At 38.8% G+C, this 60,948-nt stretch overlaps 4 protein-coding genes across 13 annotated transcripts; 3 read left to right on the forward strand and 1 right to left on the reverse strand.

Moving 5' to 3' along the window:
- Positions 1-3,464: 3,464 nt before the first annotated feature.
- Positions 3,465-24,057, reverse strand: OSTF1 (osteoclast stimulating factor 1). Of its 2 annotated transcripts, XM_052701389.1 has the most exons (11): positions 23,888-24,057; positions 18,715-18,856; positions 16,579-16,625; positions 16,023-16,073; positions 15,871-15,934; positions 9,817-9,870; positions 9,274-9,381; positions 8,777-8,826; positions 8,582-8,660; positions 8,005-8,103; positions 3,465-5,849 (listed from the first exon to the last, which is right to left on the reverse strand). In XM_052701389.1, the coding sequence occupies exons 2-11, from the start codon at positions 18,746-18,748 to the stop codon at positions 5,791-5,793; spliced, it is 645 nt and encodes a 214-aa protein (XP_052557349.1). In that variant the 5' UTR covers positions 18,749-18,856; positions 23,888-24,057; the 3' UTR covers positions 3,465-5,790. The 2 variants fall into 2 exon arrangements, with proteins under 2 accessions (XP_052557349.1, XP_052557348.1); XM_052701388.1 differs by lacking the exon at positions 18,715-18,856 and having other exon boundaries at positions 23,888-24,056.
- NMRK1 (nicotinamide riboside kinase 1) lies at positions 23,391-55,166 on the forward strand. 8 transcript variants are annotated; one of them, XR_008210655.1, is made up of 10 exons: positions 24,877-25,124; positions 25,349-25,408; positions 25,838-25,928; positions 26,825-26,873; positions 28,207-28,378; positions 29,042-29,113; positions 30,078-30,184; positions 31,153-31,242; positions 31,630-32,766; positions 55,156-55,166. XR_008210655.1 is itself a non-coding variant. In XM_052701383.1 (9 exons), the coding sequence occupies exons 2-9, from the start codon at positions 25,380-25,382 to the stop codon at positions 31,647-31,649; spliced, it is 630 nt and encodes a 209-aa protein (XP_052557343.1). In that variant the 5' UTR covers positions 23,391-23,584; positions 25,349-25,379; the 3' UTR covers positions 31,650-32,839. The 8 variants fall into 8 exon arrangements, 7 of the variants coding, with proteins under 7 accessions (XP_052557343.1, XP_052557347.1, XP_052557344.1 ...); XM_052701383.1 differs by lacking the exons at positions 24,877-25,124; positions 55,156-55,166 and adding an exon at positions 23,391-23,584 and having other exon boundaries at positions 31,630-32,839; XM_052701387.1 differs by lacking the exons at positions 24,877-25,124; positions 55,156-55,166 and adding an exon at positions 24,261-24,550 and having other exon boundaries at positions 31,630-32,839.
- On the forward strand, positions 33,410-54,685 carry CARNMT1 (carnosine N-methyltransferase 1). 2 transcript variants are annotated; one of them, XM_052701378.1, is made up of 8 exons: positions 33,412-33,779; positions 37,881-38,076; positions 39,030-39,193; positions 44,559-44,699; positions 49,111-49,289; positions 50,877-50,990; positions 51,762-51,865; positions 52,160-54,685. In XM_052701378.1, the coding sequence occupies exons 1-8, from the start codon at positions 33,442-33,444 to the stop codon at positions 52,274-52,276; spliced, it is 1,353 nt and encodes a 450-aa protein (XP_052557338.1). In that variant the 5' UTR covers positions 33,412-33,441; the 3' UTR covers positions 52,277-54,685. The 2 variants fall into 2 exon arrangements, with proteins under 2 accessions (XP_052557339.1, XP_052557338.1); XM_052701379.1 differs by lacking the exon at positions 50,877-50,990 and having other exon boundaries at positions 33,410-33,779.
- Positions 54,866-60,121, forward strand: CUNH9orf40 (chromosome unknown C9orf40 homolog). Its single transcript, XM_052701391.1, has 2 exons — positions 54,866-55,269; positions 58,844-60,121. Exons 1-2 carry the CDS (start codon positions 54,943-54,945, stop codon positions 58,997-58,999), a joined length of 483 nt encoding a protein of 160 aa, XP_052557351.1. The 5' UTR covers positions 54,866-54,942; the 3' UTR covers positions 59,000-60,121.
- Positions 60,122-60,948: the final 827 nt, after the last annotated feature.

Raw genomic sequence — 60,948 nt, forward strand, 5'->3', positions numbered from 1 at the left:
CAAACTGGAGAAAAATATATTTGATGGATGGACCACATGCTGAACAAGGGATTGGTTGGATGGCTGCACTCAGAGAGTTATGGTCATGGCTCACTTTGGAAGCTGGTGAGGAGTGACGTTCCTCAGGAATCAGTGCTGAGACCCGTGTTATTTAACATCTTCATAGGCGACATGGACAGTGAAATCAAGTGTTCCCTCAGCAAGTTTGCGGATGACACCAAGCTGAGTGGTGCAGTTCACATGCTAGAGGGAAGGGATATCCAGAATGACGTGGACAGGCTTGAGAGGTGGACCCATGCCAAGCTCATGAAGTTCATTTAGGCCAAGTACAAAATCCTGCACCTATGTTGGGGCAGTTACAAACACAGATACGGGTTGGGAAGAGAATGTCTTGATAGCAGCCTGAGGAGAAGGATTTGAGAGTGTTGGTTGATGAAAGTTTCAACATAAGCTGGCAATGTGTATTTGCAGCCCAGAGGGGCAACTGTATCCTAGGCTGCATCAAGAAAAGTGTGACCAGCAGGTTGAGGGGGGTGTTTCTGCCCCTCTGCTCTGCTCTCATGAGATCCTACCTGAAGTAGTGCATCCAGTTCTGGGACCCCAAACACAAGAAGGACATGGCGCTGTTGGAGCAGGTCTAGAGAAGAACCTCCAAGATGATCAGAGGGCTGGAGCACCTCCCCTGCAAGGACTCTTCAACCTAGAGAAGTCTCTGAGAGAACCAGTGTTCAAGAGGCATCTGGATGACGTGCTGCGTGATATGGTTTAGTGCTAGTGGTGGCAGTGGTGATCAGGAGACGGTTGGACTAGATGATCTTGTAGGTCGTTTCCAACCTTGTGATTCTATGATTCTATGACCATATAGTGGCCTTCCAGTATCTGAAGGGTGCCTACAGGAGAGCTCCCTACAGGGAAGCTTTTTATAAGGGCATGTAGCAGCAGGACAAGGGGAAATGGTTTTAAACTGGAAGAGGGTAGATGGAGGTAGAGGAAGACATTCTTTACTGTGAGAATGATGAGATACTGGAACAGTTTGCCCACAGAGGTTGTGAGTGCTCCCACTATGGAAGTACTGAAGGCCAGGTTGGACGGGGCTTTGAGCAACCTGGTCTAGAAAGAGGTATGCTGCCTATAGCTGGAGGGTTGAAACCACATGACCTTAAAGGTCGGTTCCAACCCAAACCATTCCATGACTCTATGATTCTATGATAAAATGAAAATCTTCAGTAAAAAAAGTCTCAAGTAGATAACTAACGCTGTGGAATTACCTGCGTCATGGGAGTCTGCTGAGCACAAAATATACATGAAAAGTAGATGTAAATTTTGAGAATATAATTATAATCTCCACAGAAGGTTGAGGATTAATACCAGTTTAAGATTTCCTTGTAGACGCAAAGTCAAGTAGAGGTGTGACTGTAATAAAACTGTGAACAAGGATATATATATATTCGTAGTACACAAATCAAGAAAACACAAATAGGTCTGTTTTGAGCTTCAAGTTTTCCATTTCCCAGGTATCTTTAGTCATTTACAAATGCTCAATTCAGATGGTTAATCGGATCAACCAGAAATGTGATTAACTTTTAAAAGTCCAGTGTCCTTGTGGTACTCTGAAATCTTAAAGCCAGCTTTATGTTAAATATCATTACTGTCTTTTCAGAGTCAGCCTTCAGAGAGAAGAGGAAAGAAGAAATACTGATTTTCATGTTAAGAAATATGAGATATTCCAAATATTCCATCTCTGTAAGAAAAACGCTCCCAAGTGATGGCGGAGAACAGACACAGATTATTGTTCCAATACATCCAAAGCTGTAAGTAAATTAATGGGCTGATAATTGCTAGTAAGAAAAAATCCTCTCAAATTTGCTTCAAGGCTTCAGTGAAAACTACCCCACAAGGCAGTGGGGTAAGTTACAGAGCCTCTCCTAACTACATGAACTCCATGAATGTAGTAGAGCTAATTTTGAAGACTTGTGCTGTTACCTTTGCCACAAGCTCCCTCAGCCTTTGATCTTTAAGTTGCTTGTGACAATAGGAAACTGCCAATCTTCTGTAATGGAGAGGAGCAGTATTAGCTGGACCACTGCTTTTTACAGCAATGTTCACCTATCATTTGAAGAGTCACAAAGTGTATCTTCCAGCAGAGTTCTCCGGTGTACTATCAGACTTGCGTCAGTTAGCGGCTCAACACTGAGTTTCACATGTGGATGGAGTAGCAGTGAAGCAGTATGGTACCTCATAATGTTGTTCCTCTGTCACAGATTACTTCAACCATCCCTAACTCTACCCTAGAACTTCTAAGATTATGTATTTCTGAACTGTTGTTTTTTGTGGGTTTTTTTACTATTTTTAATTTTTAGCTTTTCCAGCTTTACAGAGTAGCTTTTAAAAAACAAACACCTGCTTAGCAAATCAATATACGTGATTTTATATCAATTTTCTTTTGAAATTGATTTTTTGAAAAAAAAAATAATCCTGTTTCAAGTTGTCTAAAACCATTTCTGCTTGTCTCTGCCACTGGAGATCAAAGTACAGCATTGTAAATAATGTCTGGAAATACTTAGCTTCAGCTTACCTCTGTCTCAAGAAACACGGGATCCACAGCCTGTTATTTCTTATTTTACTTTGCATCTTTGTTATATTTCAGTGGCTTCATTAAAAGACAACAGCTGAAATCTTTAATTCATGGACATAAGCTGCATGCTTAAAATATTTGAGCATGAATAGCATGTAACCAAAATGACTGCAAGGTCACTTTAAGCAAAGTTTTTTCCTTGGCATAAAACTCAAGCACAGGAGCATTAAGCTGTCTTCACAAACTAGAATTCAGGAAAGAGGGAATGTCCTAAACTGTAGGTGTTAAGATGGTGGACTAATTAAGTTTAAACATTTTATGTCACTTCAGTTGTTTTAACCAAATTACTTTCCAGGCAAATGATCTTTTCAGAGTTGAATTCAGTAAAGTGGGTTTTGTGATAGTAAAATACTATAGCAACTTGAAAAATATCCACATGGAGTGATTATCTAAGAATTTGATAAAAGACAGTTTAAATATTTACAAAAAACAGAGACTAAGCATTTGGCTGTTCATGAAAATTTACAGGTTTGAAGAAGCCCCAGATAAATCAGAATTTCTGTCCCCGACAGCACAGTATTTCAAACTGAGACTTAGCTACTTTTCAACAGAAAGGCACATACTTTCATGGGAAAGTATCTGAATGTGGAATTAGAAGCTTGACAACTACCATTTTGCCACTCTGATTTTGCAGTCCTGGAGCCAGCTTTCCTTGGAGAGTCTCTTACACTTACCCACGTACCTGCAGTGACACTTTGGAGAAAAGTAAGGGTGGAAAGTAGGTTTGTATAAATGGTAAGATAGAGTAGCATTTCACTCTGGCTGTAATGTGAGTTTTGCTTTATAAAATTTCTATATATATGAAAACTGCTATGTAGACAATAAGTCATTTATTTTCACAGTGAGATTTATTTCACGAGATGAGCAGACAGTTGCATGAGAAAAATGAAATTCTAAAAAAATTAGCAGTAACTTCAGTTGAAGAAATGTGCTACAGCATTAACTGCCTTCTGATGTGTCTCTCCCTCAGGACACTCCAGTAAGGACTTTACAAAGGCAGCATGTGGGGGGATCCAACTTGTATTTCTGACATTAGCCTTCCCTTTCAGCACCCAGATATTCCTGCAAGTGAACAAGCCAGTCTTCTGGCAGTAGTTAAATCTAAATACATGAGTATAACATACAAACGTTAAGTCCGATCCCACAATTAACTTTCAGGATGAAAAGTCACAGAAGACATCAGATTAGAGTTAACATAAAATCTGCTTTCAAACTTCTGACAGGCAAGCAGTAATTCTGGGGAAAAGCCACCCCCTCCATGAAACAGGGATTTTAACCTTGTGACCTTCATTTATGCAGAAAGAAGGCCCATTTCACAGACACAGGAAACTTTTTCCTTCTCCCCCCTTTTTACATGTCTTTTGCATTAACGTGCTTGCATTGTGCAACTGCACCTTTAATGAGCAGCACTAACACAGGGCCTGAATGTGCTGCAAATGACCTAGCAAAAATTACCAGCTGATAAAATGTGAAGCAGGACAGTTTCTGCCTATTGAGTCCTGCTCAATAATTGTTCTAATGACAGCTGAGAGGAAAACTTGGTGGCTTTTTCTTCTTCCCCCTCTAGAATTTTCACTTCTGAGTTCACACAAAAAATGAAGTGTCGCTTTTCAGCTGACCACAGTATTTCACACGACTGGAACACATGATTTAACACTTCAACAGTTTAGAACCGAAATGCTTTAACTCTTCTACAAAGGAAACTATTTGTAGATCACTGTTTGTGCAATGTCTCAGCCTCACACTGTTCTGGTCAATCTAAAGCAGCTTTCTTTGCATGTGCTCATTTGAAAACCCTTACCTGTATTTTCTTCTTTCTAGGATAATATGAATATCTGATTCAATATATCTTAGAACTGTAATCTTAGTGCTCTAGACTAATTTTAAAATCCAATGATTTTCTTTTATCCCCCATCTTTCACTCCTTTCGTTGTTGCGTCAAAGTGTCAAAGACTATGTGGTCTTGGACTGAATCCATCAAAGCTGCTAACAGGTAAATTAGTAACAAATTTACAAAGCTAGACTGAACTGCAAATACATGCCACACTCCCTTCCTATGTGGGCAAAGAAACATCCCTTAGTCGGGTGCAAACTTTGGTTGCAGCTATTTGAGCAATCTAAATTAGTATTTATTAAATTCTATAGAAAAGCTTGAAAGTGGCTCAATCTTAGCTCTCTTTCATTCACAGGAAGAAACCATACTTTAAAAAAAATGTTTATTCAGATACCTCTCATAAGGATACCTGTAGTATATTCAATATACATCTTCCCTCATTCCTTCAAAAACACTTAAGCTTTGAGGTAATTTAGGACAAAATATATATGAGGGCACTTAAAAAATAAAAGCAAGAGATCAGTAAACAAATTGTAGGCAGGATAAATAGAAAAATATTCAGTCTTCCTTTCATTACAGACAGTTTCAACAAAATGCACTTCAAAAAGCAAAATAATCAAGTCACTAAGTTGAAAATTAAGTGTATTTCTCAAGCAAAACTGACTTAAGCAATTATTACACCTGAGTTTACATTTCAGGAATAGGGCCCATAACAGTACAAAAGAAAGAGCATCCAGGGGCAGACCTTGATCTCCCTATCCCTTATACTCAGAGGGATAGAAAAAAAAAAAAAAAAGAAGAATACTCAAAGCTATAAATTTGTATGCTTTCTTGCTGGCTCCATGTGGGTAGAATATGGTCTCTCTCTACAGCAGCATCTTCATTCATGCCTGTCTCACTGCACAAAGGAACCTATTCCTGCAGAAGCTTTGGGGAATGTTAGCATGGGTGTCCTGCTGTCCCAGAGGGACCTTTTAAGTTTGAAGAGTATTATTCCAGAGATGCAAGGCACTTGCTGGGAAGGTCTGAGATGAAAACTGTGCGTTTGGAAGACTGTTCCTCTGTCCATTCAATAGATAAGAGAGGTAAGGCTATGCCACACATCCCCTGTCAGATAATTCCAAAGGAACTCTGATCTAAAATGTGGCATCTTCTGATATGCATGAAGATTATTACTTTGGAAAGCATTACTTCATTCTCACTTATATGCTAAATTGGAAGACTGCAGTACTCTAAGTAAGATAGTTTTATAGTTGTAAAGATATGCTTTGGGAATGAAATAAGAATATAGGTTGTAGTTCTCTAGGCTGAATGAAAAAAGCTAATCAGAATCTTCATCATCAAGGTATTCCTCTGCATTACTTAATGTTCGAGCTGTACCTGGAAAGAAACAAAGTTTTCTTTTAGTCTGAGATAAAAATTAGACAAAGCCTCAAGCACAACAACAAAACAAAACAAACTCCCCACTGATTTACAGTGCTTGACAATTAGTATATGAGAAAACTGATTCATGTATCATTTAGTTATGCTAGCACTATACGGATGTTGGGGCTGAAGATCTGTATCTCTAACATGGAGTTCTTCAGTAAGGTCTGCAGCGACGCCACAGTCCTTCATTCAGTGACTAAGCCAGTCCGCACCTCCTAGTCGGTTCTCAGTGACTCTCAGGAGCCATCTTCTGGCTCTATAGAAGATTTGCAGCGGAGCTGCCGCTAATTTTATTTTCTGTATATATTATCTTTAAAGTGCCAACAAAAGGATGACCGAGTCGACAGACAACTCCACAGTTTTCTTGCAAATGCTTAGTTGGCTGCCATTTTTAACACAAAATTGAATACATTCCACCTACTGTCTTCTCTTTCCTCATTATTTTTTTTTACTTGCTTTTTCCAAGTATATCTTAGATCTCATTTCTTAGGATAGTATTTAACAGTTATGACACAAGAATGTGTGCGTTTATACACAAAGCAACACATTTGAGTGGTGGTAAAATAACCATTCAAAGAGCAAACAAAATATTTTATTGATGGACTGTGATATAAGCTGTGTCTGAATAGGAACAGATTTGAAAATGGGGACATGTAAACTACTGCAACAGGACTGAAATTTTGAAAAAGATCCTTTTTCAAATTGACAGATGCTTGAAACACTAAAATGTAGAATCAAGAGTCACAGAAAAAAAGAAACTAATACAAATGACTAAGATAATACAGAATGAGAGAAAAGTACATGGTCCAGTGGTGCCAGAGATTATAAAAGACCAAACTAACAGAGAGAAATAAGTAAGGAAGCTAAAATGGATCTGCAGTTAAAACTGACATCAGCTCTCATAATAAGGCAAACTTGAAAATACAGTATGAGAATATCAGAGCCTGCCAGAAGAAGTGCAAAGGATTAAAAGCTAGTCAGCTATGACACAAAAATAATTGAGGAGCGATGCAAATGCAGTAGCAGTAGGCAGTATTTCTACAGCCAGGAAACACAACATTAATTCAATTATTTTGGACATTAGAACTAAGAATACTCCCATTATCAAATGTGTTTCTAACAGACAAAAAAATGAAGTCAGTGGTCCTAACAGGATTAGCTATCATTAGAAAAAAATATTTGTATTGAAACATAGGAAAGCTTGCTCCTAGTTGTAATTGCTTTCTTCCAAGTCAAAACTGATGTCAATTTTATCAACATTTTCTATTTGATAACAAGAGGTAATATCTCTTGTTATCAAAAAACTGGCTGCTATTTTTGCTGCAACTGATCATCAGCCTTCTAAAGCTCCCTTCAGCTATTCCATTGTTTATCCACAAGGTTTGTATACCTTCAGTTCTCATGCCTTCCATACAGTGGTACAGTTGCTAGACTGCATATCCCAATTCAGTCCTTGATCAGCTTTTTAAAGTTTTCAAAGTGGCCTTGTATCTCCTTTTCAGGATTTTGTTGTTGTTCTTTTTGTTTGTTTAGTTTGTTTTAAACACAGTCAGTGTGCTATTAGAAGGGATGAACACCAGTGGGAGGCAGTGAGACTATTCTGATAAATGTAAGCATTTTTTCTTTTTCTCTATTGGGGAGTCAAATTGGTAAAATACAGGAATAAGGAATTTTAGAAGGAGCAAAAAGAAAACAAAAGAGAAGTTTCTGTTGATGTTGGCTTAGTTTGGAGTAACAGGTGTGATTAAGAAGGCACAAACCATATTGTTGCATACCCTGTTTCTTACAGTGTAGTACTCTTAAAGGAAGTTTGTTTCCATCCTTGCTTTTCTTCTGAATAGCCCGTACTGTTTCTACAACAAACTCCTTTGACTCTTGCTGACAAAAGACGGAATTTTGCAGGGAGTCAGCAACACTGAATATTATGAACCACAGGCCTCTATCACAGCTCTGCTGAACTATCCCATTCAGATAGACCCTTCCAAACAAACTTTTATCCTGCGTGTCTCCAAAGTAGTTATTACAACTGCCAATATGTTGATATTTAGTTTAAATTGTAAGCGTCCTCAAAAGATGAAAAACATATTGGAAGAAAAATCAGAAATACCTGCAGTCTGTTTCTTCTTAAGAAGTGAAGCACAAGCTGCATTGGTTGCCATGTCTAAGGCCAGTTTCTTCTCATTGTTCTTCAGATCTGTTCTTGCCCCTTTATAACAGAAAATTCCCATCATGACTTAGTGTCCAGGTACATCTTAAGCAATGGTATTATGAGAAGATTTTCAGTAGCATGGGTAAAACCACTCAAACTAATGGACAAAGAAATCTCATCTGTGGACTGATCTGAAGCAGACTAAAAGCTAAGGATGCTCTTCCATAAGCTACAGTTGGTTGGGGAAATTGTTGGCTGTTCTGCCTCCCATTTCAGGAAGCAAATGGAACTTCTGTTCTAGGGTTAAGTTCTTAATTTTGTCTATAAGGCAGTATAAAATTTATCTGGAGCAGAAAAAAATGTCTATTTCTCAAACAGCTGCCAAGTTTTCTGCAAGGCTTATACAATCAGGCAGGCAAGCTGGCTAAGGACTGTACCTGAGTTATAGGAAAGGAGTTTAAAAAACACACATTAATAAACATTCAGGAAGCTAGTCTGCCATACAGATTGTTGAAATCTTGGTGAAGATCTTTACCCTTTGCCAGCAGCATCTCTACAATATCTGCATAACCTTTCCATGCAGCAGCATGCAAAGCTGTGTCTCCCAATTTGTTCTGTGGAGTTAGAGGGAAAAGCAACAGGATTAAAACACAGCAAAAAAAAAAAAAAAAAAAACTTCTGGCTTGTACCATGGATTAATAGCATCACATCTTTAGTGTGAGGGTCCTACCTGCTGGTTCAACTCTAGGTTTGCTTGTGTAAAGAGAACATCCACTATATCTGCAGAGAACAGAGAAAAATAGGAGTTTAGTGGAAACAAACTGTGCTTGTTTGCACAGAGCATCTTAGTTAAAATTCAATGAAAGAAAGATCCAATCAGTTAATGAAAATCTCTAAAAGCCAGAAAACATTGAGAAAACAACCATTAGTCACCATGAAACACTACAACAAAATATACAACACTTTTTTTTTGGACTGTCCTTCTTACCATTCTGCTTCTAACAGTTACAGTGATTAGAACGATCCCTCCAACAGCGGCAACAAAATACATAGCATTTGACAGATCTGAACTTCACTTTAATTCTTTAAAAACAACAACAACAACAACAACAACCAGAATGGCATAAGAAAATCCTGGCTTTATTTCAGCACAGTGACTTGATCAATGTGTCTAAAAAAAAGGCAAGAAAATCAGGAGTCGCTTATTTGAAATTAATTCTTTCATACCTTTGTGGCCTCCATGGCATGCCCAGTACAGAGCTGTATTTCCAGCTTTGTCTAAGCCATTGACCCCAACTTGGTTATCCAAACACTCTCTCAACCAGCTTAGGTTGCCTGAAAAAAATTCCATTTTACTGATTATTTTTCTTTAAAAAGTTAACAAAATAATTAAAAACACTCAGTTCTCTCTGTTCTATGAACAAACAAGGTTTATTACCAGCTAGAGTTACGACTTGTAAAACAATCAGTTTAGTTCATAACAAGCATTTCTTACTCCACTCCCAGGAGATCTTCAAGTACCTGCATTGTTAAACGGATAACACCAGCCCATTTTTGCTGCACATACAATCACGTCATATTTAGTGGCAATTCTACCAGGCCGTAAACCAGCTTCTGAAAGCTGCAATACTTCACTTGATAGCTAGGTCAAAACACCAGGGAACCAAAACAGACAAAATATCCCCATCCTAGATATATTTGATATTTTAGCACAAAACAAACTGTCTTTTAGCATTAGCATTACACAACCAAAATCCAAATCACACTTACCTCGCTTGGCAGCTTCATGCAGTGGGTTATCAATAGACTCTGCTTGTTCTGCCACTGAAATAAAACAGATAATAAATTCTATTAAGTCTGAAACAGGATATTTGGTATCTGCGTGGAAATAAAGGTTTTTCTTAGTTCTGGAAGTGCCAGTAATACATGTTCAATATGAATGTGAACAAAGACTTGTGAATGATAAGACTAGACCATGGGTGTCCAACCCTCTGGTTTGCCTGGGCTGCAGTAAGTGAAGAGGAACTGTCTTGGACTACATACAAACCATGCAACAGAACTCACGTATATAAGTAACAAAACTTTATATATATACAAACACTTATTTTATGCATACATTACATATATTTATATATATATATATGTATATATATATGTATATATACATACATATATATATGTATATATATATATACACATGTGTATATATATATATATATAATATAACATTATAAATATATAACATATATATATGTTATTAAAACATAAAAAAAACAACAACAAAAACATGAAACTAGTGAAATATTTTACCTTGTTTTCATGAAACTAATGCATCAATGTCTGGTTCAATGGAAATGGTTGCAATTCTCAGTGAATTCTCAAGACCTTTGTTAGATATTTTTGATGAAATATTACTCTTCCTATGATTCATCCTCAATAACCGTTGTTCACAAATGTATACATTGTCAAGAAGTGATGATGTAAATATGGTGTGATTGTGAACCACAAGATATTTCTCTCTGTTAAGGCAGGTCTTACAAAAGTCTAGTATTGTAGAATCATAGAATGGCCTGGGTTGAAAAGGACCACAATGATCATCTAGTTTCAACTCCCCTCCTGCTGTGTGCAGGGTCACCAACCAGCAGACCAGGCTGCTTAGAGCCACATCCAGCCTGGCCTTGAATGCCTCCAGGGATGGAGCATCCACAACCTCCTTGGGCAACCTGTTCTGCGTGAAAAACTTCCTCCTAATATCCAACCTAAACCTCCTCTGTCTCAGTTTAAAACCATTCCCCCTTGTCCTATCACTATCCACCCTTGTAAACGGTCATTCCCCCTCCTGTTTATACACTCCCTTTCAAGTACTGGAAAGCCTAAATGAGGTCTCTCCCTAATCTTCTCTTCTCCAAGCTAAACAAGCCCAGGTGCCTCAACCTTTCCTCATAGGAGAAGTGTTCCAGCCCTCCGATCATAGGAAAGAGACATAGACAGATTTTCCTTTAAGTTGAATGCTAGATTGCAACTATATGTATTCCTTTTGAAAATCTGCAGCAATGTATTTGCATCAACTAAAAATGGATTTGCAAATATACAAGAAGATTTATCTTTTCGGAAATCTTGAAATCTATGTTCAAATCATTTTATCAAAACTGAAAGCAAGGCTGCATATTTTTTACAGGTCTATGTTTAGCCAACACATCAAAATGCACATAATTATTTACCATAATCTGAGCTTGCCATAATTTAAGTTTCTTTTTGAACACTGCAATCATTTAAAACAGAGAAGTTGATTTTCAAATTGAAAATGCATGTTGAATTTGATTAAACGAGTGGTCAAATCCACCAAAAATGCTAGCTCTATGAACCCTTCTTCATCTTTAAGTTCAGGCACAAATTTTCCTTTTGATTCCATAAATGACTTGATTCCACTTTGCAAATCATAAAATCTTTTAGCATTTCACCCCAACATAGCCACCTTCCTTCAGAACGATAGATACCCTGACAATCAGCATCCATACTTCTAAAAAACTCCTGAACTGGCCATGCTTCATTCCACTGGACTTTATGAAATTCACAGCTTTGATGATGACCTGTATGGCATTATCCATTTTTAAAGCTTTCACACAAATTTTCTGGATGCATGACACAATGATATTTCATCAAATGTAAGTTGCTCGTGGCAACTGCATTATCTCCTATTAATCTTATAAATTTCTACTTTTTACCAACTATCACCAAGGCAATGTTGGTAGCTGTACTACATACATTACAAGGGTTCAGGAAAATCACTCCAATGTAATTTTTTACTGCTTCATACAGAGAAAGAGATTTAGTCATGTCTTTTAATGGCATCAAAGAAACTATTTATTCAGTGACAATATATTCATCAACAACACCTCTAAAGAAAATGGCAAGTTCAGCCATACACGTAGCAGGTTTCTGCAGCTAATGTCTTTCCAAATTGTAATCTTTGAAAACTGACAGTTTCATTACAAATTAAGCATAGTGTCATACTATTTGTCTTGACAAAAAGAAATACTCATCTGTCCATAGTTTGTTTTACTCCCTTCATTCAAAATTTTTCTTTTACTGTGTTTTGGTTTCGTCTGAGACACAATGGCAGGCTGAGATACAAGCATTGGAAATCACTGTGTTTTTCCCAACAAGCAGCACAAGCATGTGCCACGCATAACACACACGGGGCTTGAGGCAGCTGACTGCATACGGTGGGAGCAAGAGGCAGATTCAGCCCTCTGCACCCTCCATGCCTTCGTTCCAATCCCAACAGAGCTGACCATACATCAGTGGTTTGATTGTTTCCAAGAGATGGGTGGGCACTTGGGGCAGCCTGCCATTAAGTATGGTCTTGCATTGTGAGCTATGCCAGGCTGTATGCAACCTGCAGGCTGGATATGCCAAGACTAGTCAGATAAAATTCAATGTATTGTGTATGGAAAAGCAATTCAAAAAATAGTCTGTAAAACTTCAAACAGCAGCACTGAATTGCTCAACAGCTGCAGGTCAGTGGAAATCTGGTAATATTCTACCTATTACATGCCTTTCTACAATTGTAAGATGTTTTTAAGCAGATGCATGCAGCTAGGCCTTTCAACCTATAGACTGCCATCTGTAGTTACGAGAGAATTATTTGCAAGGGTTATCTAGAGGGTAGCTAAGAAAACCCACTGTCAATAGCATTACAATTTATTTTACAGAGGTTTTCATTTTCATTGGAAAACTTAGAGGAGATCTGAGGATCAAAACTGCTTAAACAAAGAATACAGACGGAAGTTCAGGCTTCTGCAGATCTTTTCTTCATCTCAAGAGCTTTAGGTTTTACTAGGGAACAGTACCCATCAGTTCCTGGTCACTGTCCTGTTGCAACAGCAAAAAGAAAATGAACAGTGCAGTGGAACATTTGGAAGTCAGGCTGTGATTTGGCAACTCCTTTTTAAAAATCTTTTTACATAGAAATATCTGTAACTAGTAAGGGTTCAATCTGAGATGAGTAGGCTCTCCAAAACCCTGCTCTGCAGTTTATTAAAAAGGCTGGGACAACATAAGAGTATGCTTCTCAGATCAAACTGCCATTACCATCAGGTGCAAAGCGGGTAAATATAACATACTTTAGCTACAAAAAATGGAATACTAAGGAAAATCGTGACCTATCCAGACCTTTTCTTACTTTGGTGTATATTCCTCCCATAACAATGTGCAATTGCAGCATTTCACATTTCTGCCTATAGCTGTGAATGAAATAAAATATGCACGCTAGATACCAATATTTCAAGTTAGTGTAAACAGTGAACAGAATCATAATACACAGAATCAGAGAATTATCAAGGTTGGAAAAGACTTCTAAGATAATCCAGTTCAATCATCCACCTATCACCGGTATTTCCCACTAACCCATGTCCCTCAGTACAACATCCAAAAGCCTCTTGAACATCTCCAGGAACAGTGATTCCACCACCTCCCGGGGCAGCTCACTGCAGCACACAACCACTCTTTCAAAGATTTTCCTAATGTACAACCTGCATCCCCCTTGGCATAACTTGAGGCCGTCCCATCTAGTCAATACAGAGTCAAAGAAGATGGTCCCAGAGCAGACAGCCATCAAACAAATAAAATGCCCCAGTGACACTGAATAGTGCTTGTACTAAAAAGCAGCAATACTAGTATCACTGGCAGAAAGCTAAAAATAATTTTGTTCTTGTAAAACTTCAGTTATAAAGAGTTCAGTAATAAGTATTTTTCATGCATTTGATTCTGGCTTCATCAGCTTTTCTGTTCAATGTCTTAAAAAGTGTTTCTTCAAGCCCAGCAGATGGAGCACAAGGCCCCACCAGAGCCTAAGTACTTCCATGTTTGTCTCCACTTTTCTCAAAAAGATTGCAGAGGAGCACAGAACTTCACCAGGAAGGTAGCAATGTTTATATAGTTAAGACTAAATCTAGGCTGTCTTACTGTGATAGCCAACGAAAGAGGCTTTGGGGCATTGTGCACTCTCTGTTTAAAGAAGACAGATTTCCAGTATTTTTCATTTTTAGTTCTTACATAGACTTCGGTTCTGCTTACACATTAAATTTTTGCAAATGCACACATACTTCTCTGGCCTGAAAATCAATGACTGCTTGAGGTTGGAACCAACCTCTGGTTGGTCACTTGGTTCAACCTCTCTGCTCAAGCTGGGAGATCCAGAGCAGGGCACCCAGGCCCATGTTCAAGCTGCTGTTGAAGATTTCCAAGGAAGAGACTACAACCTCATTGGGCAACCTGTATCAATGCTCTGTTACCTGCACACTAAAGAAGTGCTTCCTGACGTTCAAAAGGGAACCTAATGTTCCTGTCTGTGGCCCTGGCACTAGGCATCACTGTAAAATACCCAGTTCTATCTTCTTTGCAGCCTGCCTTCACGTATTCATACATGCTAATAAGGACCCAACTGAACCTTCTCTAAGAGAAGCTCCTTAAGCCCTTCCTTACAGGTGTGGAGTCCCTTCATCATCTGCATGGCCCTTTGCTGGACACCCACAAGCATGCCCATACCTCTCTTGTATGGCAAAGCCCAGAATTGCACATAGTACTCCAGGTACTGTCTCACCAAAGCTGACAGAAGCTAAATGTTGCTGAGATAATTTTTCAGTAGGAGTTTTCCAAAATGATCACAGTAGAAACACAGATAGAAATAGCTGTTGGCTTAAATATAGCACACTGCAACATCCAAAGGAAATAAGAACACAGGTAAGTATATTTAAATCATTATCCTGTATAACAGCAACTGCTCTGGCAGATGGCAAGAGTACAGCCAGTCCAGAAGTCACAAAGTTTTTCTAAAAATGAAACTGCATGCCAGAGTCCAAACAATTGCACTATAGCTTTCCACTCATATCTTTGCCTATCTGTTCCTGGGAATCATAGGCAGGGAATCATAGCACTGCTACCATTGTGTCTCCTGGTGAAGAAAGGACAACACAAAGCAACCACACTGTTACTAAAATAATAACAGTTTTGATGCAATCTGTCATGTGACATGGCTATTCTGCCTACATTTCCGGGGAGGACCTTAAAGAACTGTGTTGACTGCATCTGTGGCTTTTCAAAGCGATTTTAGCTGAACATGAAAAAGCAATTACAATTCTGTCAAAGCAGAATTTTCTGTAGCTGAACAACTTCAGTAAAAAGCAACAAATGGCAACACAACAGTGAGGAAAAAAACAAACAAACAACAACAACAATAAAAACAACTGCCAGAGTAATATCTACAGAGTTGCTTACCATCTGCTTTAGATTGCTGTTTATATACAGAGCTTACTTAACAATTTGAGTATTGATTTATTGATTAGCTTGGTAAGAAGCCACCCCATGCTGTGCCAGACTTCTTGATCTCCTAGTCATTGAAAGCTCTGCCTGCCTATCATTATGTTTACTTAGAAAAAACAACATACAGACTGAACAAATACTGCTGATGGGAAAAATCTTAGAAATGAGAATACATTCATCACAGATATGAAGAATATAAGGCTACGAGCTTTGTGTGTACTCTGTTGAACTCTCCTCTATTTTTGTTCTTCCTCTCCCAACTAAGAGTGTCTGTTCTCACATGCACATCCAGAAACAAACACTTGGCAAACTCATGGCCTGTATGCTGCTGATGGATGGCAATAAGTGATATTGTAGAAATATTCTGAAATACTTTGGTAGAATACTGTTAAATGCCAGTATTTTTATCAGTTTCTGAAAGTAAGCATATCAGTAATTTTCATAGAGCCATTTTGTTTGATTGTAAGTAATCTTACCAAAGGAAAATATTCTAGACATTACCATAGTTGCTTGGAATTAATCCAGTTCTCCCCTTGCAAGTTCCTTTCCACCAATTTGTATCACTCTGGAGAGAAAGGAGAGAGGAATTTAAAAAGGATATACTGCATCTCAGAAGCATTTGGACATATGTGTATGGGATGTGTCAGACTCACCATGTCTGAGATGTAGATGATATCACCTTCTTCGAAGTACAGTTCATCTGGCTTAAAGAAAAAAAATAAAAAAGGTAAACAGAAATACGAATATTTGTACTTAGAATAAGCACCTGTAAAAAGCAGAATATACTGAGCATTTCTTTCAAAATATTAACATCTCCAGTTCTACAGAAACTGGATAACTGCCTGACTGTCTGCTGTTTGACTTGCCTGCAGCCAACTTTTCATACCTTTGATCTCCCCGAATGCTAAAGACAGACTGTAGCCTTTCCAATTGAGTCCTGTGCAACAAAAGCAGTGAAATATATCCCATGTTTGTTAACTTCTTCCCCTTTCTTGGCTGGTCCCAGACTATCAACACTCTCTCAGTTCTCAATTACCCTTGTTGCCTTTAGAAGAAAAGTCATATTTAAGAATGAGTATCCTTTAACAGACTTCTTCACTGAAGAAGCAGTACAGCAAATCTGATAGTTCAACCTCGTCATAGATAAGTGTTATTATGGATAAGTTTAAAAATTAGTCTTCCCAATCCCTATAATCTAAATATACTTACCGTTCTAGGCTCAAATGTATATAGGGCCCTGAATACTTTAACCTGTCCTGAAAAAAGAAAAAATAAATATGATTAACATTGTCTAAACATATTGCACCCATGTACGGAACCCATATACAAGTAAATTCCTTAACTCCTAAAACTGCTTGCTGAATGAATCTGGGGCATGCCCATAGCAATGAAAGTGATGATGAAAACAGTCAAACAAAAAGCATAGGTTCTGAAGGAAATGTGTCAACTGATCAGACAAGTATATGTTGCCTGTCCTGTACATCTTACATTGCATTCATGGCTCACCACCTCAGTCACTGTAAGTACTGCCACTGATTTCTGATGCAAAGCGTTGTTTCAATCATATGCAACAATATAAGCCATATATATTTTTTCTTAATAGCATCTTAAATGCTTCAGAATTAAGGAAAAAAATAAAGAAACAAAACAATGACTGATGTCTGCCATACATCCCCATACTCATTTGTAATTGTTATTAATCGGGAAAATAATGCAATGACACAGCAATCACTGAAGGATTTGAAGAAAAATGACAAACGGTCAGCAAGTCCTATTTATATCAGGTACAGAAGGTATGATATTCTGCTCAGATGCACAAAATAAACTTTAGTGTTTACAATACCTCTAAGTAGACAGTGTTTATTTCAAATAGGGCGACAGCATCCATGCCCAGAAAAAAAAAAGAAGAGCTAGAAGTCCAATTTCATTAATTGCAAAAGATGCATCCCTATAAGCGTTTAAACTATTCAGTATAGGTCTATTTCAAGATTACAAAGCAGAAGATGAACAGGAGAAGAAACATGTACACTACATAATTTTATTAACTGAACTCCTGAACTCCGTACAGATTTTTGTTTTGAAACATCTGCAGTCTGAACTCTGTAGGTTTCTTTCTGAATATCACAGTGATGCAAGTAAACCACACAGTAATTGAGGCTCTTTAGCTGTACTTTTACATGTTGTATGGTTAACTTGTAATCAAAGCAGTTGTTATTTTTGAGTAACACCGTAAGATTTCAGTTTGGCTTTACTGGTGCACTTTCACACAGTAGCTATATCTTAGACATAAAGGGTTCAACACTTAACAGGCATGTGCCCTGGACACTAAATGCCTGCACTATGGCAGCAGCTAAAAGCATGAAACCTTTTTTATTCATTACCTATGTGAAAACGACCAAGAGCACAAACAAACAAACCAGACAGTAATACGTCACACTCTAAGAGCTTTAGAATCCACACCGTGGCTGGAATTCAATTAAAAACAAAAACAAATAGCAACAACAACAAAAAGACAGACAAAGAAGAGATGACAAACCAGGATGTGTGGCATTAAGGGGAGGATGGTATATGATACTGTTCCTTCTCCTAGGCTTTCTTATAAATGTGACAGCACAATTTATGATAGAACTGCATACTACATCCTTTAATGATTTCAAACATCATCCACCAATTTTCAAGGTTTTATTTAAGTAAAAGGAGAAACTGGAGACTAAAAGGGAAGATAAAAAACATTTAAAGGGGAAATGAGAAGATGACAGAAGACAAGGAAAAGCAAGAAATTTAGATTTGTGTGTACAGTATACAATTCTGGTAATAACAAACTGCATCTGTAATAGTTTTAGAAAACTAGGAAAGAAGAAATGAAATGCAGATAAAAGTACTGTTGAAACACTGTTTAAACTATAGACAATTTGCTTTATGTGTGCACAATAATTTACAACAGAAATAAGAGCTACTTCCCCAGACGTCAAGATATCACAGCACAACATATTCTAAAAAAACACTTTGCTCTGTATCTGTATCTACAAAACTGCAGATGTGGTTAACTTTAATTTTACAGCACTTCGTCTGGAAATTAAGCACTACTAATTTCTGGCACTTTCAAATTATCTTTTAAATATTTACTGATAGATACTAAAGCCTGCTTATGGTGGTGAATTTAAGAGCGAAGAACAATAAGACTTACTACTTCACAGAAATTTTTTTTAATGCAAAAAAACCAAAGCAAACCAGTCTGCAATATTTAAAACAGCAAAACATAAGGACCAAGAGGGAATATTAAACTAGTATCCCTGTTCTGGAAATAAATTGTCTTTTATTAGACCTGTGAGTAACTACATTCACTTGAATACAAGTACTTCCACTTAGCGATGCACATCCCCAGGCACGTGGTCAAAATTACAGCTTTCACTGGCTGGTGTCCTTTGGAATTAATAAGCTCACAGTCAGGAAGTGACTTTCATCCATTCACCACTTTGTGAGATTCCTGTAGGACAGAGAACTAAGGTAAAAGCAGTGATCTCAACTTTGCAAAGCTAACAGACAATACCTCCCAACCATGTATTTGTAAGACAAAATAACGAAAACAAGGGGAACTGTGTATTTTTGGTATTTCAAGATACCGGGCAAAAAGCCACGACTTTACCTTCTAGATAGATAAAGACTCTCCCTTCAAAAAATAAAATCAATCAAGGCATAGTGCAGCGATATGTCCCACAACAAATATTTTCCTCATTGCAGGGACAAATCTGAATAGTCCTTTTCAGTCCCATACTGCTGCCACAAGTCTTTTTCCCTTCTCAAAGGATTTGCATTAAACATCTGCAGTGCAACTATCTGACAAAAAAAAGGAAAAAAGATATTACACATATTACGCTGACATAGAGCAAGGCCCAGGAACTCCCGATGCCACAATTTACCAAACTCTCACTCAGCAATGCAGTGAGGTGACTTGTCCTAAAACCCATCTGAATTCTGTAGGACAACTTCTCCTATAAAATAATTAGGAAAGGAAACATGCAACTCAGATTTATCATAGAGCCCTCCCTTGGGTAAAGCTGATTTGTCAGCACAATGAATAGCAAATTAAATCCACGAAAATAAAGAAATGGAGTGACTAAACAGTAACAACAGTTAAAAAAAAAAAAAAAAAATGCAGCTTCTGATATGTACAGATTGCTGTCAGGATTCACAGTGCAAAATTTAAAAAATGTTTTCTCAACAATCAGAAACATTTTGTTTCCTCCTATCAGTTTGCTGTTTAATTAATTGCAGCATAACAAAAGATTGTTTTCAAAGATGTGCTAAGTGTCTCTGCAAAATGGATTTAATTGCTCAGTGATGGATTTTTCTCCCCACATCCCTTCTGTTCTTTTACCACGGCTTTTTAGGCCATCATAAGATGCTGCCATTTAAATTCCCTCTTCTACAAACTATTTCCTACTCTCTTCTTACTTGCTTTCATCTGTGAAAGAAAGAAGGCTGATTCTTGGGTAGCATTATTTATTTAGATGTTTGTATGCCAGTTCCAGGGTCGATGACAGTTTCAGAGTGTCCTCCCAGAACACAATTCATGCATTTTATTTTCTCTGAAGCAAGACTTCTTTTTGCTAAATGCATTGGCAAGAATTGCACTCGGCACTGGTCTGAGACCCTACAAAAGAACTACATAACCTGGCAACAGCACTTGGAAGGCAAAAAGTTTTGTCATGAAGTAGTATTGTGGATAAACTACAGATCAGGATCTTTCACAATATGCTTGCATTTTGCATTAGTAAGGAAAGAAATGTCTTTATCACAATAGGCATATCTTCAAAAACATGCCATCTTCTTAGAATATTAAGGGCAGATGGAAGCTTTTTCCTGACTTTTCAGGAACTGAAAAATAAAGTACTTTACACTCAGATCTTCAAGGTCTAAAGAGAGGGAGTATGTTTTACAAGACTGCTGCTTTAAATTTGTAGTTTTGCTCACAGCACACAGGCACAATAGAGTATGATACTGCATTTAAATAGCATTTAAGTATTGTTTTAAGTGAGGCAGAAAAGAGGAGGTCCCATTGTTTGGAAAGCCACCTTCCACTTTTTAGCAGTACTTAGAAAGGGGAAGAGCACATAGGAACGCAAATGGGAGAACAGGAAGGGGGGTGTTTAGAGACACGCAGGAAAGAATCCAAAGAGCAGACTACTACCAGCATAGATGACAAGGTAGGGTAGCCCTCTAACAGTCACAGGCTGCACCTGACAGCACATTTGTTCTTTCTGCTCCACAGCACTTGTAGACAGAAAATCATAATTCAGGATTATTCTCAGAGAAAATGCCTGTGAGTGTACTCATTTTGTATTTGACATGAACAATTTCACAAACGAATTGTGACTAGCACAGTATGATGCTGAGATCTATTTATTACTAGTTTAATTTTTGCAAATACAAAAAACACCTTCACTTGTAGGAGGCTTGTTGTGGCTTGCAGTAATTTGAATGATTAGGGTCAGAAGTACAAATTTAGCATTCACATTTGTGCTGTTTAATAGTTCCGTTGCTGTCTCCTGCATATAAACTCACAACTGCAGCATAATTACCTACACTCACACACCCACTTCTCCCTAGCTAACAGAAACCCTTCTGTGACTGCAGAAGGAAACAACCCAGGGTGACGGACTGCTGAGACCTTATGGATGCCATTCAGCATAGATCTTCCGCTCCTGTCAACAGCAACTGCCACAGCTTCTGCTTCACCTCAGTAATGTGAAAGAAACTTGACTCTGGTTAAAACTAAGTATTTATATTCAGAATTCTATTTTTAACTTAGAAAAACTGCAAAGGCTGCAAAGGCAACAGACCTACTTTATGGTAGTGTCCCTTTATGTTTCACACACTTGCTCCCTCCTTCCTCATTTCCTCTCAACTGGAATCATTTAAAACTGTAATTTCCTTCAAAGACTTGTCTTTCTCTGTAAAAGTTAAGTGTTGTGTAGACTTTAGCCCAAGATCAACAAACTTTACTTTATCTGGAGAACACAAAAGTAATGAAGGTAAAGAAAAAAATAACATTTCCAGTTTCCTAAGAGCTCTTACTGCACGCTGTATAAGGCCCTAGCCAAAAATGCATAACCACCATCATTCAAGGAGTCAACTAGCAGGAGTCAATGCAGCTTGTCAGGTTCAAAAGACTTAAGTAACTTTGATAATTAGAATTAACATAAGATACAGAATGTTTAGGAGGTTAATGAACTCTAAAAAGACTAATATTGTTTGAGATATCAATAGAGCTTTTGAAGGATGGAGGGGAAATCCTACTCTTGCATAATGCTGATGTAGAAGAAAGCTTCAATTATTTTCAGCTCTCATTTCACTCCTCTGTATCTCCAATAGCAAGTTTGAATACGAAAAAGAAAAGCTTTCAAACTAGTACAAAAAGCTCCAGCAGAAAAGCAAAGTGAGAAGCTTGTTTTAAAGGAAAGTCTCAGAATGCTAGAAATTAAAAATTTCCCCAAGCCATGAAAAACATTCACAGCCTGTTACTCAAGGGCTAACCACAGAATACAGGCTCAAGAGCTGACAATACAGGGGCCCCAGAATACAGGCTCAAGAGCTGGCAAATGTTGTTGATTGTCTAGAATCTAGAATGTCAAAGATTGTCTAGAATCTTTGATGTCAAAGACTTTTCCTTCACAACTGAAACCCAACACACTGCCCTTGCAGCCACATTATTACAATGAAAGAGCCTTCTATCAAATAAAAATCTACTGAAGAAAATCCCACTCATTGCTATACTTAATATTTTTCCCCTTAGAACATCCTGTTTTGCACATTTTCAAAGCACCATCTGGGCATTCATGTGTAATTGTAATCTTCAACAGCCCTGTGAGGAACGCACTCACAGCTTCAGAAATGAATATAACATTAAATACACTTCCTTGCCACCAGCTCTATCTCCTTCCATCCCCACATAGTTAGCATGTTTTCTTCCTGAACATTTCTTAAAGGACTGCAGCAGCCAGAGTCTTATTCTTTCTTCTATCTGCTTCAATTGTGACCATCAAGTCTTATTTTTCCTTCTATCTGCTTGAATTGCAGCACAGCAAGTAGATTGCTGCTTTGTGACAAAGCCAGGATGGTTTACAGACTGGATATAAGACAACAGAAAAAATAACACAGCTTGAGCAAACAAACCATTTCCCCACCTGCAGCCTAGAAGTTGGTAACAAACAGAGCATTATGCTACTCTAGTTTCAGCACACGCAGACTCCGTGTTTATGTCTTTAAATCAGTACGCTTTAATGTCTATAACCTCCATGAAATCCAATGACACTGTTAGAAGTGTAACTGATATTACAAAGGCAGACAGACAAAATATTTTGGAGGAAGCCAGGAGACAGCCTTTTCCTGAAAATGGCTTAGGGGAAAAAAAGAAAAAAAATAAAAAAAATAAAATAAAATAAAAAAAATCAACAATAGCATCTGTAAAGACTTTCCTTCTTCAAAATGGAGGGACTCTGTAAAATGACTTTTGTGATCCCTGAGAGTAACTACCAAGAAAGTCTCATTCTCTTCCTCTTTCTTCTTCAGTCATTTATTCCCATCCATTTCCTTTTGCTGCGTCAAGTGATCATGTGGCAAACCAGATCGGCAACTTCATTAGAACATGAAAAATAACCTGAAGATGAGCAGAACCCTGCAGTGCCACAGCACCAGCCCAGCCTGCAGTGCCGCCGAACCGAAGGACAAAGTGACAGTAAGACACAGAGCGCCTGTCTGTCTGTCAGCAGCCTGAGTCTTAGCACTGCCTGCACCGCCAAGCTGGGGATGCCCAGCGTTGAACACAGAATGAGTCTGACTGATAACTCCGCAAGCCTGAACAGTGTAAATCCTAGACTTCCCTAAGATTCTTACGCTAAGCCTAACCAATCATTTTGCAAATCGGACACTGAGTAACCCCGACTGGAAAAAATTCTTCTTCCTGCCTATCTGGCTGCTAAACGCAGCACCACACCCTTCTCATCTCCCGGAAGCCCACACAGCTCTTTACGCACCTTCCCGGCGGCAACCGCGGTGCCGGGGCTCCTATCGCTGCCTTTTTGCTATTTCAGGTCAACTCCGAAAGATGCTCAGTGGGTGAAAGACCGGAGCAAACTGTTACATGAAAGAAGTTCTGAGGCTTGAACAGAACATCGGAAGGTGGGGGATGACCGACTGAGTGCTCCTAAACCCGGTCAGCAGTGTTTTGTTTTGTTTTTTTTTTACAAAACCCTGCGATTCGCTATGAGTATTGAGAAGCGAAGTTCCGCGCGCGGTGCCCGAGGACAGACCCGCAGCGCTCGGGCGGCGCCAAGGTTAATGGCGGCGGGGCGGGGAGAGGCGGGGGCCGCCGGTTCTGACAGCCCGAGCCCAGCTCCCCCGCTGTCCACGTGTCAGCCGGCACTGGGCCGACCCGCACCCACGGCGGCCCATGCTGACAGCGAGAAGACGGGGAGGGGAGGGGGCGGCGGGCCTAGCCCTGAGGACCCTCCCTTACCTGGCTTAGCGGGCTTGGGCGGCGGCTTGGACATGGCTGCGGCGGGACCTGACGGGCTGCGCAGGTGTCTCGGGGCGGTGGGGATGATCGCGGCGAGCCGCTCCGCGCTACTGGGCACGGTGCGCGGCGACAGCTGCGGGAAGGAAGGGGGTGGGCGGGCGCCGGTATCCTGCGCAGCGCCCCACAGCGGCAGCAGCGAGCACCACACCACCCTGAAACACCCCGCAACCAATCCTCTCTTCGCTCTCCTTTGCCTGGTGGGTAGAGCACGGGAGGGGGGAGGGCGGCCAATCGGGGTGCGCGGCCTGAGGAGCAGCCAATCGGACCGCGCGGTGTCGGAGAGGGCGGGACTGACTGCCGGGCCGCCGGAGTGCGGCAAGGGGGTGGGCTTTGGTTGTGTCCGTGGGTTTGAGCTGCGGTGAGCGTCCCGCGGGTCAGCGCCTCCCGTGTGGGAGCTCTTGGGGCGGGGTGGCTCGTTTGCATGCTGTCGTTGCACGTTTAATGCTCAGCCCGAGGCAGCTCTGTGAGAGAGTGCAGTGGAACTTCACTCGGCTCTTTAAAGAGGCCGAGTAACTTCCGAGTTGTGTGCTGCAACGCTGGAGGCCAGTTTGCTTTCACCATTTGAGTTGTACGTTGTTCTGAGGGAGGCAGAGTTGATGTTTGGTTGGTTTTTGTTTGTTTGTTTGTTTTGTTTGTGGTTTGTTTTTTTTTTTTTTTTCCAGAAAATTGGGATTAAGATTGGTATAGCTGGTGACGTAAGTTGAGTCCAAAGCTCAGCACGCGTGCCCAGGTGTTATTTGGGCTGTGCCGCAGCATTTCTGTGGGGCAAAGGCTAATGCCCCAGAACGCAGTAGTTTGAAAATAGCATTGGGGTTTTTTGCAGATCATGTTTCAGATGTTTTGCAGATCATGATCATATCGTGAGAACAGGTTATCTGTTTTCATTCTTCACACTGACAGCCAGTGCCATGAACACACAGTGAACTGTGGAATTCAGGAGTTACTTTTTAAACATCTTTCTTCCCTCAGCACATCACTGTCTTCTGCTGTTGGTGGTGTGTTTTTTTTTAATAGCTTTTTTGTTGTTTGTTTGTCTTTCTACCTCAGCACGTGTTTACATTTGGATACTGTTAATGATTAAGCTAGGATTGTATTTTTTTCCAGGTACTGCTGTGCTAATCAGTAGCGGTAGTACTGAATCTCTGAGTTCTCCTCAAATCATTAAATACTGTCTAAGGTAAAATACATAGAAATCTGTGACACAGCATTTGTATTGGAGAGTTTTGTTAGCATTTCAACAAGCAGCTGAGGTTCTGACAGTAGGTTTGTGGAGGGAAAAAAAAAAAAAAAAAGACAGAAAACAAGTCTTATCTGTAACCGGAATTTCTTATTGACTATTATATTATTAATGACTGTTGATTTTGCTAAATTGAGAGTTTTCACTGACTCTGTTTCTGACAGTGGAAAGGAAGAACTGAAGAGAAAACAAGCAATGAAAATACTGGTGATTGGCCTTGGAGGGTAAGTATTAGAAAATTAAATTTCCTCTGCAGCTCAAGACTGGTCTTCCTTTCAGAGTGAACTGTGGTGTAACTTGTACTTCTGCATAGATCATTTTTGAAAACAGTTTACAAATACAGCATATTATGACTTTTTTTTTTTTTTTTTTTTTTTTTTTTAAATGTGTAACACCTAAGAAATTATTCCTGCTTCTATTGGAGATCTCAGATACCACTTCTAGTTTATTTCTTGTCATTAAAAGCTGTTAGAACTTGCCAGAAAATTTCAAGAGTGTATTTACTGTTAATAAACCTCTTGGAGGTGGGGAGAGAGAGGAGCAAATGGCATCTCTGTGATTTACACTACTTATGTAGAGGTGCATGACCATAGGTCTGTATATGTCTAGAAGTGAGATCTTGTCTGATGCAGTATCTGTGTTTTCTAACCCAGAGTTACAAATGGAGGAAAAACAACATTGGCAGAAAAGCTTAAGAAACTGCTTCCAAATTGTGATACAATCTCTCAGGATGACTTCTTTAAGGTAATGGTATTGATGGACAGACCTGATATATAGAAGTGCTCTTGAGTAAATGTTAGTATAATTTCTACTCCTTTAAAGTTCTCTGTTATTGGACTGTTAAAATTGATGCTGCTTTCAAGCTACAGCAGGGGAGATTCAGGCTGGACATGAGGAAGTATTACTTTTCAGAAAGGGTGGTCAGGCACTGGAATGGATGCCCAGGGAGGTGGTGGAGTCACCGAGCCTGGGGGTGTTCAAGGAAAGGCTGGATGTTGTGTTGAGGGACATGGTTTAGTAGGAGCTATTGGGAATAGGTGAACGGTTGGACTGGATGATCTTTTAGGTCTTTTCCAACCTTGGTGATTCTATGATTCTATGATTCTAATGTTAACTTTGTCAGCACTGAGGTAATTGAAATTTCAGTGGCCAAAATCACTGAGTATGCTCAGCAAAATAAATTGACTGTATTTTATACAGTTTCAAAGTAAGGAATGAGTGTATGCTGGATACATTTCTGAAGATACTGTGTGCTAACAGAGTTAATGTTATTGCTTTGTTAACCCTAGTGCTGTGCAGGAATATGTAGCTCTTCATTTCCTAAACCAAAAAAGGAAAGAAAAATCAAGACTGTTGTATGAGTATCAAAGTTCTGTGCTAAAGAGGTTGAACATGTTTTTATTTCTTAAAAGTGAAGTTCTAGTGAACTTCAGAGCGATGACTTGGAGGATTTGTTGTTACAAATGAAATGAAATGTTTGTATTATATTTGAATAGCTTTATGCAGCATTTAAATTTTGAAGACAAATTTATCAGTTAGTGTACAAGTGTGTATGCCCTCATTTTTGTAACTGAAGAAAACAGACCTGTGTAAGCGCTTATGAAAGCACAATTGAAAACTGCAATGTTTTTTCTCTTTAGCCAGAGTCTGAAGTAGAAACAGACGAGCGTGGATTTAAGCTGTATGATGGTCAGTAACTCTGACTTGTTGTGTTGGTTGTGTTGTGTTGAGCTTGGTTCCCTGTCTCTTCTAAGCAAGCAACACCCCTGTTTTGTGTCTATTCTTAGCAAGGTTGTAAACAAACAATGCAGAGCAATCCTTACTTCACTTTCTCTCACCTCACTGAGATAAAAATAGAAAACTTTTTGAATTAGTAAACCTCTGAAGCTGGTGCTTGTCTTTCCCTTTCCTTGTTTTAATCTTCTAGAGTTGCATTGGGTCTAGTGGCAAATGGTTCAGCTCATTTGAAAGTCTCTTGAATTGCAGCACTGGCATAAGGCTAAACCTCATTACTTTCTATGTATTGATGGATTTCCTTTTTTATTTTTATTTTTTTTCACATTAATAACTAACCAATTGGGTATCTTAATGATCGTGTCTCTTTCCTTATTATGTTCCAAATCAGATAAGATTGGGTCTGGTCCAGACACCTTTATCTCATGTCAGGTCTTACACAGAGACCAGAATGGTTCCAAATTCAGACTTGCTGCTGGCTCAACATGCCAGCTTAGTTGTGTGAACTTCTATACCTAGTTCTACTTTCTGCCAGTGTTCTATTCCAGGTCAAGACTAGGTACAAACAGTTGATTATCAGTTACTCTCTTCTGATACTTGGTGATCACAAAATGTATTACTCTGAACATTGTCCTGAACCTTAAATTGTAGCTGAAATCTGACTTCCATCAGTTAATGCAGACTGCGGTTCAGTTTCTGCACTAAATGAAAGTAGAATGTGAAACTAGATGAGAAAGTTCATCTTTCTGGTCTTAATACTGCTCTTATATATTACTTCAAAGTTTGTATCCAGAGTCTGCCTTTGGGCTACAGTTCAGTAACTTATGTGACATCTAACTCTGGACAAAACCATGTGCTACATTGTAATATTTTACCTCTTATGCCATCCTACCAGTCTGAGCCCTCCCTCCCCACCATCCAAATATTTGAAACTTAACAAAAAAAAGCAAAAGATTTTTGAACCCCATTCCTTGCTTTGTTTAAGTGACAGTTGACACAAGGGCAGAAGTCTGGGCTAAGTATTTATGGGTCCTATGGAATAGGATAGCAGTTTGTGCATTTTCTTCCAAAGGGAAAAGGGCTGTGAATTCACACACCTTTTGTTGTCACAGGGTTCTGAAAGTCTGCACCCACCAAATGTATCCCAAACATGGGGAAAGGATTTGTTTCAAGGTATCATCAGTTACAAACATGAAACTACTTACACTTAAGAGACTTGTAGGGCTAATAGCATTCCCTTTCATTTAGGCTTATACGTAGATTATTCCTTTCTTACTGATTCATCTAGTACTTGATGCCCTCTATATGGATGAAATGGTGAAAAGTATTCACAACTGGATGAAAAGCCATGCAAGCTCAGGCATTGTGACTGAAAAACCGATGGACACATGTAACAGAGTAAAGATGACAGAAGATGTTTATATTTTGATTGTTGAAGGCTTTCTGCTGTATAACTATGAGTAAGTAGTAATGCATAAATCGATATATTAAAAGCTGCCCTAAAAACAGGGTACTAAACATAAGCATCTTGACTTGTATCAGAAATTGTTTTACCAGCAGAAGCAGGGAGGTGATCATCCCTCTGTACTCAGCTCTGGTGAGGTTGTACCTCGTGTACAGTGTTGAGTTTTGGGCCCCTCACTATGAAAAAAATGTTGGGGCTCTGGAGCGTTTTCAGAGAAGGGCAAAGAAACTGGTGAGGGGTCTGGAGCACAGGCCTCATGAGGAATGGCTGGGGGAGCTGGAATTCTTTAGTCTGGAGAGAGGAGGCTCAGGGAAGTTCTTATGGCTCTCTATAACTACGTGAAAGGAGGTGTGTCGAGGTGGGGATCAGCCTCTTCTCCTATGTAACTACAGTGATAGGATGAGAGGAAATGGCCTCAAATTGTGCCAGGGGAGATTCAGGTTGAATGTTAGGAAGAGCTTCTCTGAGAGAAAGGGAATGGGCTGCCCAGGGAGGTGGTGGACTCGCTGTCTGTGGAGGTGTTTAAGAAACATTTAAATACAGTACTGAGGGACATAGTTTACTGGCAGATATTAGTGACAGGCGGATGGTTGGACTGGATGATCTTAGAGGTCTTTTCCAACCTTGGTGATTCTATGATTCTATATTACTGTCTTAGGCCACTTAATGAACTCTGGAATAGAAGATATTTTTTGACCCTTCCTTATGAAGAGTGTAAAAGGAGAAGGAGGTAAGATTATTTGGTTGTTGTTCACAGATGGTGACTATACCCCCTAACCTGAACTATGATTTTTTTTGGTACCAGCTTTTCTTTAGCACTTGACAGATATAAGCTGCTAAGAGCATCTATTATCTGTTATTCCTAGGCAACACTCTGTGGGTATTTAGCAGACATTAACAAAAACATGCAGAGAAGTGGTTGTTATTTTTTGTTTTGTTCTGTTTTATATATATATATTAAAATGTTAAGTGTTTTACAAGCAGTAAAACACAATTTGTTGTCCAGAAAAACTACTTAGATTACCAACTAAATGCTAGTGTTAAACTAATGTAAAATGAGAAAAAAAACATGCAGCTATACATGATGATTAATGTTTCAATATCAATCTTTATGCATGGTGTTGCTGGGTTGTTTTTTTTTGCTTTTTGTTTTTGTTTTTCTAAATGAAACATGCTTCATTTAGACTGTATTTTAGTTACATTGCAAGTTTGATTTGGGATATTAAGCCAGTGATTGACTTGGCTCCAGATTTGAAACACTATTGTGTGCTTGAAGCAAGACGTTTGCACAGAATCAAAATCTGGCATCTGAGTGAAGCAGTTCTCCTCTCAATTGTCTTTAGTTGACTGCGCTTTTTTGGTTCTTGATTAGACGTGCCCTTCAGGAGTTCAGTATCTGAATTTCTAGTGAATTAAAACTTGAGAAATCCTTGCCAATAAAAAGAAGCAAAATGTAATTTCTTTGGGTAAAACTTTCAATACAGCTTAATTTATATGTAGTATATTTTTCAGTTAAACTCCTTTTACCTTGTCTTTAATTTAATTTGGTTGTCAGAAATAGATTAGCAAGAATCATACCACAGATTATATTATAACAGAGCAGCTTCCTTTATTCCAGTAGATATGCAAGATTCTTGCTTCTGTATTTTTTAAATGTAAAACTTGCATAGGAAAGCACATGTGTTTCTGTGTAGCACCAGAGTCTATCAGCCAGCAGATACACCCGGGTACTTCGATGGACATGTGTGGCCTATGTACCTGAAATATAAAAATGAAATGGAAGAAAGTGCAAGTAACATTGGTATGATATCTTTAATTTTAAAAATATAAAATGATTAAATGTGTCACATTTCAGGATTTTGTTTGGTTGCCAGTGGTATTTTTTTGTAAGGGACAAAACTTTCTTCAAATATTATTGTGACACTTGCACAACAGGTCAACTGGTTTTGACCTTTCTGTTGTTTCTTTGTTTGTTTGTTTGGGTGGGTTTTTTTAAGGCTTCAAGGTCGTATCTTGTTATTTTTCTAAATGATTATGATTTAAGAAATGTAAACTTTTTTTATCACTACATCCATTAACAAGATAGTTCGCATGTGCATGTGTGCATACATGTCTGTGACTAACCAGGAAACTTCTGAGACAGAATCTGATGCACGAAAATCCTGTATGAGGTCCTTATAAAAGCTATGGGACATTTCACAAATACTTTTTGGTACATACTACATGCAGTAACTAGTCTTGTCAAAATAGTGTCAAATGTGTGGTGCTGTGCGTTTGTGTGATGTTTGCACTCGCACAGCTCTTGGGACTGCCTAATTCTGGACTGAGTGTCAGAGAAAAGAGAGCAGGCAGCTGTTTCAGCAGCATGCAGGGCACTGCTGCTTACTGAGCACAGAGAGTGAGAACTGCAGTATCCTTCCTTAGTTTGCTCAAATCCTAAAGCTGAGGAAGAACCTGTAACTTCCTCCTGCATGGGAACCTTTCTGTTGAATTATTCCAGCTCTACTGTCCTAATGTTATAACTCTTTTGCAGAATTTTTTACTGTAAATATTTGCAAACTAATTATTAACTGAATACTTGTACACTATTGCTTTCTAACATTCAAACTGAGTTTGGGAAAGGAGCAGAGGCTTGCATTGTTCTTGCTTTCTATTTTTTCCTCTCAGCACACCTGTAGGAATACTGAAAATTTTGCTAATTATTACTACAGATAACATATAGCTGGCACAGAACTAATGATTTTATTTTTTTTTTTCTTTTTTTCTCAGTTTATTTAGATGGAACTAAATCCCAAGAGGAGCTTTTATCCTCTGTGTATAATGACATAATACAGGAAATAAAAAGGCTGAGAGAAGGAAGTAAGTGATATTATTGGAAATTGAATTTGCTTACAGAATTCCAAGTTAACTAGAAGCTCGCTACTCTGTATGTAAATGCTGCAAGAATTAGATAGATCTGTTGTCTCCCTGTATAAGCATATTATAGGCCTTATATGTATTTACCTTACACATACGTACCTTAAACATTTTTACTCTGTCATGATAAAGTATATCTTTAAGTTCACTGAAATTGAATTTTGTTAAATAGGTGAATTCACTGCTATCTACTAATAAATCTTAGAAAAGTAAAATGAGACAAAACATAAATGAAAGATGTGTCTTGGTGATAGTAGTCTCAAATATATGGTAATGTCACATGCAAACAAAGAAATGACACAAGTTAAAGGTGTGTACTTTTTATTTCAGATCAGCAGGTCACAGCATGATAAAGCAGAGTACCTCAGTTTGGTCTGATACAAATTGAAAACTCCAGGACTGTGGAACTTGGCAAGACAACCAACTGGGCAGATGCCTATGTTTATGTCCGTGTTTATGTTCATATAATCACAAGTGGATTAGTAGCTAAAGTGTTAGCTCTGTAACTCTCAGATGTTGAGTGCCAACAATGCATTATTCTTTATAATTCCTTCCATCAGTTGTGCTTTGACTGACCTTTATACGTGATTGAATGTGTATATTCTAAAGTATATATTTTTTGTACACTATACTAAACTGTGAAGATGCAGTTCTGCTGGATCAATAAGCGTATCTGACAACTGACCAATGCAGTTTGAAATGTTCATGAAGTACTTGGGAATTACAATGATAAAAAGCTATTAAGTATGTTAGAGGTAATCACTGGTGAACATGGTTAGAGAAACTAGCTATAAACTGTGACAATAGTAATAGTAATTTTAAGATTCAATGAGCAGTTTAACAGCTTATACAGAAACTGAGTCTGTTACGGGATGTATTGTAACTGAACTTCTGTAGAGCTGCTAAAGCCTATGTAGTATTTCTCAAGTAATCTGCATGTTTGGACCAGTTCAGAATGGGTATTTTAAAAAGAAAGATTATTGGGAAAATGTGGAGGAATAAGATGCCGGAATGCAGATGCATCACCAACAATATTAAGAGCAAGGATTAGAACATGGAGAAGTGCAAGACCATAAAAGCATGCTTCAGGGAAGAGGATGTAAGAAATATTCCTTGTTAATCTGCAGAACTCAGGATGAAATTTTACTTATGAAATTATCCAGAAAGCAGATAATGTAAATGTATGTTAAAACTCTATTACAGAATGTGTATATATACTTAGATGTACTGGGAAACTAGGAGATTTAATTACCTTCGATTGCAGGATGAATAAGCCCTTACTTTTCCTGTATGATCTCTTGCAATTTTATCAGCCGAAATCACAATCTATCTGCAGACATGAAAAGCAAAAGATGGACTGTGTTACTTACTACAATTTGGCTAAATTGATCGTGGTGATTGAAAGGTATTACTTAACTATTAGCAGTATTAAAGCACCTTAAAAGCCTGAATAAGTGAGGCCTTAACGTAAACGATGTAAATTTGTGCCTAAAATAAAGAACTTCCACATACTATTTGCAATAAAAATGCTTCACATTGCTTTTGCTGTAATGCACTGATGAGTTATCTGACTTCAAACTGTGCCCCCAAGGTCAGGGAGGGCTGGAGGTGCTCCAGGCACAGAGCAGCACTTCCCTGCAGCCCGAGGGAGGCCCACCGTGGAGCAGGCTCTTCTCTGCAGCCCGTGGGAAACACGCAGGGCAAATCTCCACACGCAGACACGAGGAGCCCGCGGTGCAGCAGTAGGGGAAGCCGCCGCCCGTACGGAGCCGTGCGCTCCTGAAGGACGAAGCCAGGTTGGATCAGCGCTCTGAGAGCCGCATCCTACGAAAGCGCCGCGCGAACGACTCGGAAGGACGCCGGCCTGCGCCGGCAGCCGAAGCCTCACGCCCCCGTGCGGACGCGACAGGAGAGTGCGGGCACCCGGCAGCGCTGCCACCCAGCTCCAAGGATGGAAGCGAGGTGCCGCGACACACACCGCGTGTGTGCGCCTGCGCCCGCCCCGCCCCGCCCCGCCCCGCCCCTCTCCCTCCCGCCCGTCGGTACGCGTCTTCGGCGAGGCGTGCGCGCGGTTGCGCCCGCCCTCCCCGGAAGCGGCCGACTGAGCGTGCGCGACCGTCGGCGGCGGCTGCCGGCAGGGGGATGTCGGCCGCGTGCGCGGTGTCCCGTGAGGCGCAGCCGGCGCTGCCGCCACCGCCCCGCGGGGACAGAGATCCGCCGGCCAAGGCTATGCGCAGGGGGCTGCGGCGGGGCCGCGAGGAGGAGCGGGACCGGGAGCGGCTCCCATGGCCGGCGGAAAGCGGCGGGGGCGGCGATCCGGAGGGGGAGCGGGAGGCCTGGCGGAGCGGCGAGCGGCGGAGGCGGCAGCCGCAGGAGTCGAGGGCGGCGGCGGCGGCGGCCAGGGTGGAGGAGGAGGCGGAGGAGGAACGGATGGAGAGGGAGCATTTCCGGAGAATCATCAACGCCTTCCGATACTACGGGTAACCGTTGCCCGCTTTCGGAGCCCCTGGCTCCGTATGACCGCGCCGTGATGCAGGGCGCCCGCCGAGCTCTGCCCTCGGCAGCCGCCGCGGCAGCGCCGCTTCGCGGACAGACCGGGGTCGGTGGAAATCAGGGCAGTGGTGGTAAAGGGCGCTTTGCGAAGGTAGAAAGCTTTCTGAGCCTGGTGGAGTATCGGAAACGGTACTGGCACCTACCAGCCGGGAAGTGAGGAGGGTGCTTTGGTTACCGTATTCGGATGAGCTGTTAATAGGCCTGGCGGAAGCCGTTTGTGGTAATTTTGGGTCTGTAGGAATTTGATGACGGTGCGGTGCCTCTTTAGGAAAAAAGTAAATAGAGGAGGAAGAAAGGAATTGAATTAATCGATTGAAAGGGCAGCAAGTCCAGTGGTGAAAGGGGGCTGGCTGAAAATGCCCAGCCGAGGGTATTTCGGTGAGCTGTCTCTTGTTCCTGTAGGCTTGGGAGGTGCATTTGGGATGTACTTAATTAACACTACCTATTTTATACTTCTACTCACTCATTATTATGCACAGAACCTTTTCTCTCAGCGTAAAACAAACGTACCCTGTTTGTGGATGTGATTTTTTTTTTTTTTTCCTGTGACGCCTAAACTTTTCTTTCTTGTTTTTCTGTCTTGGATATTTTTGTCGTATTTTATTAAAAGTACTGTTTGAGCAGGAGGTTGTACTACATGACCCTCTGATGTTTCCTTTAAACAGAATTCTGTAATTCACTTTGGCCATCTCAAAGACTGCCTGTTGATGTAATAAATAACTGTCATATCGGTAGTTTAGTGGTATCTTCTGGCCTTAGAAAGTAGAAACGTCCCTGTCAACTTCACACTCATTTGTGTTCCTGGGTTGGTTTTGAATCCTTCAATTTCAGTAAACAGGTAATGAGTGGACATGACTTAAATTTCTAGTATAGTAATCGAAGAAAATTACTTCTGCTTCACAGTAATGAAGTTTAAATGGAGTTAATGCATTAGTAATTTAAAGTGTTAATAGGAAACACCTGTATGAACATGACGGCAATACATTTTCAGATCATTCCAGATTTAAGGTTGGAGATAGACACAACTTCATATTTTTCTAATTTTGATTTCATTGAATTTTCGTTTATCAAAAAGGCTGCAAATCACCTCCAAAAGGGTATAGAATTACGATTCAAAGGACTTTACTGGCACAACTTTGAAAGTGTTGATACTGAGCTAAGCAGTGGTGTCTATAGAGTAGGCACATGCAACCCATGGGCCACATGCAGCCATGGATGGATAGTAATGGAGTCTCAAAAGATGATAAATTTTTTAACATTACTGTGTGATTTATAGTGATGCTCATGTGCACATAACTTGAGCACAGATTGCATAGGTGGCAGTGGAACACTCTGGAGGGAAGAGCAGTGGAATGCTAGCATCTCACGAGCCCACCACATGCCATCGCTGATTTTCTTGTGTATTTATTACTCAGTTTTCAGTTGACGTAAACACATTACCAGAGAATTTTCGAATGGATTGTATAGAATTACAATCAGACTTTCAACTCAAGTAAAAATGTGATTGTGTCTCTCTGCCACACTTTTATAAGCCCTCTCTTACCAAAGATATCCATCGCTTCACAATCATGCCTTATTTATATTATTGCTTGTGGTGGTACCTTTATTTGCGAACAATTATTTTCAAGGGTGAAGCATGGGAAGAGTAAAATTTCATCAAAAGTCTCTGATGAGCACCTTGAGAGCTCACTGAGCATTGCAGCTACCTCCATCTGTCCTAATTTCAGCTGGGATGGAGTTGCCTTCTTCAGAATGCCTGGTATGAAGCTGTCTTTTGATTCTAGGAGAAAAACCATATTGGTAACACACAGGTGTTGATGGCTGCCTGCTAAGCACGGTTAGTAAATGCTCAGGCCATTCTCACCAGGGAATAGAATTAGGACAGCTGAGTCGAACTGGCCAAAGGGCATTCTGTGCCATATGACATCAAGGGGAAGGAGTTTTGAAAGAGGGTGGGAGTACACCTGCTGCTTGGGGGTACTATCTGGGCATGAGTTGGGAGGTGGTGAGTAATTGCTTGTCTGACATTAGTTCTGTGACATTTATCTGTGTGTGTGTGTGTATATAAAATCATAACTATTTTCCTTTTCTCTATCTTAGTAAATAGTTTTATCTCAACCCACAAGTTCTACTTTGTTGTTTTTTGTTTTTTGTTTTTTTTTATTCTCTCCTCTATTCCATTGGGAAATGAACAACTGTGTGGTACTTAGCCATCTGCCAGGTTGAATCACAACACCACTGAGCCAAACTAGTGTATTAGTTTCCCAGAAACAAGGTCAAATATCTTACTAGTTTTTAGTCTTTGTTGCTCTTTTTCTTTCTTTTTTTTTTTTTTTAAAAAAAAAAGTAAAAATTGTTACATATGCTTTAACTTTACAGTAATTTTTTGTATGTAGCCCAAGACAATTCCTTTTCACACAGCATGTTCCAAGCAAGCCAAAAGTTTGGACACCTCATGCTACAGAGGATCAGGGTTTTTGTTGTACCGTTCTTTAATGCTTCATTCTTCTTAAATATCAGACAAACTCAGTGTATATATTACTATGCCCTTTTTGATAGTATGGATGTAACACTGGAGATTTTAACAGGTTAGATTTCCAGCCTGAGGCTGCAACTAAAATTACAGCAGCTGTACCAGTTGCAGACAGCTTAGGCTGGCAGAGCTACTTGCTCACTCTCGATGGTGCAATGAGGAAGATGGTGGGAAAGGTAAAAGTGTGAAAACTCGTGGGATAAAGTTTAACAAGTAAAGCAGAAAGTGCACAAGCATATGGAGCTAAACAGATAATTCATTTGTGACTTCTTGTGACTAGACAGATATGTAGCCATTTCCAGGAAGGCAATGACTGATCACAAATGATGGTTGCTGGTGAAGGCATGCACTGTAATGGTGAATATCTCCTCTTTGTCTTCCTTTCCTCAGCTTTTACTGCTGAGCACAATGTCATCCAGTACAACGTAGCCTTTTGGACAGTTTGGGTCTGCTGCCCTGACTGCGTGCCCCCAGCCTGGCTGGCTGGGCAGCAAGAGAATGAAAGCCTTGATAGTGCATATGGAAGCAATTGCTAAAACTTTCAGTCAGAAATAAACCACCATCTAAGGTACTGCAGGGGAGATGAATTCTACCTCATTTAAAAGCAGCACAGCACCTTACAAGTTCTCAGCTATACTGCAGTTTGAGAAACTGCAGTATGGCTGCATATGAGGAAATGATTTGCTTCTATCTAAATGGGAAATATCCCTTGCCCTGGCATCACAACCCTTACCTTCTGTAGTTGCTATGACTGTGCTTAGTTGGCTTAACTTGCTAAATGGACAAACCAAATAGAACTGTTTTAAAGGGCTCTGCTTGGAGTTAGCAAGTCAAGTCAGTGTTCTGGCAGGCTTTGTCAAAAGGTGATGGAACTGTTTGTGTGAGGAAAAGAATTGGAAAAAAAAAAAAAAGACAAAAAAAAAAAAAAAAAAGACCCTTTGTCTCTTGGCAGTCAGATAACCTTTCTTGTGGAACTGTTATTTTTGGTAAAGGGAGGAGTTACGGTAGATAGGTCAATTACATTATCAAATGTGCAGTGTTCATACTTGATTAAATACGCTGTTGAAATGAAGTAGTTTAGTATCTCAGCTGGAGCGCCTGAACTCCATTGTTTTCTAGCTGCCTTTGCTGTTATGGTTCCTTCAGAAGCAATTGATTTTAAGGATCTCTATTCTTATTCCATATCCTTTTTATGACAAAAGCTACTACAGCATTTGGTCGCTTCGTTCAATGTAAATTGGCTTTGAGAAGCAGTCTGGCTATTTTTTATGAGTTCATATGCTGATCATTTATTCCATTTTGTGGAAGTGCTAAATAACTAACAATTTTTACCTAAAAGTTTCTTTTTTCTGGTAAGTGCTTACAATGTCTGAAGAGTCTTTTTTAATTTAAAGACATTAATAATTCTGAGTGATGTAGCCTAGAGGGAATTGCTTGTATTTAGTGCAGTTGTTGCTGCTAAGTATCTAATTGTGTTAATTTTCTTCCTTTCTAGAACGAACATGCATGAACGCGTGAACAGAACAGAGAGGCAGTTTAAATCTCTTCCAGCTAATCAACAGAGTCTTCTTCCTCAATTCCTTCCTCACCTTGACAAGATTCGGAAGTGCATTGATCATAATCAAGAAATACTGCAGACCATTGTGAATGACTGCGTTCATATGTTTGAAAACAAAGAATATGGAGAAGACGTATGTTTAAACTGACTTTTTCATACTCCAGAATCAAATTTTGTACACCTTGGGATTTTTCTGTATGTGTTTAATGCCTTTAGGAGTCTGGCTTACTTTCCTTTTGCTCTTTTTTTTCTCCTCTACAATTTCTTGCTTGCTTGTTTTTCTCATTTTCATCTTCACGTCTTGTACAGCTGACAATTAAACAATGTTAGTCTTTGTAGTTGCTTTAGTGAAAGCTAATTGTGAACCTGGCAAATTACAGTAATTACTTGTTTTTAAAAACAAAACAAACAGAAAACTGTTTGGGTCCAGAGTGGTAGTTAATATTTCAGTTAACTGTATACAGCTCAAATAGCACTGTCTGTCTTTCTGTAGGATTTTTATTTTGTGGCGTCCTGAATCAGTTACAGTTTTAGTTTGGCCAAATGTTCTGACTGTTATCATCTGCAGAGCTTTTTCACTGTTGATCTGCTTTTTTGCTGTGACATCTGAATTAAAAAAAATACATTCAAGATTAAAAGTGTGGCAGAGATGGAAACTGAAGTCGTTTTTGCTATCTGCAGCTGAGGTACAGTAATAGGCAGTGCTAGCGTGAGCTTCTCAGCACTGCCTCAGTAGTACCTAAAGGGGTCATCTTCTCAGGGTAAACAGTTCACTCTCTGCACTAGTGAAACCCTGGTCCTTTCTTGCATAAGGACTAAAAGTTGAGCTCTGTTTTGTCATACTACATAGTGCTTTTGGGACATGAAACCTGGTCTCCTTGGTGCTGAACTGAGACCACCAAACTCGTGTTAGTTTTTTGGGCTGGATGTAAGCCCTAGTTTCAGAAGTGAAAATCATGTGCTGGATGAAACTCTCAGCAGGCATTATAGCATGTTATTTGCCTGTTTATGATTTACATTTTGTTATTGAAGAGTGAAAATACCTGTGTGTTTTTTATTAACAATTTTTTTCCTCACTTTATTTAGGGAGGAGGGAAGATTACACCTGCTTCAACGTTTGACATGGATAAATTAAAATCTACTTTGAAGCAATTTGTCAGAGACTGGAGTGAAGAGGGGAAACCTGAACGAGATTCCTGCTACCAGCCAATAATTAGTGAAATTGTAAAGAACTTTCCAAAAGAAAGATGGTAATGGTGTTTTAAGTCTTACCTGTTGTGTGGGCACATGATGTTGCACAAGTCTAACAAAGTTTTTTATGGATTAATGAAAAGCTTAGATTTAAAAAGTACTAAAATTGATGTGGATATGGAATTAATCAAGTGTTTTAATAGAATGTATTGGAAAAAAACCACAATCTCAAACTTCTTTAATAGTAAGCCAGGATTTTTTTTTCTAGTTGATACAAGAGAATTTCTTTTAACTTTTGAAATAATAGGCCTGGGGATACCATTTAAATTCTCTCAGGTGTGCTCAGTGACTTAATGTTTGCAAGTTAGAAGGTTTTTGGAGTGTGTATGCTGCAGATAAAAATAACAAATTTTAAAAAATTTAAAAAAAACCTTGTGACAGCTTCAGGCATTAATATTTCCCTTACTATTGGCAGGAGAAAGGAAGTAGACTAGTAACCCCCACTATTTTATTACAAATATTTGTTTCTACTGTTAGTTTCAGACAGATGTTACAAGGCTTGTATTACTAAAAATCGCTTCACATGTGTGGTAGCTTTGTTACTGCATTGACTTGTTAAAAAAAACACAAAAACAGTAGTTAGCATGAGTTGATTCTTTTAGGTAACTAAAAGTATGCTGTTGGAATCCAGGAAGAAGTTACTGTTGTAGGAATTATGTAGTTAATGATTGTGCCGTGTAGACACAGCAGAAAGTACATTTCAGTTTATGCTTCATGCTCTTATTTGGAAAATATGTGAACTCGGTATTCATAAAACTGGCCAGAACTTAGTTTTATTACAGATGGATGTTACTGTGGATTATCCTCTTTCTGAGTGATTGCAAATAATGCACTTATTTCAATTTGTATATACTTTTCACTGGCCGTTTTTCAGTTTTCACTTCGTGCCAGCAGAATGTGGAGCAGAATCTTGTATGGTAAAATGACAGTTTCAGGCAGATTGCTCGGTTTCTCTTTTGCTTTGGGCTAATCCATCTCAATGTAGATGAACCAGTGCATATTGTTTATATGAGGTGAACTTCTTGTAATATGCCTTTGGCGTTAATAGTATTTTACATATGAATTAAATATTAGAAGTTACCTTATGTGCCTCTAGAGCATCTCTGTAGGCGTAGTCATAGTTCTGAAAGTAATTATTCTGATCTTCAGAATTGCAGGTCACTTTTTTTTCTGTATGTTAGCTTTGCAAGTTATCAGTTTCTCAAAGTGTATGCTGCAGGTAAAAAGAAGAAGTAGAGGTCGCTGTCTTATCAAGTCTTAGAGATTGGAGTTGGAAAGTTTTATCTTGTACCTACTTGACATAAAGTCAAGTTGATAATAGGAAACCACATTACTAATGATAAATCTGAAGTTGAATGCTTTTTGTCAAAGAAGTAGGAATTGTGGTGGTGGCAGTGGTTGTTGGACATAACTAGTATGACAGTGCTTCTGTCTTTGTTGTGATAACTCTGAATCCCAGAGTATTTTAGTGTGCAGGAATATTGAAATGTCACTGTATGGATTAAACATGTCTATTACAAGACTGAGTTTGAAGTATATTGTATTTAAGAAATTTTATTATGTGCATATCTATTTTAAAAGTTTAATTTTGGTGACTCATGGAGCAGTGGTAGTACTTAGGTAAACTATTAATTGTCCATTTCCCAGTGACCACAGGCTGTCCTAAGCTGCTATATTCTTTGAGGCAAGAAGTAGGGTAGCAAAATTAGCTATTTTTTCCTGTGTTACATGGCTTGTAATCTCAACATTGGCAAAAGGTAACTTACACTGCAGTGCAGGTTGGCTGGAAAGTCTAGCTCATTTTTTAAAGTTTCGGTGGAGAGCAATTTCAGTTTAAAGAGATGGATGGAGCCTGAACTGACCATGATGCAATTATACTTATTGTGTTTAGGCTGGATGCATTGTGTGTTTGCTTCTGAAAAGACTGGCTGTGAGTGTTCATGTGGGAAAAGAACCCGTAGGTGGAACCTCAAAGTGCAGCTCTGCATTTCTTTGCACTTGCAGTTCCTTTTTACGATGGAGTGTGCTGAAGTGTCCTGAAGTTAAATTCAGTTACTAGAGGAAAAAGTGCACTGTTGGTGCTTGGTAAGGAAGGCAGCTTTGCATCAATGTGTTTTGCATTGAAAAAGATAAAGAAGTACAAGTGTTGTCAGTACAATCCATACTTTATTTTTTAGTAACTTCAACAAAATTGCACATTCAATTTCCGGTAAAGGTCACTTGTATTGATTACTTGCACTGAAATCATCTGAAAAAGGAATATACTTTTTAAAAACAACCCAAGTGTGTTTTGTTCCATGCACGCTGGTGTTGTATTGTGGCTATTATTTACAAGAGTGACCCTCTCAAGTTCTGCTGATATATGAAGAACAGAAAAGGAAGTAATGAAGTATTTTCACGCTTGCTGTTCTGGAATGCAGAAGAGATGCAAATAGTGATTGAAATTAGCTGTAAATTTGAACAAGTGTTTTGTGTAAGAGCCACTGTTATCTTGTATTTCAGTCCAGTCTCCTGACAAGACTGTCATGTAAAACTTTAAAAAAGCAAGCATTTTTTCTGCATATTTCTCCTCCTAAGGAATAATTTCTTGTTTATTTAGCACAGAAAATGTTAGTAGGATCAACAAAGCAGTTTAAAGTAAAGTTATATTAAAGGCCTTCCTGAAGAAATGGTAGATTTCCTGTGCTGATAACTGAATTTTGTAATTCTGATTCAGCTTACATAATTGTTCTCCTTTTGATGAAGCTTTCTGAATTTCCTGGACCTGAAAGAGCCACAATTGTTGTTTTCTGTAGGAGAAAACAGTAAAACATATATTTTTATTTCTTGATGGAGTAAGGTTTAAAGTTTTTTTGTTTGTTTGTTTGTTTTCTAAGGAGAAGCTTAAAGTTGAAAATCTGAGTATACTCCTTTTATCTTCTCTGTTCTTTTTGTTACCACTAAGGACACGAAGATTGAATTTCTTACTCAAAAAAAAAACAAGGAAATGGTTAACCTTCAAATTAGTTAATGTTATTCCATGGTTAACAACTGTAAGACTTTGTGTATATGTAAGCTTCTGCTCATTAATTTGGACTTTTTAACCAGCTTTAACTGAAAATTTAAATATATCATTTAGTTCAGCAAATTATTTTCAAGATACTGTCAGGACAGATGGCAGCAGAGGGGAAGTCAGACAAAACAGCAACAGAAGTGTGTATAAAACAAACGTGTGACATTGCATTCCTCCATGCATAAAAAAATGGCACCCAGTGAATGCATTGACACTTGCTGGATGTTTATGGAGACTAGACTGGGTGTAAGCACAGTGAGGTGGTGTGTTTCAACAGCAGTGACAGTGTCATGACAGATGAGTCACATTCTGAATGGCCATGCAGATATTCACAAGTGTGGCATGCACACTTCTGTTCATTGCTGATGAAAATGCATATTTAATACTGTTGACTATGTTGATAAGCAGTGTTTTGTAAGTCAAAATTTGCTCTATCAAGTACTTTTATTGTGCTTTTTTTTTTTTAAAAAAAAAAAAAGTAGAAGTCAATTTCAAGCAATTTAAAGATGTAATTTGTCTGTTGGAGGCTTTATCTTGTTCTAGGGTGAATACAGGTGCAAACTGTAAACTGAAATTAAACCTTTATAACTAACTCCTTGTTGTTTTTTAAGAAAAATGCCTTTTTTGTTTCATTCCTCTCTTTTACTGTGAAAGTGTCCACATGATCTAAATATTTTACAGATAATGGTGAACTGTAAGGAACTGAAGACATAGATAAGGTAGAAGTACATCTCAAGCAATAGTGAACAGATACACCACTAGAAATAACCTTCTGGAATGAGAATCCTCTGACTCAATAATCTTTCATTTGAGTTTCTATTTTCAAAAGTTTTGTCTTGAGCAAGTAGTTTATCCTTGAATTCATCTCCCTGTTTTTTAAGGAAGACTTCCTGGCTAGCTTAGTTCTGTTTTTCCCTGTAGAAGAGGCAAGGGAAGCTTTTGCTTAGCAGATCTTAAGTAATTACAAACTCATGACATCCTGTTACTTATTAATCAGAATACAAAATAGCTGTAAGCATAAATGAATGAAAATGACTTTGATTTTCTAGATGGGAGGTTTCAGTAGTTAACATAATTAAGCTACCAACCAAAAGGCACAGTTAAAATTGCTCTGTCAGTTTGTGTGGCCATTAGAAAAGATAATACTTTCTTCTTGGGTAATAAACTTGTAGAGGTGCACTGTTTTTTAGAATTTACGTATCTCCCAGGCTCAGCTTCATGATTATGCAGCAGCTTCATGGCTCTATTCAATCTCTTGCGGCAGTCTGAATTTTTAAGTAGTTTTTTAATTTTTAAGTTTTGTATTTTGCTTTCTTTCATTGTATACTTGAAAATGCTTAGTGTGGCTTTCTTCATTTTATTGTGTGTATGACTTGTTTGCCTTTGAAGGTGATATGCAATGAGAGGATGGACTAACATTCTTGATATATGAAATTACAAAGTCTTTGAGGTCTGGAAACAGGAAAATTATTTTTTTTTAACGATGCACCTATTCTGTTTTGTGTGGGAGTATTTTTCTTTCAGAAATGCAGGTTTGGTTGCATTGTGATGAGGTATACCAGTTAAAATGTATGTATATATGTATCTTGCCTTGTTGCCTGAAAGAGCAGTTCTATTTCTTAGTTGCTGGTCTTGGAATATGAGAGAAGTTGTTGCAAATTTCTCAGTAGCTAATAGTGCTGGTTGTATTCTTATGTTCTTGTACTGATGTCTAGTTTTGGCAAGTGAAAAGGTGAGAGCTGTGCTGTACTTTGGTTTAGGGAATCGTATGTCACTGAATAGGCATATTTAACACCCACAGTTTGTGAAAAGGTAACTGCTGTAAAGTTTTTACAGTCTGAATTGCTCATTGGCTCATGGAAGTTTGATTTGCTTTGTGTTTCTGATCCCAAAATGCTTGTTTAATTTTCCATGCAGTGTAAGCAAGATTTTTAGAAAATGTAGTAATTATCGGTGGTCATCATAACAAAAATGGTGAAATGTAATCATATGCTTTCTTCCTGAAATTCGCTTAAGAAATCATTTTGATTACTGTAGAAGTTTTCAGAAGAAATATTTTGTTTTGTAGTTGTGCGCTGTGTTCTCGATAAGGGTTTCTTATGTTCTTGTTAATCATTTTCTGTGAATTATTTTAACTATATGGTTAAATGATCTGACCTGAACTGGCTCCATTTGCCTTTAAAAAGTAAAGTCATATGAGAAATATTTATAACATCCAAGTATATGGGAAAAAGATTGTTTGGCTGGACCTCTGTAAGCTTTGTTAAGAGGTATCAGATAAACATTTAACTATTATTTTTGTTCTGTTGCAGGGATTTCTCCAAAGTTAATATCCTGGTACCTGGTGCTGGGCTAGGTAGATTGGCGTGGGAAATAGCTATGCTCGGTTATGCTTGCCAAGGAAATGAATGGAGCCTCTTTATGCTCTTTTCTTCTAACTTTGTACTCAACAGGTACATAGCTTACGTTTTACTTCCTGATCAAAACCTGCAGGTACAGGGGAGGTGAAGTTATTAATAAAAAAAATTGAATAAATAACACAGATTTGTAAGTCATAACACAGGACACAGATAACCATTTGTTAGAATGTTTTCATGCAAATAACGATTGGGATAATTGGGAGAAGCTTATATCTGAGGGATATGGGTTAAGTCATTAAGAATGCAGCAGGAAGCATGGGTTTTAAGCTATGAAACTTAGTGCCTAGATTCTATTGCAGACTCCCTATGTAACCTGGTGTAAGTACTACTGTTTTTATTTTACATCATTTTCTGGGGAAAAAAAAAAAGGTACGCACCTATTTCATGAGTCATCAAATATGGATTAATTAATTACATGCATGATATTTGATGGTGGTGGTAACAGTGTTAGATTCCAGACTAAAATCTTAGGCGCAGTTTTTAAATGGCAAAGAATACACTGATCCACTTCTTAAGCAAATTCGTCACGAGGTAACATCTAAAATGTTATAGTTAATAGTTCTTCAGTTGCACTAAGGTTGTAAATTTGACTGTAACTGATTTCACTGTATAGGCTGAATTTAAAATGAAATTTTTGTATTTCTTCCACACACAATGGAAATTGCTGATCTCGTGACAAACTTTTTAGAGAGAGAAGAAGGCACCAAATATGACTAACTGTTCCTGTAAGGATTAGAGTGGAAAGATTGGGTATATGACAGAGATTTGGGTTTTGTTGTTTTCATGGTGATTTTGTACAGTTCAGAGACTGATTCCCACTTAACTTCAGAATGAAAAATCAGTTATCTGTCTTTGGTTAAAACACATGAATTATGGACTTGTATTTTGTAGCATTCTGACATATTTGAGCCCTTATTAGCAACAGTGATTGTCCACAGTGGAGTGTGCTGGTCTTAAATTTGCTTTGGCTTATCTTTCAGAGTAAAAGGGGTGAAAATGCTCTTTCTTTATGGCTGTTGCATGTCTGGTTAAAACAGTAGTGGTAAATGTAATGAAAATAAGTTGCTAGACATATATTTAGTCTTTTTTTACATGATTCTCAAATGACTGTCATCTGATGCTGAACTTGTGTCTTAGGGTTGAGCTAATGTAATACCTTGCAGCTACTAAGAAGTTGTCACCTTCTCCTCCTCCCTAACTATATAACCTTTCTGTTTCTTAGGTCTTTGGAATTTTTGAATCAATACAAAGTAGCGTAAAAGTATTAATTTCCCATGTTGGGGAACACCATTCAGCGGTCATATTGGTTCAAACCCGCGGTGTGTTTTTCACCTTCTTTAAATACAGGGTCTTTAAACACCTGCCTGTTGTTTTCTATTTATAGAAAATATATTTTGCAAAAAGGCACCACGTGTATGTTGGATTTCCTAACCGTGTTAGATCTTACACAGTCAAATTGGGTGTCTTTGTTTCTGGGAGAGTTATTACCAGCTTCAGGTTTTGTTACTTGCAGGCAAGAGGATACTGGTAACTGCTACTCTAAATGAGTTCCAGTCACTTCAGCTGATTCCTTTCTGCCAGATCTGATCTTGTCTTGGGTTATGTGTTAGGAAAATGTTATGGAATTTTGAGAATTTTGGTTTTAGTGTTAGGTGTCTGTTCCTAGCAAGCCTTTAGAAATTTATGTTTACCTTCCTTGGAAAAAAAAGCAATGATCAGAATGAACAGAACATAGCAGTTTAGTACAATTGAAAAGAAAAAAAGAAGTTAAAAAATTTTGCAAGCTAATCTTGGACTCTGATTTTAATTCATTTCTGGTTTTCATTTGATAAAATTACAAGGATTTTGATGGCGTGTGCTTACAGATTCAATCTGCCTTCTGCCCCTACCTGACCTTAGTTTATTTTTAGGAATATAAGGTACTGTCTTGAGTACCAAGTCTACTTCTACAGTGGGCCTATTCTAAAAGTGACTAAAGTCTTTTGTCTGCAGAGATAGCTGCTGATTTTAATGCATGTAAAAAAACTTTATTCTTTTAAATTACAACTTTTTCTCCACCGTGAATGAAGTTTAATATATTATATTTAGAAAATGCATCAAGGCCTAACAATGTTCACTTGTAACTATTAGAAGTAAAGCATAAATTTAAAATGTATTTTTGGGAAGCTGAAAATACACTTGTTCTGGAGTAGTTGAATTCCAATGGCTCCAACACTCCCGCTTGATTCTGCTTTTTCTTTTAAGTTTAAGTCTTTTACTGCTGGTTTCTTTCGGTTGCATTTAGATGAGTTCAGTCTGTAACAGATGACAGAGGTGATCATAGGTGATGAATAGACTCCCTTTGGTTTTTCTTAAGAACAAAAACTGTAAAAAGCATAACCTGTTTTATTGCCTCTGAAAGGCATACCAAAAGTTCAGGTGAAGTAATACAAAATTTTGCACCCAAATGACAACAGAGTGCTTTAAGAAAAGCTTTTAAGTGGAAGTAGAGTTCACACTAAGTAAAAATTGGCTAATTGGCCTCATGAAAAAACATCTTCGTAGATAAATCTTGACAGTTTGTGAAAGCTGCGGAACTCTCCTTATTGCCTGTCCGTGAATTAGGATGAAAGTAGTTAAGTATTTTATTTCTAAACCAGTGGGCAAAAGTAAGATTTTACCTCACCATCTTTTGCAGTGCAAGCCTTTCAGACAGACTGTTGTATAGTAAATGTTCTGCCCTTACTTGGAAAGAAATGAAATGTGTCACAGTTTTAATTGAAGATAAAATCTTTATCTAACGTTCTTTGTCAGAAAGAGGGAAATGTGGAGGTCTGCAGTAGTTTCTTTGCTTGTTTGCTTTTGTTTGTTTGTTTGTTTTTGTGGGTTTTTTTTTTTGAGATAAAAAGAAAGATTTTTTCAAGTGGAACTGTGGACATGGGAATTAGTCTTTTATACTAAATTAGTAGTTCCCACTGAAACTGTTTTGTCTGCATATAATTTGTGCTAGAAAAAAAATACTGAGATGTGTGTCCTCTCTTACAGCTCAGAAAAAAATCTTTCTCATCTACTCAGATTTTTCCTTTTCCTTGCTTTTTTAAAAAATGTCATTCTTACACAAAATATTCTTAGTATAATACAAATTGACTGTGAGCACTTGAGAAATAGTTACCACAAAACTTTTGTTGGCAGATTTAGAAATGTTTTGTTTTAAGAAAATGATGCTCCTCTGGCTACAGGGTTGTTTGTTTTGTTTTTTTTTGCCTAATTGTTTTCTTTGGCTGATTGCGTGTATCTGATTGTCTCCATACATAATGGATATATAAATAACAGCTAATGTTCTCAGTATACTGCTGCTCATGCAACAGCAGTACTGCAGGGTTTTTTTGTTTTGTTTTTACTGATTAAATACAAATATAACACAGGGAAGGTAAAAATTGTTAATTCTAAGACTCTGTCACAGATTTTTTTTTTAATCTGCCTGTGAAGAGTGAACCTGGTGGACTGCTTGCAGTTCGCAGTGTTTTCTGTGTATTCTGTTGGATAAATGTGTCCTCTGTGATCTGAATTTAGTGATGCATGTGTAACATGTCCTTAGTAATTGGGCTTCTGTGTAAACTTCACTTTTGCTCAGGGGATGAAAACTGCTTCATTTTTTAATTAAATATTGATTTTGCAGGACTGTGGAAAAAGGCTTTCTTCATATTTTCTTGTTGTCTTTATCAGTTTTTAAAATAAGTGTTCTTCTGATTGGTCATGTCATTGCACAAGTTCTGTTTTACCATGACATACTTAGTGTATGCTCATACTTGACATAATTTGAATATTCTGGATGTTGCTAGCTTAAAATGATAGCACAAAAGCATTACAGCTTGCAAAATTGTTTTTTTTTTTTTTTTTTTTTTTTAATTTAAATGCATCATTTCAGTTAGCATCTGAAAAATGCTTTTATGTTGTTGAGCTTCAAAACCCTTACAATTATGTTCAGAAGCAGAAAAGCCTTGGATGACAACAGATGAGGCCAAGAAAGTTGAAAAGAAGTATGGAAGTAAGAGAATTATTTTTATAAATAGAAAAAAATGTTGATGCAAAAAGCTTATCTTTACTATGGATATTGAATCACAGATTTCAGTAATTGTGTGCAAGGAATTCTATTCATTGTCAATGGAGAAATCGGGAATAGTTGTAAAAAGGAAAAGAAGAGAAAATGAAATGAAGGAAAGGCAGTTATAGTGTGGTTCCAGTTGACGTGTCAGAGTGAATTTGGTATTTTGATCAGCTCATAAATTTTTGGGCAGTCTGAATTGTTTTGAGTTAGATAAGTCCTAAAACCAATAATGACTTTAGCATGAACTTCACTGACAAAAAAAAAATAAATGCATGTTTGAAGTTTGACTCATACATTTCTAGATAATATGTTAGCAATTAGTTGAAACTAAATTGTTCCAATTTCCGTATTTTGTAGATGTTCTGAAGTTAACTCATGTAAGCTTTATCCCTGGATTCATCAGTTTAGCAATAATAGAAGATCTGCAGATCAGATACGTCCAATTTATTTCCCTGATGTTGATCCTCACAGTCTTCCTTCTGGTTCAAACTTCTCTATGACGGCAGGGGATTTTCAAGAAATTTACTCTGAGTGCAGTGAGTAAAAGCATCATTTAGATCATCCGCATAGTTCAGAGTATTTGTTATGATTGTAATATATAAATACATAAACAGAATAGAGCTAATATCTATGCGCATTAAGCAAAAATGTACTAGCTGTAGTAAGATTTTTCTAAGTCAACTTTTCATTTTGGTTATTAAGAAGAAAAAATAGATGCGTCCTTTCCTAATGAATATTTGTTACAGTCTTTTGCAATAAGTCAACACGGAAAAAGTAGGGAAAAGTTAACCTGATGGAGAAAAACAATGTTATGAACAACAATAGAAAAAGTCAATTTTCTTATTTGATGCAAAAAATACAAATTTGTATTTCTTACTGATTTATTTCCTGTTATTAAAGCAGATGTATGTGTGTTTATTGATCAGTCATGAGTATTTCAGAGGTACTCTGTGCAGGTGATAAAGTTATAACAAGGACTGAGACTTCTGCCAGTACGGATAGCACTATTTTCATTTGTGGTGCTAGGTTAGTTGTGCTGTTTTCTTTGTGAGCAAAGTAGTCTATTAGGACTAAATTGAATTAAGCTGCAGATGACCGTATTTGTCACCTACTTCACCAGTTACATGCACAAGACTTGATCAAAGGCAGCACATATTTCACTTTTATACATTGTCTAACACCTTAACTCTTCAGAATCTAATAGAGCTTGATAAATTAATAAAAAGTAAGCTTATATAGAAGTCAGTATTTTATCCTCACACAGTATTTGATTTTGCGTGGAATGCCTATTTTTTGTTACAGCTCCCACCCTTTTATTTTCATAGCAGTTCTTCACCATAATTAAATATTTTTCATGAACTTTTTTTTTTTTTTTTTTGTGCAGCTAGTCTTCCAGGTATTTTTGTGTGGTTGGCTTCCTTACAGTTGTATGCTTTTCTGAAAATGTTATCTTAAGAGTATCCAGCGCTGGAGATAAATTGAGACTTCTACTTTTTTATTTCGGAAGCTTAAATTTTTACAATTTCAGGGATACATGTTTAGAGACAAACAGGGAGATTCATGCTTTAAAAGGTAGTCCTGGGAAGATTATACTTGTTATTTATTGGAGGAATTTTCAGTTACTCTGAGCTATACTCTAGAGCTATGTGATTTGTGCATCCACTTCAGTGTAGAGCATTGTATTCTTCTACATATTAATGTGTCCAGAGAGGCCCCAAATCACTGGATACTTTTACATTTGTATTTCTAATAGTTTTATAATGAACTTCTACGACTGGTGGGTAATGGTATGGTTGGACCTTCATTTATGTCAAATGGTCTCATTTGTTATACTGTTTTTATTTTACTGTATAGAATGAATTATAAAAACCAAACGCATATGTATAGTACTTTAGAGCTTGTATGTAGACCACAGAAATCCAAACTTAAATCTCTTTAACATAAAGCAAAATGTTAGTTTCTTGTAAATGACTGTTTACTTTTAAACTAAATGAAGTGTTCAATTATTACTGTTAGTTAAAGGAAGTACTGAGTGTATAAACAAATACTGGTGTTAAATGATGAACTTTTACAGGGGAAAAGAAAATTTGAATTAATCTGTACAATTTATTGTTCTTGCACAGATACTTGGGACTGCATAGCAACTTGCTTTTTCATTGATACAGCACATAATGTTATTGATTATATTGATACTATATGGAAAATACTGAAGCCTGGAGGCATATGGATAAATGTAGGCAAGTGTGACCAACTTCCTTCTCGCAATCCCTGACTTCCCTTTGCTCACATAACAGGCATCTTTAATATACAGTACTATAATATAGTAGTGTGGGGGTGAAGGCATCTGTACTGAAGACTGTGGAGATAACAACACCCATGACTTTAGAATTTTGTGTTCAGCATTTGCTCAAATATTTGTTACAGTCGGGTTATATCACCATGTGATGTGAAATGTTGAAGTGTGTCTTCCCAGTGCTAGGTTTTTTTATACGTGTCACACTTCTGTTATTTGACAATTGTAGTGTGCTGTATTCTTGCTGTTAATTAAAGCTCCAAAGTATAAGTTTTGGAAATGAGATTTATGGATATCCTTATCACAAGAAAAGGCTTTAAGTCTCCTATGGGACTGGCAGACAAAACTGCGTCATTAAACATTTTGTACAAGAGAAGCTTACCAGTCACAGAATGTGAGCATAGCTTTTGAGTAGGCCATGGTTTGTCCTGCGTTCTATTCTGTACACACAGCAATGATACTAGACTGATAGCATGGATGAAAGTTTAAGGTACAGCATGATTTGATGGGAAATGAGACTTCATTCTTGCATAAGCAGTTAAACTACTGTGATTTTGTGCAGAATTCTGACTCATTCTGAGAACTGTATTTTCAGTGATGACAATGTGTTCCAGCTTAGTGGGTCTGGATGTTAGCATTCTTCACATTGTCATTATGTGGTTTTCATTTTAAAAATGGTTTTGATGGACACTTCCATTTTGTGTTTGCACTCCAGGTCCTCTTCTTTACCACTTTGAAAATTTGGCAAATGAACTTTCAATAGAGTTAAGCTATGAGGATATAAAAAACGTTATACTGCAGTATGGCTTCCATATAGAGGTAAGATGATGTGGTTTTGACTGAGCAGCATTGGTTTACCAAATTGGTTTACCAAATGTCCATTGGTTGACTGGACAAACTCCTTAATTAAAGTTTATCTTAAAGTTTGTTCAAGCTAGCCTCATAGACAAATAAGTTTTAGGAGAGTAGGTTGTGTGTAATTGTGTCACAGATTCGCTTTTGTCATTTTTTGAAAAGTGTGAGGCTTTGAAATCTATGGACTGTAATTAAGTAACAATTTCTTTCACTAAGAAAAGTTGAAAATGTTTTGAAAACTTACGCTTTCTTTTCCAGGTGGAGAAAGAATCTGTACTGTCAACTTACACTGTGAATGAACTCTCCATGATGAAATACTACTACGAATGTGTGTTGTTTGTGGTGAGAAAGCCAGAAGAGAAGTGCTTCGAATAGGTTAGTCAGAAAAAAGTTTGGCCTGAATGCTAGAATTAAAAAATAACGTGGACTGAATGATGTCTGGACGCAACCTCAAATCAGTGGTGCCTTCTTATTCCTAATAAGATTTAGATAGTGTCTATTTTCTTAATATTTCTGTTGCTATCCAGACATGTACTATGCCATACATATTTGTACTGTAACTAGTGAAAATGGAAGATAAAATGTTTGCTTTGGAATGCATTAAGAACAAAAATGTTTTCTTGGATATAAGAATTGTTTGCCAGAACCAAGCTAATTTCACAAATGCTGCCTCGTTTTTCTGGGTTTTATAATGATTTCCTTTGTTCTGCTTTCTGATGTTAGGAATGCACAAAGGTACGTACTGTACTTACTGCGTCACATCTAAAGAAGTATTTTTAAGAATACATTTTTAGTGAATTATGAAGTCTGAAATGATTGAAAATTTATGAAATGATTGAATGATCTCGTATTGAGTCGTGGTAACCTAGCAAGGGGGTTGGAAGTAAATGATCATCTTACAGCGTTGAAACTGAAATATTGGATGCATCGTGGCTTTAAAACATAATGATTTTGAGTCACCTACTTATCGCTTAAGCCAAAGTGTTAAACGTATAACTAACAGAAACTTATGATAAACCTTGCACTCATCTCTTTTTCAATGTTAATGACTGAGTTATCCATGCCACTTCTAGGTAGTGACAGAGAAAAATCCCTCTTTCTCGAGGAATAAAAAAAAATACATGTAAATAATGTGCTGTAACTTAGTGATTTCCTTACCTGAGTCAGCATTGTAGCTATAGGCACTTTACTACTTAGTGGCTTACTACTTCCTTATCCTACATTTTTTTTTTTTTTCTGGCTAATGAGGCTTAGGAGCATATTTAATCTGCAAATCCTAGCCGAATCTTCGTAAAAGTAAAGCTGAATCTTCTTTTGCTTGTTATGTAAGTGAAAAAAATTACGAGCTTAGAGAAGGCATCATGGTAGCCATTTGTCCTCTTACTGTATTGGTTAGGTTCAGTACCACCTTTATCGTTATTCAAAATATAAGAACCTTGTGGTAAGGAATTAAGGATGTTTTCAGGGTCATAATGGTGCACTGGACAATAATGTTTTTAAATGTTTACGATTGTTTCTGGTCCCTTTTTCAGGGTGATGTCATACTCTCATAATCACATCTTTTTAATATTTCCATTATTAACTTTGGGATTTTTCCTGTTAAGGCTGGACATTTGTGCCTTCATTTCTAAAACGAAAGTTTGCCTGGAAGAAAATCACAATCCTGGGTTTGTTTTCCTTTTTTTCTTTTTTCTTTTTTCTTAATTGTTTTTTAAATAATTTCAACACTGCGTATAGAAAAAGAGTGACTGTGGATGTTTCAGTACTGTGCCCCTTTTTGGTCAGAATTTTTACTGAGAATAAAGGGTTCTGGACTACAGAAATTTCCAGCTTCACATATAAAATGCTCGTTTGAACTGTACCACCAAGATTGTACTCCATTAATGAACTGCTGAGATTCTGCCTTGGTCCGAGAAAGATTTTTAAAGCACTGCTACTGCAAGGGGATTAAAATAGAAGCCTCTTCACACCTTTTAAAAAAAAAAAAAAAAAAGATGATAATCTTCAGTTACTTTCATTCTCTTACTGAGTTATTTACTTTGGTTACTGGGTAGACTTTGTGTTTCTTCACTTTGTTTTTTCCTTGGATAAAATGAGATTAGTGTTTTGATTTCCAAGTTCCTTGAAGTCAGACAGAGTTAGCTGAATGTTGGTCCTGTTTCCTACTCTAGCAGTCAGTGGTGGTACCCAACATGCGATGCTTCCTACACATACAAAACTGTATCCTTGTGTTCCAGTTGGACACTGATACCAGCTTCAGTTGGGTTTGTTCATTGCTGCCCCATGTTGTCACAAGTTCCATTGTCAGCACTGGTTATAGGAAGAAGTTTTATTGACTTTAATCATGTATATAGCGATGTGCTTGTATTTCTCATCTGGAAAATGCCCATGGATTTCCTTTTAACGTGTAGCAGCTGCATTAACAGCCGGAAGCAGCGCAGCCTTGTGAATCGGTGGTGTGAGTCAGTGGTGTGGAACCCTCTGCCCTACCTGCACGTTCCCAGGCTGCTCCATCGCTCAGCCGGGGACAACCGCGGTGCCACGCTCCTCCCGCTGCACCCGCTGTGAGTGCGCTTCCGGATCCTGGCCTCACAAATGCTTCTGCCTAAGGGAGTACGTTTGACAAATGTAGAGCTTCCTGTGTTTTTATTTATACGGTAGTGCGCACACAGCACAGTCACAACGATGGGGATTGGAAGCTTCATGTCTCCGCGTGAACTTTCCGCTATTTTTAATGTGTGTAACGAACTTGATTTTTCTCTGACATTAAAGTTTGCAGTACGACATGGTGTGCGGTGTGGTTTCTCGTCGGCTTAGGTCCCGCGCGTTCCTGCTGCGGTTCCGCGGCGCTCGGGGCCGCGCTGGGAGGCGCTGAGCCACACGCGGCAGGGCGGGGCCCCTCGGCGGCGTGGTTTCGCCTAGTCCCGCCCCGTGCGGGCGGCGGGGAACCGGCGGCGCGCATGCGCTTTCGGCGAGCGGTGGTGGTGCGTTCGCCGCCGGGAGCTTTGCGTTACGCGGAGCCTCCGCGCCCGGCTTTTCCCATGGCCAAGCGGCGCGCGGAACCGCTGGTCTGTTACGCGCCCTTCAAGCGGCTCCTGCGGGAGCCGCCGCCGCCTCCCCGCTCCTCCCTGTCCGAACGCCGCCCGCGGAACGAGGCAGCGGGCGCCGGAGCCGCCGCCAAGCGGAAGCTGGAGGAGGCCGAGGCGCCGCCGGGAAAGCGTCCCGGGCTGCGCGGCGGCGGTCCTCGAGGGGAGCTGAGCGATGCGGCGGGCAGGCGGCGGCGGCGGGAGGAGCCCGCGGCGCCCCACGACGGGCGGACGGCGGAGGGGAGCGACGGCAGGCGGGGCGAAGAACCGGCGGCCGCCCCGGTAACGACGCGGGGAGCGGGGCGGGGCGGGAGGTTAGCCGTCCGGGGTGGGCCTCGCTCTGGGGCGCTCCGGCACGGCGCTGCAGGCCCCGCATAGCCGCGTGCCCGCGGGCGGCCCCTGCGGGCTCTTCGTCCTTCTGCGCTGTGTTTTGTGCTAAGAAAGCGGTATTTCTGCCCGCTCCGATCGTTCTGCACTGGAGAGGCTAGGGGGAGAGCTTGACTCGGTTTATTCCGTCTTCGGTCACATCCCCGTCCAAAAGCGAAGTGGAAGTTTGAAGGTAGTGCCTCTCACAAATCGGGCTTAGGCTGTATGACAGCCCATCTGCCCAGTCGGTTTTCGGGCGGGCCCCCAGTAGTGGCGGCCCCCTATTAGTGGCGGCCCCAGCCTGCTGCTGGTGCTGCGATGACGGAGTGACGGCACGCGGTTGGCTTCCAGCGCACTGTCCGCCGCCGAACAATGGAGCAGGATGGCAGCATTTTGTGCAGTAGCATAGCAGACAACATGTGGTTCTTAGCTTCTTCAAAGTAACGCCTGCCTGGAGGTCTGCGGGTGTACGCTCACGTGGACCTTTCAGATGAAAGCAAAGGATTGGATCTGGTGGCTTTGTGGGAGCAGGTCTGATAAACTGGGACGTCAGACCCGTTCTCAAGTTGGTCCGTCATTTGTATGGCACCACACCATGACTTGGAAAGACATGTTTTCAGTAGTCTGTGGGAACAGGACAAGGGGAAACGGCCATAAACTGGAGCATAGGAAGTTCTGCACCAATATGTGAAGGAACTTCTTCACTGTGTGATGGAGCACTGGAACAGGCTGCCCGGGGAGGTTGTGGATGTCTACGTGTTTGGCCTGCTTTGCAAGGGGGCTGGACTCGTTGATCTCTACAGGTCCCTTTCAACCCCTACAGTTCTGTGATTTGTGACTTATTTTATCTCAGGCTTTCTGTCTGCTTTTTCTGTCAGATTGTAGAATTGAGGCATGAAGGAATTGAGGGAAAAAATATAGTATACAAGTATGCTATATACTTTGTATACTTTATATATACTTTATTCTTTGTATGCTTTGCTGTATAAAATATTTTCGTTAGGCAGTATTTTTTAGTTGTGTGTTTCCCTAAGTAAAAGTATTTTACAGACGTGTCTCTCTCCCCTGAACCACAGCGTGATCAATAGCAGACAGGAGGTGTTCCTTCCATATTCTGAACCTTTAACCTGCATGGTTTGCATCTTAAACAGCAGTAACTATTTCTCATGATGATTCTTGTAGCTTTCAGAAAGTGCAGCTGGAGATTAGCATTGTTCTTTGCTCTTTGGTGGTTTGTTTAGTTTGTGACAGTAGTGACCATGGTCAGAACAGTGTAAATTTTACACTTATTGTTAAATTTGCTGGCAATTATCCTTAAGTTGGCCAGAGAAGAAATGTGCTTGAGTTTATTTGCAAGCATACTTGAAAATATTTGCAACTGCATTTGAGAAATTAACTCTTAAACAACTTCATCCAGTGAAGATTAACTTCATTTTTCTCAGCTTGTTTTGGAGATACGTAGGTGAAGAGGAATATTTGATCTCAAATGTTGAGTATTTGCTCCTCTCTGGTGCGCTTCTCTGGCTTGTTTGCTTTCACACAGAATTTTTGTGAAGAATATAAATAAAGCAGAATAAAGCTGCTCTTGAGACTTAAATGCTCATGAAGTTAATCCCATTTGGAGTACAAGGCCAAAATCTGTATCTGCATCTTTGTAGTTACGAGGTTTTGGATTATAATAGTTTAAAAATGCTGTCCATTAATGAATGTGTGCAAAACAGGTAGCACAGAGGTATTCTGATGTGAAGAATCGAGCTCTTACCATACGAGCAGTAACCTATTACTAAATCATAAAAAAGGGAATTCATTAAACGTATAGAGAGTTGTCAAGAGTAGCTGACATATTCTGAGTTGGTTTTCAGAGATACTCTCCACCTGCCTTATGCAGTACTGAGTGTGCGAGACATCCCCGTGTGGAGCTTGGACTGGAATGTCTTCCCTTTCTCTTTCTCTCTTTGTTTTTTTGTTAATGTTATGCTGTATTTAAAATTCAGTTTACAAAACTGTATCTCAGATGTGTACAGCTGCTTTCAGATACTGGGTGTTCAGATAGGTATTCTTTCAGTTTCCATACCCTTCTGTTATCATGGCACCGTATCTTTCACTGGTTTTGCTTGCTGATCCAATTAAAGGGAACTTTGTTTCTGTAATCTTTAGTGAAGGCAGTCTTTGTGCAAGTTAATGCATTAGTAGGACTCTACAGGTGCACAAACATACTGTTGTTATGACATGTTTTCACATCTCAAACCTAATATTAAAGGCTTTTAATAACGCAGGTTTTGATGGTAGAAAAAGCGGTTAACTAATACAAACTGGAGTTCATGGTAGGCCTGTGTTGCAATGAATAGAAAAATGTTTCTTTAGAGGGGAAGTATTGTAAGTTTATACACTTCTTAAATTTAGTTAAAGAAAAAAAGGCATCATTATTCTGGTAGAAGGGTTATTGCCAGTGCTTACTGTAATTTATTGAACATTACTTTTTTTTATTAATCAATTACAGAGTCAGCAGACCAGAGCCATATCAAAGCAGTTGTAACAATTTAGTTGCAAAACTGATTTTTTCAGCAACTGGTTATGCTGAGACATTTAATATAATGTCTAACAGTTCCAATTATAAGTTAATAAAAGCATTTATTGTTTTTGTAATACCAGAAGAAGATGCACGCTTAAGATGTAAGGAGCAGCTTGAGAATTCCTCTTTTCACTTCTTACATGTGTAATTTCTATGGGCGTATGCACAGGTTGGCTGCCCAGTCTGTAAATTTTATTCTGTGGTTAAGGATGTAAGGTTGAAAACCAACTGTGCTATCCAACAGAGATTTTCTAAATTTTTTTCAGTGACATGTAGATACCAAGTAAGGTAGTAGATAAGTGAATGTTCCTCTCATGTTGTTCCTGTATGGCTTAACAGTCCCTTCTTCTCCTTGGACCTAAAAGACATCTTGATTTTTCTGATGCCTACTTGAGAACAAAATGTACATATAGAAATGAAGAAATACAATGTGGTAAAATAGTTGAACGTTTCCTTTTGAATACCAGCTTCTAAATGCACATGAAATGTCTGTATTATTGTGAGAAGAAAAGAATGAACAATTCATGTATGTGTGAAGTACAGTAATTGCATAGGTTTTTTCAGTATTATTCAACTACATCCCTGAAAAGGCTGCCCCAGCATGTGGTTGATTCCCCTGTCCATGGAGACTTTCTAGGTGAGGCTGGATAAGGCCCTGGGCAACATGACTTAACTGTGGTGCCCCTGTTCATTGCAGGGGAGTTGGACTAAATGGCCTTCAGAGGTCCCTTCCAACTTTAAGGATTCTATGATTCTGTGATTTTAATGAAAGATTGCCAATTGAACAAATTGATGGGGTCATAGAGATGTTTCCCAGAAGTGATGCAGTAGTTGAGTACTTGACAAAAGTGAATTATTTGCTTAATTGATTAATGTGATTATATTAATATTTTGTTGCCTTTTTTTATCTTTTCAAAGCAAGAAGAATTCAATCAGTATAACTCATTCTTGTATTGGAGAGCACCATTGCCTGCAATTGATTTATCTGATATTCAGAGCCTGCATGGAGAGACTACATGTGCTGATAAAACTCCTTCAAGGACTGATACCATGGAGACTGAGATGGAGACCTGATCAGTTGTTTCATAGCTGTACAAGTACTTGCAGGAAGCTTGTTTCTGTTTGGATTCAGTTTTTCCTGTGTGGGAGAAAAATCAACGTGCTTCTGTTTTTATGAAGAAACAGTGTTACATCAATATGAAAAGGCAAGTCAGAGCTGTCAGGTTGGTGGAATCATCACAGTTAGGTACTGTTAGCTGGCTGGAGATGTGAACTTATTGATTCTGTGTGAAGGAGGCTATGTTTGTTTAGCATGAAGGCTTGAATTCATGGAAGCAAAGTAGAAGAAAATGACAGAAAATTAGTTAACTTCTGGATGTAGTTTTTAAAAAACAGTTGGATAAGTTACACATGGAAAGGAAATGGAAATTAGTTTAGCCTGTCTTGAACAAGAAGTGTAACTGTTGTACCAGAATATGAAATTCTTCATCGTAAAGCACAGAAACTGGTACTTCTTAGTTATTTTTTTTTCAGTGTAATAATACCTAAGCCAAAAAAAAAATATAAGTCCACCAAAACCAGACAAAACATTCCCTTTTCTATGCAAACCAAAAAAGAGTGTGTTGGGGATGGGAAGGGAAAAGGGGATCTATTCTGTAAGCTGCCAGTGTTATGAATGATGAGTCTTCTTATGATCACTCAAAGCAGCTGGCTTTTAGATTTTTTTTTTTAATCTGTTCTAAAGTTAATGATTTTCTTACTCTTTGTGAAATTAAACTAGCTGGTAATGTGGAAATAGCAGCTGTATGCAGGGTCATGAAAGGTTAATGCAGTATGAATTGTGTACCTAGTTGACTGAGGTTTAGTCTTTTGCAGATGTTGTGGATTTTGCAGGAATCTTTTTTTTTTTACAGAAGTTCAATTAGTTCATGGTTTGTTTTTCTTTGTTTGTTTTTGCTGTGAAATATGATTGTAATGCGCTTTCTTGTAATTTATTTACAAGTTAAAATACAATTAGAAATACATGTTTTCAGTAATAGGTTGAAATTTAAAGTTGTATTGGCAGACTGTCAGACTTGTGAATGTAACTTGTTTTTAGGTAAGTTTGTTATATTTTTGCTGGAGTCATCTTAAAATTAAAAAAAATCTTTTTACTAATGTGTTTGTCAATAAAATTTAGTCTGTGCGTGTTTGAAAGCTTGGGACTGTTACTGTTTGAAACTCCTGACTCTTCTCAAGATTGTTTCTGTAACTTGGCTGTTTTATTTACTGTCCTTATTGAAAAAGAGGCAACTTGTCCACCTTCTTAGTAAAACAGCTCAAAACTTTTTCTCAACATTTGTACTGTAAAATATTTCTAGTGCAGAAGAAAGGAAAAGGCTTACTAAATTGGACATTTCATGATGCTTGTTCAGATCTGCTTCTAATTGCTATCACATTGGTAAGATACACATTGAAAACAATACTCATGTTAAGCCTGCATTTTAATCACAGAATCACAGAATCACAGAACTGTAGGGGTTGGAAGGGACCTCCAGAGATCATCGAGTCCAACCCCCCTGCCAAAGCAGGTTCCCTACAGCAGGTCGCACAGGTAGGCATCCAGGCAGGTCTGGAACATCTCCAGAGAAGGAGACTCCACCACCTCCCTGGGCAGCCTGTTCCAGTGCTCCGTCACCTCACTGTAAAGAAGTTCTTGCGCACATTGGTGCAGAACTTCCTATGCTGCAGTTTCCAGCCGTTTCCCCTTGTCCTGTCTCCACTCACCACTGAAAACAGTCTGGCCTCGCCATTCTGCCCCCCACACCTTAGATACTTATAGACCTGGATCAGGTCCCCTCTCAGTCTCCTTTTCTCAAGGCTGAACAGACCCAGTTCACTCAGCCTTTCCTCATAGGAGAGATGCTCCAGGCCCTTCACCATCTTCGTGGCCCTCCGCTGGACTCTTTCCAAGAGATCCTTGTCTTTTTTGTACTGGGGTGCCCAGAACTGGACACAGTACTCCAGATGAGGTCTTACCAGGG

The sequence above is a fragment of the Tympanuchus pallidicinctus genome, unplaced genomic scaffold (genome assembly GCF_026119805.1).
Source record: "Tympanuchus pallidicinctus isolate F22 unplaced genomic scaffold, pur_lepc_1.0 scaffold4, whole genome shotgun sequence".
Classification (NCBI taxonomy): Eukaryota; Metazoa; Chordata; class Aves; order Galliformes; family Phasianidae; genus Tympanuchus; species Tympanuchus pallidicinctus.

What these genes read in the sequence shown, in the direction of transcription:
- NMRK1 (XM_052701381.1), top strand. Translation starts at nt 25,021, where the DNA reads ATGATTAAGCTAGGATTGTATTTTTTTCCAGGTACTGCTGTGCTAATC. An exon ending in TTTCTGCTGTATAACTATGA is followed by an intron (nt 28,379 to 29,041) that starts GTAAGTAGTAAT and finishes TTACTGTCTTAG; the next exon opens with GCCACTTAATGAACTCTGGA. An exon ending in AGAAAGTGCAAGTAACATTG is followed by an intron (nt 30,185 to 31,152) that starts GTATGATATCTT and finishes TTTTTTTCTCAG; the next exon opens with TTTATTTAGATGGAACTAAA.
- CUNH9orf40 (XM_052701391.1), top strand. Translation starts at nt 54,943, where the DNA reads ATGGCCAAGCGGCGCGCGGAACCGCTGGTCTGTTACGCGCCCTTCAAG. An exon ending in AAGAACCGGCGGCCGCCCCG is followed by an intron (nt 55,270 to 58,843) that starts GTAACGACGCGG and finishes ATCTTTTCAAAG; the next exon opens with CAAGAAGAATTCAATCAGTA.
- CARNMT1 (XM_052701378.1), top strand. Translation starts at nt 33,442, where the DNA reads ATGTCGGCCGCGTGCGCGGTGTCCCGTGAGGCGCAGCCGGCGCTGCCG. An exon ending in AACGCCTTCCGATACTACGG is followed by an intron (nt 33,780 to 37,880) that starts GTAACCGTTGCC and finishes CTTCCTTTCTAG; the next exon opens with AACGAACATGCATGAACGCG. An exon ending in AGTATGGCTTCCATATAGAG is followed by an intron (nt 51,866 to 52,159) that starts GTAAGATGATGT and finishes TTTCTTTTCCAG; the next exon opens with GTGGAGAAAGAATCTGTACT.
- OSTF1 (XM_052701389.1), bottom strand. Translation starts at nt 18,748, where the DNA reads ATGTGCATCGCTAAGTGGAAGTACTTGTATTCAA. An exon ending in ATTAATTCCAAGCAACTATG is followed by an intron (nt 9,871 to 15,870) that starts GTAATGTCTAGA and finishes GTTTTATTTCAG; the next exon opens with TGGCAGAACAAGCAGAGTCT. An exon ending in GCATGAAGCTGCCAAGCGAG is followed by an intron (nt 9,382 to 9,816) that starts GTAAGTGTGATT and finishes AATTTTTTTCAG; the next exon opens with GCAACCTAAGCTGGTTGAGA.